The following is a 72,089-nucleotide window of genomic DNA, read 5'->3' on the forward strand; positions in this document are numbered from 1 at the left end:
GGTACAGCCCCAGCATTTTCCGGGTGTGAAAATGGGAAACGCCAGAAAACCATCTGCAAGGCTGCCGACATTGGGGTTCGAAACCACTACGTACATGGCACAAACCACGCATCCACCCGCTCGGTTTCTTAAGAAGACCGTGGTAAGAACGTTTTATTCCTTCTCCTGCATTTCACAAGATTATGCAATGATATATTTTTACACTGAATCATATACAATTGTTTCAATTATGTATGTGATGGACTAAAATTTCGCACGATTTCCTCAGCACTTGTATGAAGATTACTTATTAAAAAATTTAGTCACTCACTAAATACAATTCTAGCTGTAGATTCTCTCTATAACTCACTCGCAACTTCGCTGCTTGCTAATTTGTCGATAAAATCTTGATTTATAGTTATACCACTACAGATAATTTATTATCTATTTGCGTACAGCACTTCAACATCTCGAGTTTATTTGACAGCTTAATTCCATAAAAAGCTTCAGTCAATTGATAATGAATTTTAATTTAACTATCACAGATTTCTTATCATTTCTGCGTACGCTCACGACTGGAATTCAATTCCTAAGGTCACATTATTTATCTTGCGATAAAACTTCGATGATTCACTAATTTACAAATAGTTAAAGACCACAGACTATGTAAGGTTCTAGTGGAGTAATAAAGGCGTGTGCCCCCTCACAGAGGCGTGCTTCACGTCTTTTGTGATTACGCCTGATAAGCGACCTTCACTTCTATGAGAAGCTCTCAGCTTGCATTCTGGAGATAGTGGGTTCGAACTCCACTGTCGGCATTCCTGCGGATGATTTTCTGGGGCTTACCATTTTACACCAGACAAATGCTGGGGCTGTACCTTAGGTATGGCCACAGCAGCTTCATTCCAATTCCTAATCCTTTCCTAACCCATCGCCACCATAAGAACTATCTGTATAGGTGCGACGTAAAGTAGGATAAATTGCAAGTAACAATAAATAAATAAATAAATAAATAAATAAATAAATAAATAAATAAATAAATAAATAAATAAATAAATAAATAAATAAATAAATAAATAAATAAATAAATCTAAAGCATCCACAAATTTCCCAATACCTACTTCATTCTCCAATGTACAGTACCTGTGGAGCAGTACTTTATTGTTGTTGTGGGCACAAACAGCCAGCCACCGAACCATCGGATTTCATTAACACATTAATACATGTTCATTATAGAATGTTATGCATTTCAGCGTTCAGTCTGCAAGCCTCTCTGAATTTACTAATCGCTGCCGCAATCTCCTATTTGTAACTAGTCCTTTGGCTTCATTTAGTTCCATACCTCTTATCTGTAAATCGTTAGAAATTGAATCTACTCATCGTCATCTTGATCTCCCTCTACCTCTCTTACCCTCCATAACAGAGTCCATTATTTTCCTACGTAACCTACCCTCCTCCATCGCCTCACATGACCCCACCACCAAAGCCGGTTTAACATACAGCTTCATCCACCGAGTTCAGTCCTAACTTAGGATTTATTTCCTCATTCCGAGCACCCTCCTACCATTGTTCCCACCTCTTTTTACCAGCAATCCTCGCTACTTTCAAGTGTGTTACTTCTAGCTTATGAAAAAGATATCCTGAGACCAGCCAGCTTTCACTTCCATACAGCAAAGTTGATCTGAAAACAGACCGATGTAAAGATAGTTTCGTCCAGGAGCTGACTTCCTTCTTACAGAATATTGTTATGGCAACTGCGAGCTCACTGCGTTAGCTTTATTGCATCTTCATTCAATGTCACGTACAATACTACCATCCTTGGAGGACACACATCCTAAATATTTGGAATTATCTACCTGTTTCAGCTTTGTATTCCCAATGTTAAATTCGGTTCTCTTGGATTTCTTACCTACTGGCATTAATTTAGCCTTAGAAATGTCATTATCATTGCACAAATTTCCAATTTCCCAGACATAATACTGAAGGATTTCGGTACAATGTGCCATTAAGACCAAGTCGTCAGCATAGACCAGACTTCTTACTACATTTTCGCCTAACTGAATCCCGCCCTGCCACTTAATACCTTTCAGAATTTAACCCATGTAAACTATGAAAAGTCAACGGAAATGATTACGACCTTGTATAACTCCTATAAGTAGCTCGAACTAAAACATCTTTGTACTATCAATTCTCACTGCAGGACAATTGTCAACCTAAATGACTTTGACTTGATTTCAATAATCTACACTTTATCCCATAGTCCCCCAGAACGGCGAACATCTTTTCCCTCGGTACTCTGTCAGATGACTTCTCTAGATCTATGGAACATAATCATAACTCTCTATTCCTCTCGTAGAATTTTTCAATTACCTGGCACACACTGAACATCTTATCCTGATAGCCCCTGTGTAGTCTGAAATCACACTGATTTTTATTTAACTTCGTCTCAACAACTGATCGCATCCTCCCTTCCAAGATGCCAGTGAATACTTTGCATGGTACATTTATCAATGAGATATCTCGATAGTTGTTGCAATCCTTCCTCTTCCCTTGCTTACAGAGAGGTGCAATTACTGCTTTTGTTCAATCTGAAGGTACCTTACCAACACTCCATGCTAATCCTACTACTCTATGAAGCAATTTCATCCCAGCCTTCCCTCTATACTTCACAATTTCAGGTCTAATTTCATCTATTCTTGCCTCTTTATGATAATGTACTTTATTTACTCTCCTTTCCATTTCCTCAAGCGTACTTTCACCAACATTTTCCTCCTCCTCATGAGCTTGGTTGTTCGAAACATCACCGGGAAGATTTCCTTTTATGTTGAGAAGATGTTCAAAATATTCTCTCCACCTCTCCAGTGATTCCCTGGGATCAATTATGAGTTCACCTGAATTACCTGAAACACTGTTCATTTCCTTCTTCCTTTACTTCCAAAAATTCCTTATTACTGTCCAGAAATGTTTTCCTGCTGCTTGACCTTGCCTTTCCGGGTTATTACTACAATCGTCCTACGACTTCTTTTCGGATTCAACAACTATTTGTTTCGCTCTGTTTCTTTCATCTACGTACAATTCCCTGTCTGTATCGGCCCTTGTTTGGAGCCATTTCTGATAAGCCTTCTTTTTACGTTTACAAGCTGCTCTCACTTCATCATTCCACAAAGATGTTTGCTTTACACACAGTAGTTCCTAGACATTCCCTTGCGGTTTCTACCACAGCATCCCTGTATGCCACCCGTTCTTCTTCACTATCCCGAACCATTCTACTGTCCCTTGTCTGGAACTTTTCACTAATCCTATCCATGCACGTCTGTCTAATTTCGTCGTCCTGGAGATTTTCTATCTTTATTAGATTGCAGACTGATTTCACTTTCTCTATCCTAGGCCTAGAGATATTTAGTTCACTACTTATCAGTTAGTTGTCTTTATCATCAAAAAATCCCCGGAACACCCTCACATTCCTGATGTATTTCCTGAATTTTAAGTCGGATATTATATACTCTGTAATGGATCTGGTTCCCCTACCCACCTAAGTGTAGCGGTAAATATTCTAACAATTGAAGAAGATATTTTGTAACTGCTAATCTCATACTAGCACATAAGTCCAGCAAAAGCTTCCCATTCATATTAGTTTCCATACTCCCCACATTTACCAATCCCCCTTTCGTATCCTTCAGTTTTCCAACTCTCGCATTGAAATCGCCCATTAGCACTACCCTATCCTTGCTGTTGACCCTGACTACGATGTCACTCAATGCTTCATAAAACGTGTTAACTTCAACCTTACCTGCACCCTCACATGGTGAATATACTGAAACAATTCTCGTCTTAATTCCTCCAACTGCCAAATGTACCCACGTGCCTAACATAAACTGCGTTGAGTGCAATAGTATTCCTAATGAACAGTCCTACCCCACACTCAGCCCTTTGCTTTTTAATATCCGCCAAGTACACTTTATAATCTACTTCTTACTCGTTATGTCGCCTTAGCCGAATATTATTAACTTTTAACACATCCAGACGCGTGCTCCTTGCTGACTCAGTCAGTTCTACTTTCTTTCTTCCATAAGCCCAATTAATATTGATAGCTCCCCATCGAATTCCATTTCGTTCGCCAAGTTGTTTCCAAGGAGTCCCTCGTCTGTCAAATGGGAGTGGGTCTCCGTTAACCCCATAGGTCAGAGGCTTGCTTAAAATGTTCTGAGCTCGGTAAATTCATGAAGCAGGATGCTACCCTACTTACACATAGTCCAAGTGAGGATCTCTCCTATAACGGGTTAGGGACTACCGGTGGGTTGTATAGTCCTAGCCGCCTGAGCACAAGGAGGGCCATAATTCAGAATATGCCCGAGATGCCTAGTCCCATTCCATAGCAACTGGTATCCCGACTCTCAGGACCACTTTATGAGCCACTTAGCCGTTGTTCGTGGTCCAGTAACCACAATAACCTACGCCATGAACATCTACTCGTACGATACGGCCTGGAATCAAATCCGGAACCCTTTCAACCAAACGCCAGCGCGGTATCTACTTAGCCAAGTAAATTCGTGTCCTCATCTTTAAGCAGTGCAGATCTTTTCAGGTACTCCTCCAATGGAGTTGAGCTGCATGTGCCATTTTAACCACATGACAGCCCTCCTGCTATTCTTACATCTCTGGTAGTACGGGGAATCGGAATCGTGCCACCGAGGATTGTTTATAAAGGTGCTATGGAGGCAGTCTCTGGCTGTTTTCCTTTGTATCTTTCCCAGTTCTCGTAATTAGTAATCGCCGTGTGGGTCTCATACAATGGAACCATACTCTGAATGGAGTCTTACCCTTGGGTGGGGGCGGTAGAATAACACCCATGGTATACCCTGCCTGTCGTAAGATGCGACTAAAGATGCCCCAGGTGATCCGAACCTTGGAGCGTGGTTTGACTAGCACCGGGCCCTTAGCTGAGTGCTGACATTGCTTCCACTTATTCGTGCTCTTCACTTTCATCTATCCCGTCCGACTTTTCTCGGTCAACACTTTGTTCTTTTCCGACACCGGCGGCTTTAGGTTGCGAATCCTAGGGAGTCTTCCATTTTCACGCCCGTTATCTCTCTTGTCTTTCTTCGGCCGATACTTTCCTTTTTCGAAGTGTCGGATCCCTTCCATTCTTTCACTCTGACTAGTTTTATATAGAAGTTGGTTTCCCAGTTGTACTTCCTCTTAAAACAATAATCACCACCAGTACCAGTATTCTTTGTCAAGGCGACTGAAATACCCCTACTCGATCACAGTTAATCAGTCTCCCAGGCAGAAATTACACTAGTAGAGTGGCCTTGATCTTGGCCTTTTATATCCTAGCCTTTCTGGCCCTGGCTGTCTCGCGAGAATTCTGGAAAGTATGCCTCACAGCCAGGTAGTGGGGACTTGCCCGCGCTGTTATGTAATGGGGTTGCGGCCCCTGTGTTTATGTTGTGGTCACAACGGAAGCTCTCTCGCCATCGTCATTTTTCAGAAAGTAATCAAAGGACATATTTCTGTGAGAACCTTCTTCACTTCGTCTCCGATAAGAGGTTGACGAACAGTGTGGCTTAAAATGAAAACTTCTTTCTCGGTTTTACTAAGATTCCCAAACTCTTAATTTATTATCCCCCTCTGAATATGACTAAATATCTCACTACACATCTTTCGACAACTAGTTCCACAGGGTGGTTTCAAAACGTGCTTTCCTCGAATACTCTGCGGCTGTTTAACCTTTCTCTCAGAAACACTTATGTCAAATAGATTTCGATTGAGCGGTTTTCCTGATTTTGTCAGCCCTAAACCTGTCCGTACACGTGTTGAAGCTGGCTCTTTGCTGATATGTGAGGGCGGTATGTTTTTTGCCGCTCGTATATCCCCTGATATCTGTGTATGATCCAAATCACATATCAAGGAAGTGAGTATATTCTCCGATGACTTTGAAACACCTAACCTGTTAGGGTTATGTAATGTTCCTGAAGATTCAGTTCTATGCTCTGGATATAAACTTGGAGAATGTCTGACTTCCTTTCACAAAGCTGAACAGTGTGATCACTCTGGTTTCATCCAAAGGTAGTTTCCTCAAAAGTGGGATCTAGGTCACCAATATAATAAAGTGAATCCCTAACCAGTGTGGCATTTTCAAGCATACTAGTGCTATGTTCCGGGGACTGTTCATTCTGATGATACTTTGCAACGTCAATATTGTTACTGACAGGACTGATCTTGCCTAGATTACCAAAATTACTCCTTCAAAGACTAAAGACTTAATTACGTTTAACCATGGCCGGCATCTTCTCTCCTCTGCTATTTCCTTCAGCTAACCGCCACGAACAAAGTGTTCCAGACATATTTCTATTAGCATATAAAAGAACCATTTGTCACAGTTAAAGCATTAAGAAGCATTATGCCTTATAATAACTAAGAATTTTACTTCATTCGTCTTTCTAACATGTCTAAATACCAGTACTAGGCAGCATTGATCAGATAATTATGAAGGGAGTAGAAATACTATGCTTACATTCAACCAATTAGTGCTGCGCTTCAGGCGAATATTGATGAATCGATGCAGAGATATTTCCTTCCTGTTAGTTGACATAATAGACTTTTATATCGATTTAGTGCATGCTAAATAGTGTTACAATGGTGAAGCCTATAATGAGTGTACCTTAAGAATGTAAGACTTTCAATCACTACTCATATGCATTTAGGGCAGTCGCCCAGGTGGCAGTTTCCCCATCTGTTGTTTTCCTAGCCTTTTGTTAAATGATTTCAAAGAAATTGGAAAATTATTGAACACCTCCCTTGGTAAGCTATTCTAATCCCTAACTCACCTTCCTATAAATGAATATTCGCCCCAATTTGTCTTCTTGAATTCCAAATTTATCTTCATATTGTGATCATTCCTACTTTTAAAAACACCACTCAAACTTATTCGTCTACTAATGTCATTCCACGCCATCTCTCCGCAGACAGCTCGGAATATACCACTTAGTCGAGCAGCTCGTCTTCTTTCTCTCAGTTCTTCCCAGCCCAAACTTTGCAACATTTTTGTAACTCTACTCTTTTGTCGGAAATCACCCAGAACAAATCGAGCTGCTTTGATTTAGATTTTTCCAGTTTTGAATCAAGTAATCCTGGTGAGGGTACTATACACTGGAACCATACTCTAGTTGGGGTATTAACAGAGACATATATGCCCTCTCCTTTACATCCTTACTACAACCCCTAAACACCCTCATAACCATGTGCAGAGATCTGAACCCTTTATTTACAATCCCATTTACGTGTTTATCCCAATGAAGATCTTTCCTTACATTAACACCTAAGTACTCACAATGATCCCCAAAAGGAACTTTCACCCCATCAACGCAGTAATTAAAACTCAGAAAACTTTACCTATTTGTGAAACTCACAACCTGACTTTTAACCCCGTTTATCAACTTACCAATGCCTGCTGTCCATCTCATAACATTATCGAGGTCACGTTGCAGTTGCTCACAGTCTTTTAAATTATTTATTACTCTATACAGAATAGCATCATCCGCAGAAAGCCTTACCTATGATTCCACTTGTTTACTGATATCATGTATATATAAGAAAATATAAAGGTCCAATAATACTGCCTTGAGGAATTCCCTTCTTAATTATTACAGGGTCAGATAATGCTCCGCCTACTCTAATCCTCTGAGATCTTTTTTCTAGAAATATAGCAACCTATTCAGTCACTCATTTGTCTAGTCCAATTGCACTCATTTTGGCCAGTAGTCTCCCATGATTCACCCTATTCATTGTCAGTGAGAGTTACCACGCTTTTGCTACGTACTGGATATACGTTGGTCGGCCGATTCATGTTCAATAGGAAGCGAAGAAATCGTATCTCCAGGCATCTGGTTTACTTACGATATTCTTGCTTCTTATGTGGATTTACTGCTTATTTGCTACCGGTTGCTATCAGTTAGGCACAGACCCTTTTTAAAAATCACGAGTTTGGCGCGAAAATAGGCCACTTAAGCCATTATTTGCATACGCACAGATCGGTTGTGATAGCGAGATTCGGTAGGCGCGAAGCCTTAACTTTTACAAAATGTGGAGTTACGGTTTTTACGCTTAGTACGGCAGGTTTGACGTACGAACTGATGGCGTATTTTATAGGCTCAGCTGTAAAATAAAACCGTAGCGAAGCACGGGTGTCTTGCTAGTTTTGAATAAACATTAAAACTTATTTTGCAATTGAGCACTAAGTCAGCTTTCACGGTATTGTTTATGTAAGCTTTCCTAAGAAAGAAAAAAGTAAAGTTTTCCTACTTCCTATATCTGTTTCAATTACTCACAGTTTTGTAGAATTCATGCGCGCCTACGGCGATAATACATTTTGAAACAGCAGAACGTATGAACAGCGTGAAGAAGTGTAGTATCAGTGACCTTTACTCGGGACATGTCTTGTCGAGGTTACTGGGGCTACAAAACGAGTTTGACAGCTAATATCGTAGTAATATTACAAAACATTCGTCACATGATTTTCAAGAGCATAGTAATGTATCAACAAATGTAACTGATAGGCACTCGCATTGCTTCTGATGGTTAGTAGCCACCCTCGGATCCCCTGGTTCGATTTCCGGCTCTGCCACGAAATTTGGAAAGTAGTACGAGGGCTGGAATGGGGTCCGCTCAGCCTCGGAAGGTCGACTGAGTAGAGGTGGGTTCGATTCTCACCTCAGCCTTCCAGGAAGTGGTTTCCCGTAGTTTCCAACTTCTCCTCCAAGCCACTTCATTTCCTCTTCCGTGTCTATCCCTTCCGATCTTCCCACTCCCTACAAGGTCCCTGTTCGGCATAGCAGATGTATCACTCCCACCCAAAGTCTCACGCTCCAGGACGCTGCCCTTGAGGCAGTAAAGGGGGGATCCCCCTGAGTCCGAGGGAAAAGCCATCCCTGGACAGTAAACGGATGAAGAAAGAAAGACAAATTACTTCTGATGATTGGAAATTTTAAGCAGGATACAAAAAGTTCCTTAAGCTCGGATGATTATATTTCTGGGAGCAATACTCTGTTTAATGATAGCTCACTGGCCCTCAGGACCTGGAAGTAGCAGACCCTTGTTCTGATTATCACTGCACGCGTGTTTCTTAATAAGCGATACATGAACACACGTTTTATCTGTATAGATTATCGGCCAATTTTCGTTTCTGTAGAACGTTAAGGGTCGTAAGTACTTACGAAGATACTGCTATTAAAATGTTTTCATTTCTCCCCTGAAGGGGGAGGCGGGCCTCTTAACCGGTGAGGCCTTCTCTCAGGCCGGGAGATTTGTTACGGTGAAGGAGATACTCGGAGAAGGTGAGGGGGTTGGCGGCTGTGGCCTATACTAGGAAGTGTCCCGGCATTCGCCTTAGTGTAGGAGAAAGGAAACCTACGGAAAACCATTCTCAGGACAGCCGACAGTTGACGCCAGCCATGAGGTCCAGCTTTGTCTCGTCTCCCGAATGCAGAGGCGTAGAGCCACGGCCACCTCTCCCCTGCTCGGTTGGCCGGTCAGAGTGCAGAGCTGTTGGACCACGGACCATCCGTGGCCATTTTTGGACCGAGAACCACTCTGCATCTATTGACCTGACGAACATTTTTTAGTATGTTTTCATTCCCCTCCCTGAAGGGGAGGGGCGGGCCACCCTGAAGGTAACGCCTTCTCTCTGGCCAGGAGTTTCGGCAGGTTGGAGAAGGAGTTATGGTATGGTGAGGAGGGTAATTTGATGTATGGAATTAGGAGGTGTGTGCGGATAGTATTTAATTATCGGAGATGTGTGTAAGGATTAAATATTCAGAGGAGAGTGCAATGGTTGACAAGTTTTAGATGAGAGGGCTAGGATGGAATTGAAGTGTTAGAAGGTGTAATGTTGCGGTTATATTGCATAATGAGGTGGTGAGGAGTCTGAGGAGTTCAAGTTGCGGAGGAGGTTGATAGAAGATATTAGGTGGGGGTAGGGGTGGGCGGACGGACGGGTTGACTAGATTGAAATGAAGGACTGGCTGGCCGGGGCGACGAAAGGGAGTGTTGGATGTATGGCGAAAAGGTTGGGGTGGGTAACGTGAGGGCTCCAGTTTGAAGCGATGTCGAAAGATGTAGGCACCAGTGTTGATAAGTTGTTCCACATCGTTGGCGGTGGGAAGGTGTATTCGGACCATAAACGTAGGGCCGGAGGCGTTGTAAATCCTGAACGAACGACGAGCGGGGATGCCTGCTGCCTGGAGTTCTTGGAGAATGTCCCGTTCCGAGATGGTAGGTTCTACGCCGTGTATGACACAGCTTGACATAGTGTCGACAGGTGGTGGTTGCGACGGTTGCGATGATGTTGCGGCGGCTGTTGCGGTGTCGTCTGGTGGTGACATGGCGGGGGAGTCTAGGATGTTATCGGCGATTTCCTGGGGACACGATTGTGTAGAAGTCAGGGTAGAAGAGAGGAAGGATATCATTACAGGCGAAGGATGGCATGACATAACGGTAGTAACAGGAATATGGTGGAGGGTAGTGGCTGACATCGTAGTGGTCGCGGTGGTAGTAGTGGGAGGTGTGTGATGAGGGAATAAAGAGGGCGATGTTTGTTGTAGCAGGGGCCTGTGTTGAGGCGCGTTGACGACGGGCAATGTGGTGGGATCTGCTGTAAGCTGGGCTGGCTGGTAGGCTCCACTAAGTAGTATCGGTCGTGTATAGACATTCCGGTGTCAAGGAGGCGCTTCCAGTCGTCTAATGTAGGTAGATAAAGAAGAACCTGCGATGATGGTGATGAAGTTGAGGCATCCAACATCCGGTGGGCATCGTGGACTGGGTAGCCAGCGGTGCTGAGGGCGTAGCAAATCTCATCTTCGGATATGGCAGGATGAACATCGGGGATGACGCAGGTGCGCATGGTATTGGGTCGGCCGACTTTCAACTTGGTGTCAGGCCTATATGCTTTTGAGTTCGGCGGGAAGTTGAGTTTAAACCCGGCAGGCAACAAAAATGATGAGGAGAGTCTTCAGAGAATTTTGAAACCAGAGCTCCTCGAGAATGCAGAGGTGATCCTTACGAACATCATCCATATCGGTTTAAGTTGTCTTTCTTAGCGTTCTTTTATTGCAAGTAACAAATTACTTTCCCTCCAGGGAACACTTCTCTCTTCCTTTAAAAATCTCTCAATACTACTCAATGGAATACGTACGGAATATGACACACACTAATCGCTTTGAAGGAAAAAGTTTCAAAATGCTTTCTTATGGAGGGAAAGGTTAAATGAGGCTATTTCGGGTAAGTTGCCGATAGGCAGGGAATTCCAGAGTATCGGACAACACACGTGAAAGAAGCGGTTGTATACTGACGAGTGATTAACGGTTGTCGTAAGGGTAGAAGTTAATCTGGTGTTATGTCATGGAAATGAGGAGATAGAGCTAAAATTTGAGGATTCAAATGTATGTCCATTGAGCAGTGGAGATATTAGTGCCACTGTCTACAGGATATTCAGCTTTTTCAGCCACGAGAATTTAAAATAAGGGAAGATGTGAGTCACGACGTTCAAAGATTATATAAACGTTATGCATAAGTTCCCGTCTGTTACCATTTCTTAATGGGTTCAATGTCCGACTCGTTGGCTGAATAGTCAGCGTACTGGCCTTCGGCTCAGAGGGTCCCGGGTTCGATTCCCGGCCGGGTCGGGGATTTTAACCTTCATTGGTTAATTCCAATGGCCCGGGGGCTGGGTGTTTGTGCTGTCCCCAACATCCCTGTAACTCACACACTACACATAACACTACCCTTCACCACAATGACACGCAGTTAGCTACACATGGCAGATGCCGCCCACCCTCTTCGGAGGGTCTGCCTTCCAAGCACTGCACTCGGCTACAAATAGCCACACGAAATTATTATTAATGGGTTCAATGCTTTTGTATCTGTCTCTTGGCAGAAGCCAGAGCAATGTGTCCCAGTCTCATGACTTTGACAGTATGAAAGCTGCCATTCAACATGATGCTGCCCCAGAGCATGACGCTACCACCACCATACTGGTCCCGTTCCACGATGTTCCTGTGGTTGTATCAGCTACTCGGTTCTCTCCAGATTACAATGAGGCTGAGTCGTGCTCAAATAGCACGTTCTGATCCAATGATGAAAGCAATACCGAGGAAATTGCCTTGTGGTTAGGGTCACTAAATTGCGAGCTTTCATTCGGGAGATAATGGGTTCAAGCTCCACTGTCGGTAGCCCATAAGATGGTTTTCCGTGTTTTCCCATTTTCACAACAGGAAAATGTCGCGGCTGTTCTTTTATTAAGGCCACGGCCGTTTCCTTCCTACTCCTTGCCCTTTCCTATCCCACTAGTCGCCATGAGACCTATCTGTGTTATCGATGCGACGTAAATCAAATTGTAAGGAAAGAGGAAAATAATGGCAAATACCTTTCTCCTGATCTTTTCTATTAGGCGTCATGTTGATGCTACCATTGCTTTTACGGTTCATCTACGAGGGCTGTAAATAGTGCCAATATTATAATAATGGCGCGTGGCCTGATGCAGGTCTTTCGATTTGATACCCGCGCGTCGTGATGAGGATGAAATGATGATGAAGACAGCACATACGCCCAGTCCCCGGGTCAGGGGAATTAACTAATTATGGTTAAAATTTCTGACCCTGCCGGGAACCGAACCCGGGACGCCTGTGCTCAACGACCAGCACGCAGACCATGTAGCCGTGGAGACGGACAGTGCCAGCATCGATAGGACGCAATATTTAATGGACTAACAACTATAATTTCAGAACATTCCTTCAATGTATTTACCTGCGAAGTCGGGAAGCCGTAGGAGACCGTTAGCAAGGCGTTCTCTGTTGACAGCGAAGGAGCGCCCTACTGCGCGGAGTGCAGATGCCATGTCAGAAAGTCGGCGGCCTCTGACCGGTTCCTTCAACGTAGGTTGAAGTTAGAAGTTGTGGTGTAGTGGTTAGTGTGATTGGCTGTCACCCCCGGAGGCCCGGGTTCGATTCCCGGCTCTGCCGCGAAATTTGAGAAGTGGTACGAGGGCTGGAACAGGATCCATTGAGCCTCGAGAGGTCAACTGAGTGAAGGTGGGTTCGATTCCCACCTCAGCCATCCTTGAAGTGGTCTTCCGTCGTTTCCCACTTCTCCTAAATAAAGGCCACGGCCGTTTCCCTCCCTCTTCCTTGTCTATCCCTTCCAATCTTCCCATCCCCCACAAGGCCCCTGTTCAGCATAGAAGGTGAGGCCGCCTGGGCGAGGTACTGGTCATCCTCCCCAGTTTCATAGCTGCAGGACACTGCCCTTGATGCGGTAGAGGTGGGATCCCTCGCGTAGTCCGAGTGAAAAACCGTCCCTGGAGGGTAAACAGATAAAGAAGAAGAACTATAACTGGAACCACTATTGGCTTAACCTCACTAGGGTTAAAGAAATTGGAATTCCGAATCCTTACCTCAGTTGGCTTTGCAGTAATTCACAATTGCCATCTCCAGGTTCTTATCTGCAAAGTATCGCTGGTTTTCATACAACACGTTGCAAAACATGGATAAACTGCTCTCCGCATCAACGGACCTTACGTCGCACTGACACTGATAGGCCTTATGGCGACGATAGGATAGGAAAGGCCTAGGAATGGTAAGGAAGCGGCCATGGCCTTAATTAAGGTACAGCCTCAGCATTTGCCTGGTGTGAAAGTGGGAAACCACGGAAAACCATCTTCAGGGCTGCCGACAGTGGGATTCGAACCCACTATCTCCCGGATGCAAGCTCACAGCTGCGAGTCCATCTCAACCGTCTACATTTCTTTTGGTTTTTCGGCTTTAAAACCTCTAGCACTTTGTCACCCAACAGTGTGTGATTACCCTCCATGTCTTAAGGCTGGACGCCTATTTAGGGATCTTGCCTGTAAAATTAAACTGGAGTGCTTGGTTTTCCGCCTCCATTTCACTGGGTACTTTCGACCTTGTAAATTTAACCCTTATTTGGCAAGTAGTGTAGGCCACATAAGTCTGTAAATCTTTTCTATCTTCGAGGGTAGCTTTAATATCAGTTATGTAGGGATATTTGTATAGCAGTGTATTACTGCTTTATACTGTGATGATGGCCGACGCCGTCATAGGTGTAAATTCATAGCCCGCATCGTGCAAATTGTATTATGATGTAAAATGATTTGTAAATATTATGGATACTATGGAATCGCCTTCATTTGACTGTATAAATTCCAGAAGGGATAACCTTCCTCTTGCCAGAATCTTAGGACGTGCGGGTCAAAGAGTTTGACTGTGCTACTCAAGGCGAGTTGCATTTAAATCATTATAACGTTGTATTTTTAGTTATCGAGCTTCTCATGTTGTAAAATCCCTGAATTAATCTATGTAAATTCTGGAGCGTCTAAGATTTTGGTAAATAATTGAAGGTACCTTGCCATCTGCATCATTTGTGAATTGTTCCATATTTCGAAGGAAAAAAATGAACTTCTAAAGTGATTTGCTTACTGTACTTAAACTCTGGTTAATCCTTGTCCAATCATTTAGACCTCACGCTTCTTCCGCCTCTCTGTTCCACGTAAATAAGTATGTAACAATTATTATTATTATTATTATTATTATTATTATTATTATTATTATTAGCCAGCCCTGTGCCGTCGCTGTCTCTTATTCGAAGGCCCTTGGTTCGTTTCCTTGTCAGATGAAGGATTTTAATTCTGGACTGAGGAGTAGAAGGAGGACTTCCTACGAGAGTTTCTCAAACTCTTAGTTACAGGAAGAAAGCGCTCTGTGAGAAGATAACTCTACCGACCGAGTGTACACAGACGAAAAATTGTTGCCATGGTAACAATGGCGTCGGGAAATTGATGATGCTAATCCCAGTTAGACAACCGGCCCAAAACATATTCATGTCAAAGGTGGTGGTGGCGGTGATTATTGTTTTAAGAGGAAGTACAACTAGGCAACAATCCTCTATGTATCACTAAACAGAGAGAAAAATTGGAAGGCACCCGACACTTCGAAAAATGAAAGTATCGGACAGAGAAAAAGGAACACCACGAACGGCTTGAATAAGAAGGACTTCCCAAGCTTCCATACGGAATACTGTCTGGGTCGGAAAAGAACAAGAGGTGACCAAGGGAGGTCGGACAGGATAGGTGGAAGTGAGGAGTCTGGCACAAGTGAAAGCAATACCAGGACTCATCTAAGGGCACCGTGTTCACCAACGTACATTCCCATGAGGCCCTTCTATTTCCCACGTACGACAGTCAGGGGATACCATAGATGATATTCCACCAGCCACAGCTGCTTATCCATGTCTAAAAACCAGTTATGCTTGGTTTGTTATTACACGCCATACTCGAAACAGGCTCCAGTCCCAGATTAGTGAGGGTCTATTGTATTTAAATATTTTCCGTATTCCTTGGTGTAAATAAGGAGTTGGTTAATGTGGCATGACAGGCAGATTCATCATGAGCATCACGTAACACATAGGTGGGCCAATACTTAATATACTCGTAGGATTCTCTATCACTTTTTCTCCTAATTATTCCATAATTAGTCTTAATTTCGAAACTATCTGTGAGGAAACAATTTTACTGTTCTCGACAACGATAAATCCAATTTACAAAATGAGCTCTGGTAATTTCTTACACTTAACTAGGTGATTTTGATCGCTAATTCAAGGGAATGACGTCACTAGCAGCACTGGATTTTCATGGTCAAAAGTTAACACATAGCATGTGGTCCCTCTTGCCCACCGCGGAAATTATCGCAGTTTCATAACTGGAGACATAGATAATACAGCGTATATACAAAATACCCTCACTCACCAGTTACAAGCGCTGCTGTAAACATGACATCGACACAAATCGTCCTCTTTGTACTTACTTCGCTGTACATAGTACAGGTGAGTGTCAGTCTGATTCTTATTTTGTCTGGTGTTAAGGAATATTGCTCTGAAGAATGAGAAGCCACAAGTCTGCGTGCTAATAAGAAGTCCCTAAGTCCCGACAATTAAGTTACTCTTTCACTTAAAGGAGCACACGGATAGTAAATAAATACTGTAGGGAAAAGGGTATTAAACGGTGATAAAAGTATTCGTCTTATTCGCTATGCCCAAGTAAGGAGGGCGTCTGAACTTACTAGCACTTTCGTTTTTTAACTTCTTCTCTTCCCTCTCGCTGTGTTCCATTTCAGGCTGTTTAGTCTTTCCTGTACTTAACCGGATGCAATTTACAGAAAATTTGTGTTTGTGAAATAAGGTCCTGAAATTTATTTTGAATGGTTTCTTCATGAACCCAATTTCATGTAGGTCTTCACTGATTCCTTCTAGCCAATTATTGTGAATTTTCATCGATAAGGCTAAGTTTAAAATTTTCATTGTGATTCTGTTATTATCCATTCCATACAAGTGCCCATAAAATTGTAATCGCCGTTTCCTGATGATATCTGTGATTTTCCCTTTAATTTGATAGATTTCTTGTGATGTATTTTTCATCCAAATTCCATTTTTGTATTTTGGTCCTAAGATTATTTTGAGGATTTTCCTTTCTTGTTTTTCGATCATCTTTATTTGAGAATTACCACCAATTATTTTAGTTTCAGATGCATAAAGCGCTTATGTTTTAACTACTTTGTTATAATGTAATTTTGCAGTTTTGATATAGTTACTTTATTGTACCTGTTCCAAGTAAATTTGTATGCTCTTTGAAGCTTTGCATTTTCTCACTGTTAGCTTGCTTACTTAATCTTGCTGGTTCAATAGTTTCAACTAGAAACTTAAAGTCTAGTCTATGAAAGTTTTCATTCCCCACCCTGAAGGGGTGGGGCGGGCCATCTAGAGGGTTACACCCGCTCTCTGGCCAAAAGATGCGGGCGGGTTGAAGAGGAAGTGAAGGATTGAGGAGAGGGGTTAAGGATGTGAAGTAAGAAGGAGATGGGAAGGATTGTTTCGGCCTGTGGGTGAATTGCTTTATTACATCAAGGGGTGTACAATAGTTAGTACATATAAACAAAAAAATTACAACAGTGGTATTTCTTGACCAAGCTAACATTTTTTTACATGTTGTTAAACTTAAAAGACTATTTGCGTTTCTTTCATGCCTTTGTTTTCATAGTGACACTATAAGATACATACAGTTACAGGGGTGACATTATTATATAAAACTTAATGTTGCCTACCTGAGAGATATTTCAATATTTGGTGATTAACGGTTGACTGTTGAAACCTGACATAGTCCCTTCAATATACTTTTATGCCTTTGCTGGCGGACCTAGTGTTTACAGTGCACTATGTCCTCTGGTATGGGCTAGAGCAATTTTGTTACTTTCATTGATCTGTCTCAGCTGTATCCTTGGCTTTGACAAAATGAAAGTGACTGAGGTATGAGTGATGCTAGTAATGCCATTCCTTCTGCAGCCAGTCCCTGCTATGAATGGCGTGAAAATATTGCTCATAGGGTTGGTTGGTGCTTGCATTTAAGTGGGCTTGGCAGACTGATATGGAATAACAACTTCTGGCTCGGTGAGGAAAGCAACGGGAAACTACCTCACTCGTCATTTCGCTAGTACGCCTCTTCAGTGATGCCTAGGCCATCTATAACAGCTGATGGCAGAGCTGTTGAGGATCCAACCAGTCTTCGGGCTGAGGACTAAACAAACAAACAAACAAACAAACAAACAAACAAACAAACAAACAAACAAACAACAATATACTTTGTTTTTTCATTAGGAATTTGGAGTCCTGTTTTGTCTTTTATTTCATGGAGTGTTTCTACAGACTGGATTGTTTCATGTCTGCTGTTGGATAGGATAGCAAAGTCATCAGCAAATGCTAGGCTATTAAGGTGGATTTTTTTAGAAACATCTACCAATATTTATACATTTAGTTTCATTTTACCATATCCTAATAACTTTTTTCCAGAAGTAAATTAAACAGTAAGGGAGGTAGTCCACCCCCTTGATTGACTTCTGTTTTCATTTCAAATGATTCAGAAATTTCTCCCCAGCTGCCTTGTTGCATATACTTCATTTTGACGCTATTGGGCTATAATAATTTTAATAATAATACAAATAATACAAATGATGCATTTTCTTCGGAGAGGCCTTGTGTAGGTCTTTCGAATTGACTCCTACTGGCGATCTGCATGTCTGCGAGGACGGAATCCTACCTCATCTAGGTGACCCAGGTTCTATTCCAGTCAGGGTAGTTTATTGCAACCAACGTTGCTTAATTCCGCTGGCACGGGGCTGGGTGCATATGTCGTCTTGATCATTTCGTCCTCATCACGACGCTCACGTCGGCTACGGGCGACAGATCAAAAGACCTGCATCTGGCGTGCCGAATATGTCCTCGGACACTCCCGGCACCTAAAGTCTCTCGCAGTTTCATTTTATCACCATCGCACACCCAGAAAAGGCGGGGCTCAAATAGGTTAACTGGCATAGACTTAATTCCAACTGATCTAAATGCATGGGGGCTTCCTGGCCGAGGCGGTAAAGGCGTGCTCGGTTCGCCCGGAAGGACGTGGGTTCGAATCCCCGTCAGGAAGTTGTAAAATTTAAGAAATGAGATTTCCACCTCCGGGGGTGCATGTGGCCCTGAGGTTCACTCAGTCTACACCAAAAATGAGTACCAGGGTAATTCCTGGCGGCAAAGGCGGCCGAGCTTAGAGCTAAACACTCTACCCCATCAAGTGCCGAGGTTACGGATAGTGGAAGCCTTTACCTTCCATCCCCCCAAGGGATAAATAAAGCATAAATAACTAGGGCCTGGACTTTTTTAATATCAAATTGTGAAATATGTTGCATAAAACTGTAAAGAAATATATAACACTCGTAAAATATGTAACACCCGTAAAATATGTAAAACTCGTAAAATATGTGACACTTTTAAAATATGTAACACTCGTAAAATATGTAACACTCGTAAAATATGTAAAACTCGTAAAATATGTGACACTCGTAAAATATGTAACACTCGTATAATATGTAAAACTCGTAAAATATGTAACACTCGTAAAATATGTAAAACTCGTAAAATATGTAACACTCGTAAAATATGTAAAACTCGTAAAATATGTAACACTCGTAAAAAAGTAACACTCGTAAAATATGTAAAACTCGTAAAATAAGTGACACTCTTAAAATATGTAAAACTCGTAAAATATGTAAGACTCGTAAAATATGTAAAGCTCGTAAAGTATGTGACACTAGTAAAATATGTAAAACTCGTAAAATATGTGACACTCATAAAATACGTAAAACTCGTAAAATATGTAAAACTCGTAAAATATGTAAAACTCGTAAAATATGTAACAGTACAAATGCACTAAAAATGTTCGAATATTCCCTTTGCTATGATTTATGGTTATGACATGGGACACTAAAGTCCTCGATATTTTATGATAGTCAACCAGTTTCTTTTTTTTGTAGATATTGAAGAAATACACACAACCTGCCACACAAATCGTTTACAGTTAAAATATTAAAGGAAAGGCCTTGTCACTATATTTGCAAGCATTCTATTCGATTTTTAATTGAAGAGCTCCGTTCAATAATGATTTGAGACACCAAAGTGACAACGTAAATTATATCAAGAGACGTATTGATGATTAATTTTAACAAACTATTTTATGCACAAACGGACTTACCTGAAATATCGTTGTAGAGGATTAACCCTCTTTCGCTCGTTGGGAACTCAACCCCCAAAACCCCGGTTGCTCTGAATTAGAAGTGGTCAAAAATACTGCGGCGAAACGGTATATGTCGCATCTACAAACGTACTGCGCTACCGGACCGCACTATGTGTTTACTACTAGAATAATCATTTTCTCGTATATTGCATAGGAGTAAACGTTTCGATCTGGGGCAAATTTTGTACGTTTTCCACGAGTTGAGAAATAATATTTCGAATCTAGAGGACAGCTGCAGTCTCGGAACTTGGCACGCGTATTTACAACGAAAAGATCTACAATTTTGGTTCTTTGACATTTTATCATATCTCCATCAGCTCCACCTTAGATTGCTTTAGAAACTTATGTCAGGCTGAAACTTGAGTAGTGTTTCCACATCTTCCTTCCGTTTTCCCATACATACATGGCAGCTAGATTAACGAAAGTTTTATTTCGTATGTCTAATGGATGTGACAAGGGATTCTTTTAATTTCGTTATTCTACCTGTCTTATAAGTGTTTCAAGCAGTAAAATAATGGATGGAAAAGAAACATATAAGGTAGGAAGGGTCGAAATATGACAAAACGTAATAGGACGAAAGTTGTAGATATCTTCATTCTTGGCACAAGGAAGTGTAATCCTCCTTTTGATAGGAATTACCGTTTAGCCACAAAAGACCTCAAAACGAAGGTCTGCAACGATGTTAAAATTGCTTCAGAATGTCGATATTGTTTGGGGGTAAAATATTACATATCTGAACATCTTTGAACTTGTTAATATTGATGCTTTACGGTCCGTACTTGTAGACATGGTATGGGATTTTGGGCTTATGGCATGTCAAGAAAATCTCGACTGTTCAACAGGAAGTCTTCTACAATAATGAGGGTTTGGATTTACGAATATTTTACCTTTGGCGAATCACGGCTGATTTGATCCCTCGCTGCGCTCGCTAGCTAGAGCGACACATCAGGTCGGCCATGGAGGAATCGTAGTGGTACACACGTCCGTCACCAGGTGGCTCGCTGTGTGCTGGCACAGTGCTTCAAGCGGTAGCTGACGACAACATTAAACTGCAAATGAGATGTTACACACGTTATGAAAGTATGACATTAACACATAACTCATAGATTGGAATGAACCAACTGGTGATTTATTATTATTATTATTATTATTATTATTATTATTATTATTATTATTATTATTATTATTATTATTATTATTATTTTAAAAATGAGTGTGCTGATACTACTGTATTTGATTAATAATATTAATAAAATAACTACATCAGCACTGTTAATAAGAAATGGCTTTGACATTTTGTAATGATTATAATTCGTCATTCATTGGTCGAGAAACATCCAAAGCCTTTAAATTTAGGAGCACAAAATTGAAAATATTAACCATTAATGAGGACATTAAGTTTAACCACGTATGCTTAAACTATAACTTAGCACCTAATTTTGTTAATCTGAAAAGCAACAACACGCCGTTAAAATAGCACGGACAACATGGTTAAAAAGTGAAATCAAGAGCCAACTGGTGATGACGAACATAAGAATGTGGAAAATACCGAAACGAAATACGAACATAGAAATTACGGAGAAGAGAACTACCTACGTAAATTCTTAATGGCTGACAACCACGTATTACTTAATTGATAGCCAGTGTCTCTGTTGAAATGTTTAGGAATTTTACGTATTTCCACAGCTTCTCGTAAAATCCTAGACCTGTAGTATTTAGAGTTTGTAAGAGCTAGGACATCTTGGAATACGACATCACGACCCGGCGATAGAGCATGCTCAGCTATTGCTGACTGTCTGGCTGGTTGAGACAGATATTTCTTTAGTGTTCCTTGACAGAGCCCCAGTGGACCGGCATGTTTGGATAATGCATAACTTGCCGAAAGTACAGGGACTTTCGCACACATCAGTATAATAAGTAGGGCCCGGATGTTAATGCAATATTAAAGTGCGAAATGTGTACATAAAATGTAGTAAATATCAGTGAAATATGTAATATCAGTGAAACATGTGGCCAAATATTGCAAATGCACTTAATTTAAAAATGTTCGCATATTCCCTTTACTATGACTTATCGTTATGACCTAAGACAACAAAATACCAAAGGTGTACAAAATTCCTCGTACATTGGCCAAACATGCCAGTCCATTGGGTCTCGCATCAAAGAACATCAAAGGAATATCCGTCTCTACCAGCAATAGCTATAGTCGGGTCATGATGTCGAGTTTCAAGATGTTCGAGCTCTTACCAACACTAAACACTACAGGTCCAAGATTATACGAGAAGCTGTCTGAATACATAAAATCCTAACAATTTCAACAGAGACATCGGCTATCAGTTAATACGTGGTTGCCGGCCACTAAGGTTTTACGTAGGTAGTTCTCTTCCCTGTCATTCCTATACTGTTATTTCGCTTCGGTGTTTTCCGAATTCATATGTTCGTCATCACCAGTTGGTTCATTCCAAGCTATGTGTTATGAGTTAATGTCATACGTGTGTAACATCTCATTTGGAGAACGGCCGACTTGATGCGTCGCTCTAGCTAGCTCTTTACGGAGCGCAGCGAGGGATCCAGTCGGCCGTGTTTGGAGGATAATGTTGTCGTCAGCTCCCGCTTGGAACGCTGTGCCAGCCTACAGCGAGCCACCTGGTGACGAACGAGCGTACCACAACGATTCTACAAAGATAAAATAATTTTAAATTCAAACGCTCATTATTGTAGAAGAATGCCTCGCGGACAGTCGAAATTTTTTTCTGAAGACGCAGAGCGAAGTTTTCTGAGAAGCGTAAAGAGTTTGCCTTGTTTGCTTGACACGGCATATGCCAAAATGCCCATATCATCTTTGAATTTCTCCGTAGTTTATAGGCTAAGACCTATAACACTGCAAAATTTTAATTTTCTGGGGCTCTGCAACATAACGTCCGCCAATTTGATTTGAGACAGGGGGATAAAAATAATAAATTGAACATTTTGGTACTTTCCCATGGGTTTAAACATAATAGCTAATAGTCTGCCGAATTTCAATTTTCTGGCAAATCTGGAAGTGAGAAAACCTTAACGTCAATGAGTTAGTTAGTCAGTCAGTTAGCCTTGTGTCTTTATATTATAGAGGTAAGATAGAGCGACGGAATATGCGCGGGAGATAGTGCAGACATTTATTTCGGAATTTACTGTGGCACAACTGTGCTTCGTATCGACACACGCATTGCGCCATCTGACGACACCTTTAGTGGCCTATATTTCTTTTCCTAGGACATTTCGTCGTATCTCGGCTATTTATGCCATAGATGGAAGTGAATATTTCGATCTGTCTCAAATTTCGTACGTATTTCACAAGTTGAAAGATTATTTTGCCATCTAGGCAGACAATTCGAGTCGAACTTTTTGTATCTTCAAAACCATTCCTTTTGTCTCGAATAGATTCTGTTTCTGCTACCTTCAGTGCGGCAAGGCTGATGCTGATTTCTTGATACAAGTCACTTGTTGAGTGTAAAAGAACGTTATTGGAAGATATCAACATTTTGCATGCATTAATACGTTTCAGATATATTTCCCATGATGCATAAAACAAACCCAGACCCTTAAATTTCATTTCAGCTTATATAATATCATACGGAACATCCATGGGAAGTTGTAAAATTTCCTTTAATGCTCTCCTAATCATAATATCGGCATCATTTACAAATTTGGCTGGAATCTTTGTGGTGGTGCTATCTGAAATTTATATACCAAACTGGGGCAGACTGACATGTTTATGATCACAAATTTTTTATCGGTATGCAAAACCGGTGAAGAAATGAGGAGAACTGGGGTGTTCTTGAGCTTATTTAGGACCTCGACGGACTGGAAAGTAATTTTATTGGAGAAATTTTCACCCAAATGCTCAATAGATTCTCCTTTCTTCACATTGTATTTGTTTTTCATCTGCAGTGATTAGTTTTTCTTCTGAGAGGTGACCATGTTTGATGCTTATTCCTTTACATTTTCCAATATTGATGTTAAGGCAAATTTCTTGTAATTGATGTATGACCGCATGAGTAAGTAATAAGGACGATTCAGAACATTTTTACAGTACTAATTACATCATCAGCAAAACTTAGTACTGTTAGAGCTTCATGATCTGGACTCAATTGAAACCCATATTGGGTAGATATTGACGTTTCGCTAAGGTCACCAGAATTTGATTGATGGCGAGATTAAACAGGATTAGGGACAGAGGAGAACCTTGCGTAACTCCCCTAGTTATCAAGAGAGGTCTTGTTTTGCTTCCATGCGTCTGAATTTGTGTGGCATTTCCTGTTTGCAGATTCATGATTATTTTCGCAAGTTTGGCTGGAATGCCTTTAGTATCTCATTTAAGTGAGCATGACCAAGAAGAGCTTATTGACGAATGGAGCAAGAAAGAGCATTGATCCAACAATTCGATTTATTACATTTATGGAAACAAATATAAACACTGATGAAGTGTGTCGAATTAAAATATAATGATCATGATTGGCATATTAAGAACGTGTAGAGGTAGAAAAATCTCATTTTGTTGAGATAAAACTTGCTAATCCTTTTTAAAAGAGAGACACTATATTGCACAGCGTAGTGAGACTGTCAATAAAAGGAATAATAAGTGTGCATCATTCGTTAAAAATGCTGTCGTCTCAAATGGTACGACCTTGTCGCTCTCATGTCACATGTGACATTTATCTGAGCTCTGCAAGCATGGTCCTTAAAGATCATGATGGATTTCTTGAGATTAGTAATGGCGATCACTTTACATGTAGGCGTTTGGAGACGCCTAGGGGCGGCAATTTATTCCCGCAGGAGGTGTCTTACGTGTCAATAAGTCTACTGACATGAGGCTGACGTATTTGAGCACCTTCAAATAACACCGAACCGAGCCACGATCGAACTTGCCAAGTTGTGATCAGAAGGCCAGCGCTTCAACCGTCTGAGCCACTTAGCCCGGCACACGTAAAGGAATGGAATGTGTAATTACATAAGAATCCCTCCGTATCCCAAGATAGGGGGTTCAAACCCAGTAGAGGTAGTCGGATTTTTTGAGGGCGGGAAAAGTCAATTCGACACTCCATGTCGCGCGATGTAGGCATCTTTGGGGACACATTTGGTGTTTACAGGACAACATTAATTAAAAACTCATCCTTAGACGCCCAAGAGTGATTCCGTTTGCTCTGCTCTCTAGTAGACCTAGAGTAAAACGGAACGTCAAAATTGACGAGCAATCAGCCAGTTGGCTTGCTTACGATAGCTGAGGCCATACGATTATGATTATTATTAGTATTTTATTGTTATTTATTTATTTATTTATTTATTTATTTATTTATTTATTTATTTATTTATTTATTTATTTATTATTCGATAATCGGCCAATAAGGACCACGATAAGTTTCATTATCCACTACATTCTGGCGTTTACGCAGTCTTCGATTGATCCAGTACGTTTCTACTACCGGGCGAGTTGGCCATGCGGTTAGGAGCGCGCAGCTGTGAGCTTGCATCCTGGAGAGAGTGGGTTCTAACCCCACTGTTGGCAGCCCTGAAGATTGTCTTCCGTGGTTTCCCATTTTCACACCAGGCAAATGCTGGGGATGTACCTTAATTAAGGCCACGGCCGTTTCTTTCCCATTCCTAGGTCTTTCCTGTCCCACCGTCGCCATAAGACCTACCTGTGTCGGTGTGAATTAAAGCAAACAGCAAAAAAGAACGTTTTCCACTAGATCGTTGTGGCGTTCGTCCGAATACTTTGGACCAATTATCCAATTCACATCCCCAAGTCCCAAAAGCAACCATGCTTATTCTGAAAAGGTATCGTTTTTGCGCGTCTTCTGTTCGTAGGGCCATATCTTCGAGGTCTTTCTTGACGTTAACGTAGCAAGGAACTTTTGTCTTTGGCTTTGAGTTGAAATTGTTAACAATGGATTTTACACATCGATATTCGTCCATCAGTCGTAAGTGACCGTAAAAGCGAGCCCTACGTTTTGGCATTGTGCCCGCGATCTTCTCTATCTTAGAGTAGATTTCTTGTCTAGATCTTATTATGTAGATCCCGTAATGTATTTTCACCCAAGAATGTTCTAAGAAATCTTTCTCTCTTTCTGCCCTAACTTAGCGACCGCACATTTCTGAGAGAGGATAAGGCATTCTGATGCGCAGAGAGATACCGGTTTGACGACAGTGTTGTAATGATGAATTTTGTATTTAGAAAAAGCACCTTTCTTATAAAGTGTGATTCAGCAGCCCCATCCAATATCGTTTGCTGCAGCCCAACTAACGTGAACATGGTTATAGGGGTGCTATTCTCCTGCAGGCGTACTGTATGGTACTAATGTACAGTGAGCACATTTTGTACACGATTCTGAACCCTAGCAAAATGTTATATCACCCGTTCGCCAAACATGACGCATTGAAATCGTATAGCAACGCTCTTTTAATATAAAACTATGTTAATGTGTCATGCCTCGTGACCGGGTGTAACGAAGAGGGGACTAAATGCATAATACTAAGTAACAGTCCAGTAATTAATGTCTTACACACCGAAACGGATGACGTATGAACTCTGCTCTTATCGTACTACCGGCTTGTTTCCAGCAGAGTAGTAGCTTAGCGGATGTGTTTAGGCGTTCCTCTAGCAATCGACAGAAACGTACCATCGCCAGTTCAAATCCTGCATGTTCAAATATTTTTTGCATCGGTATGGTGTTTGAATACGTAAACACAGGCCCACGTTTGCCGCATTCAAATAGTAGAATGATGCCTTTATTTCATCTTGTGTTCCGCACATACTCCACAGGTTAGGGCCTCAATGTACTGTAATATCTCATTGTTTACGGCGAAGCAAAACAAAACGCGTGCGAGGCACTACGTCTGTACCAGGAATGTCATCCCGGTAGGTGACACCCGGCTGCTACGACATTCCGGCGTACTGAAAGACACCTAAGGACGAGCGGCGTTATTTCGAACCAGCCACCAGTCCACGATAAGCCCGTTACATCGGGTGAAACTGAAGAGGCCATTCTGGAGGAAGCTCGTAATAATCCATACATCAGTACAAGGGCGACTGCAGGACAGGTGAACACCAGCGATCCATCCGTCTGGCGAATACTGCATGAACGTAGATTTCATCCATGCCATCTTGAACTACACCAAGAGCTCCATGGGCGGGATATTTAAGCTCGAAGGGAGTTCTGACGGTGGCTATTAGGTAGGCTGGACAATGATGTAGCATTCGTAACGCATATCTTCTCGGACGAATCGCGCTTCCACAATAATGGGAACGTCAATCGCCACAACAAGCACTATTGGAGTCCGAACAGTCCTAACTGGGTGCGACAGGCCGCTCAGCAAGAGTACGATGGGGAGTGAATGTTTGGTGTGGAATCTTGGGGGATCGCCTAATTGGACCTTATTTCTTTGAGGACCATTGGACGGGCACACGCTACCTGCATTTTCTGCGTCAGGAACTCCCACTGGTTGAAGGACGTGCCCTTGCACGTTCGTTTGACGATGTGGTTGCAATAGTATGGTGCTCCATCACACTCGGCTTTGCCCGTTCGTAACCATCTGAATGAGGATCTACCGAGGAAATTGATAGGACGAGAAGGCCCTGTTCCTTGGCTCGCCACAACACCGGATTTAACGCCGTTAGACTTCTTATTGTGGGGAAATTATTTGAAGGACGTCGTTTACACTCAAGTCCCGGAAAACCCCGACCATCTTCGGCAACTCATCATGGACGCCTACCGAGCAATTACACATGGAATGCTTCAGCGCACAAGACGATCTATTGGACACAGGGCTCGAATGTGCATAAACAAAAGCAGTTATCACATCGAGCATTTGCTGCGATAAAACATTGTCAAGGCAGTTGTGTTCCTATTATTTCCGGTCTGTATGTGTCCAGCCTGCTAGCTAATCGGCCTTTCTTAGTGCCACAGACACATTCATTCACACATATTTTGCATGAAAGCGGGTACTGAACTTACACTGCGTGCGGTACGTATTAAACAGATTTTTCACCGGGCGAGTTGGCCGTGCGCGTAGAGGCGCGCAGCTGTGAGCTTGCATCCGTGAGATAGTAGGTTTGAATCCCACTATCGGCAGCTCTGACGATGGTTTTCCGTGGTTTCCCATTTTCACACCAGGCAAATGCTGGGGCTGTACCTTAATTAAGGCCACGGCCGCTTCCTTCCAAGTCCTAGGCCTATCCTATCCCATCGTCGCCATAAGACCTATCTGTGTCGGTGCGACGTAAAGCGCCTAGCAAAAAAAAAAAAAAACAACAGATATTTAAAAAATGTGTAAAATACAGCCTGGACTCGAGCTTCCCTCCTCACATGCAAGCCTGCTCCACCACGCCCTTACCAACTACACTACGGTTCCATACGGCACTCCTGGCAGCTTATAGCAAGTATTACGCTAACTGCGGTCACAGTATCAATGTACTTTTTCGCCAGCCTGTCATGTTAATGTGATCTAGAAGGCACACACATGTCTTCCAGTCTTCAATGCGAGTATAACGTTACGGCTTCCTGTCAAGTTGAGGCGGTAAATACCAAGATAACCGATTGTGTTTTCTGAGAATACAGGCAGGGCAGATGTTTTCAGGACGGAATTAATATTCTGGGTTGCATAAAACAACACTGGAGGGGGCGGCTGAATCACGCTGTATATGTTTCGTGTGGTTTGGAAAGCTGCCTCCGTTTGTTCTTTTTTTTTTTTGCTCTGGCCACTATGCCCTCTGTGTCTAGTCCGTTTCATTGGGTCCACTCACCAAAGTATTTAAACATGCACACGCTTTATTGTTCCATATATGGTGCTCAGAAGTGTCTTGTTGTCATTTATGTTTCACAATACTTCCGTCTTTGCAAACGATATCCATAAGCCTGTTTCTTCTGCTACCTCCTTCAGCACATTTATTTCTTCTGCCACTTCTAACTTCTTCCTCTTCCTCCTCTTTATCTGTTTACCCTCCCGGGTCGGTTTCTCCCTCGGACTCAGCGAGGGATCCCACCTCTACCGCCTCAAGGGCAGTGTCTGGAGCTTCAGACACTGGATCGGGGGATCCAACTGGGGAGGTTGACCAGTACCTCGCCGAGGCGGCTCACCTGCTATGTTGAACACGGGCCGTGCGGCGGATGGGAAGATTGGAAGGGATAGACAAGGAAGAGGGAAGGAAGCGGCCGTGGCCTTAATTAGGTACCATCACGGCATTTGCCTGGACGAGAAGTGGGAAACAACGGAAAACCACTCCCAGGATGGCTGAGGTGGGAATCGAACCCCCCTCTACTCAGTTGATCTCCCGAGGCTGAGTGGACTCCATTCCAGCCGTCGTACCACTTTTCCAATTTCGTGGCAGAGCCGAGAATCGAACCCGGGTCTCTGGGGGTGGCAGCTAAGCACACTAACCACTAGACCACAGAGGCGGCCTTCTTCTGCCACAATTTCAAAAATTCTCGGTCATTGTTGCTATATAATCCGCAAAAGCTAAGCAATAGATTTCTACTTCATTCTTTTTCGTCCCAAACCTCAAAGATCTTAACAAGTTTCTACTTTGCAGTATCTGATGCCAGTCCTGTATTACTTTCTCCAGTACGCAGTAAACAAGAGTGGTGATAGTCCAACGGCTGCCTCTTATTTTGTTAAAGCTCTGTTTTGTGAATATGAATGAACCATTGTTTCTTCCTAAGTGCTTAGTTTGTGAAACAAAAGAAATATACATATCAGGCACATTGTAACTGTTCTACCCCTCATCATAACACTTGGGGAGATGAAAGTTATTATCTTGGGACACATGAATATCAAATAAACTATTTGTGGCTTGCCAGCAAATTGCCACGCAAATAGAAACAATTAACATTCCATGGTTTCCCATTTCTCTATGTAATGTTTGGGCGCCAGGGTTACAGTTTTAAACAAAACTGTAAACCAAAATTTATATTTACTAGCATAGAGACTTATAATTAAATCACAGGGGTAGGATTTTGAATAATTAACCATTAAGTATCGCTTAAGAAAGAAAATTAACGCAATATAAAATACGAATGAATTTATTATTTTAAAAAATGAGATGAATCGGGAAAGTTCCTTAAAGCGTGGAGGGATTTAGAATTTACTGAATTTACTAATTGCTTGCTTTATCTAATTGAAGCTCACCAATTGCAGCTTCCGTTGAAGTCATCTGGTTTCCGTGGTTACTCGTTCTCTTCTTCTCGATGTAGAATTTGCTCCAAGGGCATCCTTCCTTCCTTCCTTCCTTCCTTCCTTCCTTCCTTCCTTCCTTCCTTCCTTCCTTCCCTGATGTGGTATGGGCTATCTGGACTAACACTCCCTAATTGCCTAGTCTTTAAATTAGACATTGGCCCTATACTTGTAAAAACTGATCAGCGTTGATCGTAAGAGGAGAAAATTCAGAGATATGAATTTTTCCATATTAGTAAAAATCTCAATCCAACTGAGCTATACTATTTATGTGGTACAGACTTGTACCAAATTCCGTAGACTTGAACTAAACATAGTTCTTCGTCCAGAATATTTACTGAAAATTACACAAGCCGTAAGCTTGTTTCGTCTCACGCAGATCCGATAACATTACCGCATCTAAGTACTGTATCGAAGCGATAACACATTGTACAAAAATAACTATGTCGCGGAGCGACCACACACTGTTTCAAAAATCAAATAACGTCGTTCAAAGTAGATGTTCACAGTAGAAGTAGTAGTGATGGAGTATATGAAAGTATCTCGCTCCGCACTTGATAATATCAGCGGGCTCCCCCACTCTAGGTAACAGCTCAATCTCAGATCTCTATATAACGAAACATCTGATTCGTAGATCGCATTATCATTTCCCCTTCTCTTCTTTCTTGTCGAGTGCAGTAGGCGTGGCGATGATGTACTCTGCTGGTATGCAAGCCTCACGCGCGGGTCGCTGTATACTGCCTTCGCCAAGCCCATGGGCGTTTCTTCAGAATTTCGCCTGGACATCTAATTATCCCTAAATTTTATGTAGTACTAACTGTGTCTACTAGTAGAGGTGTTCATAAATTGTTATACAGTCACGCAAAATCCCCAGCTTCAAGAATAACCCTCCGTATGCACAAATATGAGATGAAATGAAAACAACTATGTCTCAACATATTGACCGTATTTACAACATAATGAATTCCTATCCTACATAATATAATAATTTAAATAATAAAGCGATGTTATCATATATAAAATATGATTCCAAAAGGCCTTGATTACAAATGATAGACGTTGAATAAATATGTTATTATGAATAAATGCCGATGGCGGATAAACTTGATATCAAATGATATCGCGTAAAATTATATTATATAAAATTAGTAGGGCTGGAGAAGCCTGGACGGTTACAACATATGGACTGTAGTTCAGGTTGCCACGTGTAAATTGAACGTCGTCAGCTTGGAAGTAAGATTTTACTTCACGTATGGAAACGAAAAGGAAACAAATATCAATTTACGGTTGTTAGCCGTCCCAATTTTGAAGGGATTATGGAAAACTTTCCCGCGTTTCTTCAGAATTTCGCCTGGACATCTAATTATCCCTAAATTTTATGTAGTACTAACTGTGTCTACTAGTAGAGGTGTTAATAAATTGTTATACAGACTTACTAAAGCGAGTAACAAATATACACTATCCTCCACAACTCTTCTATTTTGTTCTGCAATTTGTTTTACGTAGCACTGACACTGATAGGTCTTATGGGATAGGAAAGGGCCAAGAGTGGGAAGGAAGCGCCCTTCGACTTAATTAAGGTACTTCCCCAGTACTTGTCCGGTGTGAAAATGGAAAATTGCGGAAAACCATATTCAGGGCTGGCGACAGTGTGGTTGGAACCCACTATTTCCCGGATGCAAGCTCATAGCTGGGCGCCCCTAACAGCACGGCCAACTCGCTCGGTAAAACATTTCTGTTAGGAAATTAGCATAACCATTATGAGTGAAGCCTATTAGAACCCCTGGAAACTATGTTTCTCTCCCTACTTTATGAATGAGCGCGCTGGAGGACACATTAATTTGCAATCTGATTTATTACTACCTAAACTTCTTAGACCTAATGCTTAGTAAGGAGGAAATTTCGGAATCAGTTTTAATGTTTCGTGTTGATGATCCCGATGGCTTTTAAAGGTCCCGTACGTCGTCAACAGTGAGTTTACTTCGTTCTGTGTTATAATCAGTGACGGTAAGAGGTCAGGACAAGTTAATTGGGCGAATTATGGTTACCTCAGTAATAGTTTACTCAATTACAATTACAAATTACATTTCCAACCAGTAGTCAATAAAATTAAAATTACCATTAATTTACTTCACAGAAGGATATCCTAAAGGAAATCATTGACATCTTTTGGCATTGTGCTCGAATAATAAAAACATTTGCAAGGAATAGAAATGACGTAAATGATTGAGATTTTAGCGGAGAGGAGGTTATCATCGCTAGGTGAGACTAGACATGAGAGCTTGGAACTAGTGAAAATATTTTTTCCCTTCACCTTTTTATAGTTAATTAGTGTTTCAAATAGTATGAAATTTACTTTACAAACAGAATACATGGTTCTTAACTCGTAGCGACGCGCGCTAAATTCTGTAATGCTATTGTCGTATGTTGGTCGTTTCCCCGCCTTTGCTTCTTGTGTCGAAATTCCTGGTTACAGCGCACGCCTATACGTGGTTAATACAGCCTTGTAATTCATAATTATGATTGATAAAACGAAGCATAGACTGTTTCAAACAATGTCACGACTTTTTCTTTCTCTTAGGATAGTTAAAGCCTCCTCCTATGCGCATAGTAACGTAGAACATATTGATGATAAAACAACTGTCTTGCAAATTTGCCCAGATTGTAGTATTACATACATACATACATACATACATTATCATAATAGACTGTTATACCTTTCAGCGTTCAGTCTGCAAGCCTCTGTGAATTTACTAAACGTCGCCACAATCCTCGATTTGCAACTAGTGTTGTGGCCTCATTTAGTTCTATACCTCTTATCTTTAAATCGTTAGAAATCGAGTCTAACCATCGTCGTCTTGGTCTACCTCTACTTCTCTTACCCTCCATAGCAGAGTCCATTATTCTCCTAGGAAACCTATCCTCGTCCATTCGCCTCACACGACCCCACCACCGAAGCCTGTTTATGCGTACAGCTTCATCCATCGAGTTCATTCCTAAATTAGCCTTGGAGCAAACCGAGACGTAGTCTCAACAATGACGCGGGCATTCCGAGGCGCCTGCATCTGTACTGGCCAATCTCCGGATTGTGCTGAGAAACCGACAATATGGTAATATGTAGTAAATCTAAAGTCCCATCGGGATCTGATAAATCACTCCCAACGTTACTTTCTTCATCAGAAAATTAATTCTCACTGTCCGTGTTATGATAACATTCATGCAAAATATCTGCTTCCGCCGCCTCATATCCACTAATTTCCTCTGTATCAAGGATCTCTCGTTAAGGGTTCATAAATCGAGGAGGACCGCAAACTATAAAGAACTTGTACAATGTAAAACACGGAATTGCTGAATGAAAACACTCTATGGCTACAAAAATTCTCACCTGCCTTACAATGCGCTCCACGGTCTAAACAAATGACCCTGTATTTATCAATACTTCACTCAAGAACAAAGCAATTAATCTAGATAATATCGACCATAATGTATAGCTTAACAAACGAACAGAAACTACAGTGGCAAGCAACACTGTAGGAGATGTTAACCAGTGTTATTATAGGGCGAAGAAAAAGAAGAACTGAGGGTAAAAATTCTCTTCGCTACGCCAAGACACTTTTTGGAGCAAAGTAGATCATTCCATTTACTGACAAGACGCCATACAGGAGCAATTAAAATGACGCCTGTGCTTAGTTTTATGAATACTGTTCGGATAAGTACGGGACAGATAAAATCTCATCCAGTACTCGTAAAGTTAATGGTTACAAGACTAAGGAGATCATTGCTTCTGTTGCTCAATTCAAGGTCTAGTCAAATCAGCACACATTTGTCGAACAAGACCTTAGGACACAGGATGTAAATTTGTACAAAAAATTACACCACCCGAAAACCACAAGATACTGTCAGGCTTTTGCCAGTACAAACTATTTGTGCGACGCATAGAAAGGTACACATGTCACGATGAGATGAATGCCGAAAACCGACATGACACGGATCTTAATTTTTAAATTTTTTATTCATTTACAGTGGTTGTGTACACCACAGAACCGGCCTACGCTTCGCTGTGCGTGGAGGGCGTCCGGATATATTTCACAGGATACACTGCCTCCGTTCCGTTATGTGTTAGACATCAATTTTGTTGTTCTTGGCACAAGCAGCACTCCTATCTCTGATTCGAGTGCAGTCATTATTTGCTCGTGGTGTGAAACTATACTTTGTATTCAGAACTGCCTTATCACACCACATTACCACGATGTAGAGTGAGGAGTGTTTACGAATGTAAAAATTCAAGATGTTGAGTGTAATCTAAATACATAAATGCCTCATACTTGGCATGTGCTGCAGAACATAAGTGGCACTTTATGAATGAAAACATTAAGGTTGGGTGCCCCAACTTTAAAAGCCTTTCAAAATGCTGCACTTCACAGCAGACCTCTTGCTTATTCACACCAGAAGTTTCGTACCATCTGTCGTCGGGAAGTCCGAAACGTCCCTGGTAAACTGCCATCGTCTTAGCATTGCATAGAGCAACAATACTTAGCTGTAACTACTACTAACTTCACTTCCTCATTCCTTATCCTACACTCTCCTTGATGTGTACCGAGAAGAAATACCGCTGTTGTCCAACGTTTTTCAAAGTCGTTATCAGACTGATACAAAGAAGGATGTTCCAGCTAATAGAGTAGTCACCATAGCGTGTGCGGCTGTCATCGAACTCATACAAGAAGTGAACTGAACAGATATACGTAACACACTCCAAACATATAATCCATTTGGTTACTGACGATTACGTATCCATATCATTGCTCCTCGTTAGTCCCTTTCCAATGGACTTCATGGCAAGTATCTCCATTTATCTCCTTCACTGACCATCTCTGGCCTCTCTCTCCAAATGACTGACTGACTGAGGCCTCTCCATCCAAATGCCTACAACACTTCATGGCAAGCCTCTCCTTCCAACTGAACTGACCGACTGAGGCCTCACCATCAAAAAGTCTACAACACTTCATGGTAAGTCTCTCCTTCCAACTGAACTGACCGACTGAGGCCTCACCTTCCAAACGACTACAACACTTCAGGGTAAGTCTCTCCTTCCAACTGAACTGATCGACTGAGGCCTCACCTTCCAAACGACTACAACACTTCATGGCAAGTCTCTCCTTCCAACTGAACTGACCGATTGAGGCCTCAGCTTCCAAATGACTGACACTATAAGTTACGATCAGCTTATATAGCCATTAACTGTCACACCTATGTAATCTCCAGAAATAACAATGATGTCACGTCCACCTGGCTACAAATGTTACATACAATGTTGAAATTGCCTGGGGCACTCTAGGTGTTTCTTCAATATGAGCTCATCACTAAAATCATTCAATAACAGAGCGATGACGCGACAGTTATGGTAACAGTATTGCAACATGAGTTGCAATGTCAAAAGTTATTTCACACAATAGATTCATATCTGATATTATGCAGAAAATCGTACTTTACATGTTTAAATGCTAATCTACACACACGCATTTGTATATATATACATAACAATTTAACTATAATCAAGCAAGCGCTAATCAATTACTACATAGCGAAATCAGATTACAGAATTGAATTCAATAATAATAATAACAATAATAATAATAATAATAATAATAATAATAATAATAATAATAATAATAATAATAATACAGATACAATAATATCACAGATAAAATAATAATACCAACAATAAAAATAATACAGATATAAATTTGTGACGGGATTTGAACCGTTACAATTTGCCTCCATCATAAATAAATCGAAGAACAAAGAATCTATTGATTTATGAACAATATAACATATATCACACTAACATTGACACATACAAACACTTTTAATTGAGTAAACAACAGTTTTTGTTTGCAACATATCAATACATTTCATGAAATATCACAGATTTGAGAACTATTCTTGCACATTATCATCATAGATGACTGTTCAGTGTCCCGTTCTCTCCTTTTCATTCAATTCATAAAATATAGCATATTTCACACGCATATTCACAGAATCTATAGGTTTTTAATACCAGCTTCTTAAACAACTTAATCATTTTACTATCTCAACAAATCTCACGTGACGTACTTCTTTACATTTCTCTTGTTGTAAATACTGACAATATTCCCTTCCTGATCTTTTAAGGAATATACACACTTCCCAATACGGTTCAGAATCGTGAAATATCCCCGATACGCAAGAAGGAATTTAGTTATATTTCTCGCCTCTGCAGATGATGGAAATGGAAATTTGAGTAGCACTTTGTCACTCAAACTGAATCAACTTTCCCCTTATTAATTTACATATCTCAATAGATCCATCCGTCTTAGCGAACAGTAGTTAAATGATCAATACCATTGGCTACAAGATGGCTCATTTATTCCGTAATCCAGCATAATGTTTATTTGTTCTTCGATGACACTAGCGTATTTAAGTGGAATGGTGTACATACACCCAAACCTGACGATTGGTCATGTTCTACAAATTTGTGTTCATATACATGTGTCCTTCCTGGATTATCACTAAATGTATCTCGATGCTCAACTAACATTGAACACAATTCCTCCTCCTGTAAGTCACTCAAATTACACCTCTCACCACTGAAATGGCGTATGGCTTTTAGTCCCGGGATGTGTCAAAGGACTTCGGCTCGCCAGGTGCAGGTCTTTTTATTTGACACCCTTAGACTACCTGCGCGTAGTGATGAGTATGAAATGATGATGAAGACGACACATACACCCAGTACCCGTGCCAGAGGAATTAACCACTTATGGTTAAAATCCTCGACCCTGCCAGGAATTGAACCCGGGCCCCCTTTGACCAAAGGTCAGCACGCTAACCATTTAGCCATGGAGCCGGAACTGCCTCATACAGACTATCCCTCGGATCCTGTCATATAGACACGTGACACATATCAAAACATTTCCTCTCACTAGGAACACCTTGACTCACCTCTTATATCTTTAATAGAACACACGTTACCCACACTTACCTCAGACCCATCATAATTTACACGTACTACTTTACTATCTTTCTCCCAGGACAAACAAACACTACCCAAATCAAAGTCTATTCTACCCCCATGATTTGTAACCCAGTCAGCTCCTAAAATAAATGAATACACAAGATTTGGTACAACAAGGCATGGGTGAAAGTTACAGTTATCTTCAATCATAATTGGTACCGCTATCATTTTATTGACTCGCTGTGACTTATTGCCAACGTCTGTTGTAATATATAATAATACCTTCACTTTCCTTCTCCATACCATAATTTCTATCGTCGGAGTTACTACCTCACTACTTACACTCTCAGTATTACAAGTACTTACATCACTTCACAGATCACTTCTCATGTCTAAATTAATACTACTATTCCCCACTTCATTATCTACGACTATGTCATTGCTTAAAACATTTCACTTAACATTACTTACGTCACAATCACACTGCCCTCTTAATTCTAATTTCACTATACAATTATTCCCACTAATTGCTTGTTCAACTTCTACCTTCGGCCTGTCCACGTGACCTATTTTATCCGATTCCCTGTGAGTTTGAAATACTCTGGCTCGATAACGACTCCTTGATAACACTCATATTAGGCCTATAATTATCAATCTGATAACTCAAGTTCATACGCCTCCCATTTTCGGATTGTTTCTGGTTATTCTTCTGAACCCTATCACCATTGACAGAACTATTAATCCTCTGCTGATCATGATTACTACCTCTCCTCCGATACTTGGCTAACATTTCCCCCCTCTCTACTGTTCTACTTTCACCAGACATAATACGCTCTCTGTCGCGCCCTAGTACATTCTCATCCCAAGACTTGTCAATGAACTTCTCTTTAAATTCTACTAAATTAGACATATTATTCCAGTACAGTCGAAACCATATTTTACTTTCACCGATAACAACATTCGACAAGATCCCCAACACGTATTTCCAATCAATAATATTATTCCTCAACTTACTTACAAATCTTTTCTCAACTTGTTTTACAAATGCTATAGTAGTGAACTGTTTTCCAGAAAACATACGTAAATCTTAATCCCTAATGAACAAACCACTCGTACTACCACCTATCCCTCTGTCTGACCATTAATTCTTGCCGTTGCACACACTGGCAATTCAAAAATGCTTCCTCCGCCACTCTCTGAGCATTCCCTTTCACTATTCTCACTTCTTCCTGCTATTTTCCTTCTTCCTGCGTCACCTCCTGTACAGCGGTTCCTGCTTGTTCCGTAGTTCATTGACCCCCCCCCCCCCTACCGCACAAGTTTGCTTTCAGTCTGTTCGATTTCACTAACATATTCCCTCATACCTTCCCCCAACTGCAATGTAAATCTTGTCCAATCTTTTCTCGACAACCTCATGAATTTCTTCCCGATTACTAGATGTTTCTGACAACTTATTACTTAACGGTACGATATTGTTAATGTCCTCTATACCTTTTCCCTTGACTTGCTCGGTTTGATTATGTAGATCGCTCCGATCCAACTTCATTTCACCTCCAATTTCAACACATTCTTTATTTGACATACTTTTTAACTTAGTTGCTTGATCTGTTACCTCAAATATCTTAGTATCTATTTTACTAATGATCTCACTGTTACGACTACTACTCAATTCCATTTCGCTAATTATCCGTTTATTACCATTTTCAATAATTTCATCCATCTGTTTACCAATATTTTCGCTGATCTCAACCATTTTTGGCCATCAATAAATTAAATTGTTGTAAATTTATCCCCCTGAGACTTCCTCTTGAGTTTCAACGTGCTACTAAATCTCTGCATGTTTCTAAATTACCTCAGATACTTCCATGGTATTCGCCTGCTCCCTAATCTCAATCTCAACTTGGATGTTCGTGAAAGCAACAGCGTCTTGTCCATCTTTGGTTCACTAGAATTGGTATGCGATCTCAAATTGATTTCCCTTATCAAATCCCTTGATATGCCCAAAATACAAATATGTAACACAAAATTACACCGCTCATATTTACCGGTTATAACTCCGTTGGCTTAGATGTGCACACTCTTCTCAAATTCAAATTATAACATGCTGTCATTCAAAACAAGTTCTGAATTTATTCGGGTCCCACGTTCAGGTGACACTTTGTGACTTACCCCTCACTGTTATAAACATTAAACTTGAATTCAGATGAAAAATATTAAAATTTTCATTTTATGAAATACTCATTTGTTGGACTCAGTACTCACACTTACTTCTTCCCTGATTACTTACACATACAATAATTTTTATGGGCGCCAGCTACAACTCAATGCAGTAATAACAAAATGTGAGTTTTGAATGTCTTTAGGGTGTGAGGTAATAAGCTTACTTTTGACAAAATACCATATAGGTTCTGGAAAAGGGAAATTCTAGTTCGGTTTATCCATTAAATTTTAGGTTATCTAATTCTACCATTGCAATGAAACGATAAGTTATATTAATATTGAACAAAATATATTAATTGTGACTTTAAATAGCAAGATTTGCTGCGATAATTTACTTTATAATATAAAACTATGACATTACAACTGAAAGAAATTAGGCATTAAATTTGAAATCCTATTGACCGGACATCTAAAAGTATTGAAAGAAATTTATGACTCACTGGTTCACTTTACAGTACCTCGAACAATTTCAGTGTTATTACGACGTATTCCTTTGAGTTGCTGTCAGCTATAGGTATATCAAGCCTAATTTGGTGATGGCTTGAAATTATATTTACACTTCCCAATCAACTTTACAAGTAATTCACTGATAATTCTTAGTCTGAATGCCGACGATTCAATATTCCGCTGTCATCGAACTAACACAAGAAATCAACAGAATAGATATACGTAACACACACCGAACATATAATCCATTTGGTCACTGGCGATTACGTATCCATATCACTGCACCCCGTTAGTCTCCTTCCAATTGACTTCATGGCAAGTCTCTCCATTCATCTCCTTCACTGACCATCTGTGGCCTCTCTCTCCAAATGACTGACTGACTGAGGCCTCTCCATCCAAATGCCTACAACACTTCATGGCAAGCCTCTTCTTCCAACTGAATTGACCGACTGAGGCCTCACCTTCCAAACGACTGCAACACTTCATGGTAAGCCTCTCCTTACAACTCAACTGACCGACTGAGGCCTCACCTTCCAAATGGCTACAACACTTCATGGCAAGTCTCTCCTTCCAACTGAACTGGCCGACTGAGGCCTCAGCTTCCAAATGACTGACGCTATAAGATACGATCAGCTTATATAGCCATTAACTGCCACACCTATGTAATCTCCAAAAATAACAATGATGTCACGTCCATCGGTCTACAAATGTTACATATTATGCTGAAATTTCCTGGGGCGCACTAGGTGTTTCCTAAATACGAGCTCATCGCTAAAAGCATTCAATGACAGAGCGATGACTCTACAGTTATGGTAGCAGTATTGCAACATGTGTTGCAATGTCAAAAGTTATCTCACACAATAGATCCGTATCTGATATTCTGCAGCAACTCTTACTTTCCATGTTTTAATGCTAATCTACACACATATATATATATACATACATAACAAATTAACTATCATCAAGTAAGTGATAATCAATTACTACATAGCGAAATCAGATTACAGAACTGAATTAAGTAATAATAACACAGGTACAATAATAATAATAATAATAATAATAATAATAATAATAATAATAATAATAATAATACAGATATAATCTTGTAACGGAATTTGAACCATTAGAGTTACCCTCGCATGAAGGAGTTATTCATTACGAACCGCTACTCAAATCTGCGCACTATTTTCTCAATCAAAGTTCATTCAAATATTCTTCCTAGCATTGTGTAACTAATATAGTTCACAAGCTACGCAAATGAAGCTGACCAACACAGTCTAGTATACCACTCGTTTTGCTTAACTGCTGAAACTTTGCGAGGCACTATATCTCAACGTCAGTTTTCCAAAAGCACCCCGTCTTCTCTGAATGTTCCTGTAAATGTAATCGAAAGAGACGCCTCGCACGGGAAAGAACCAAGATACAAATACTTCTCCTTTGTGCAAAATAATGCTTGGTTTCCACACTCATCCCGCTATGATCATACTAAGAAAAGCAATTACACTTATTACAAAGGATCAACTCGAAACACTCAGCAAATTACTTCACAATTTCCTGTTATTTTAACTTTGCCGAAATTTGTTCACATGAGTAATTGTCATCATGTTTTCATACATTGCCAGGAAAGCTTCATGCCGCGTTTGTTCTTTTAAGTGTGGTATCTGTGAATCCCCTGACAGCATTCGAGTCGTTCTATCCTTTCCCCTGGCTTTTCGCTCTCTCACACATCTTGCCACGCCAGAGACCCTGCTCAGTGCATCACGGACAAGGTACTCAAACATTCTTATTGATGTTGTTACTGCTTCGGTCATCATCCCATAGATTGGTCTGATGCAGTTCAGCATGCCACTCTATCTTGTGCTAACGAAATATATAGGAGTGCCACAGGACTTAGTATTTGGACCACTTCTCTTTGTTATCTATATTAGCTAGCTTTACCCCATTCGAGCTCCAAGCTTGCTTTCGCGTCCTTCCAGCTTCGACTCCCAGTACTGCGTTCGTGATAAATAATAGCTCCATCACCATGAAACGATGTGGTTCAGTATGTATGTATTTATGCGAGTGTTTACTTTTTAACATTGTATCCAAAAGACGAAATGCTAGTACCAATAGTCACGAGTTTTGAACTGTTTGTTTTTCAGGGATATGCGGACGATTCATCCGTTAACCAGCTGCAGACTGAACTAGAAGACGCGGCCAATGAGTTGACCAAAAACGTGGATGACAGAAGTAACGATTTGACGAACGAGGCTGAACGGCAGTCGTCAGAAGCTATGAAGCTCATACAGAGCAGTGTTGATAACAGTCTCCGTGGCTTCAATGGTACAATTGCAGAGTTAGAAGCCAGTGGAGTCAATATCAGTGGCTGTGGACATGTCATCAGAGATCTAGGAATTGAACTCCTCAGAAACCCTGCTAAGTGCGTCACGGACAAGGTATTCAAACATTCTTATTGTTATTGCTATTGCTTTGGTCGTCAGCCAATAGACTGGTCTGATGCACTTCAGCATGTCACTCTATCTTGTGCTAACGAGATATATTGGAGTAATACAGGGGTTAGTATTTGGACCATTTCACTTTGTTGTCTACATTAACGATATATTGATACGGCTAAGACACTGTAAATACCCGGCTTTTCTTGCGATCTAAAAATCCGTTATCACTCCAGAATTTCTGACACAACTCAAGCAATGGGTTATATAAACTCTGACTTTAATAATATCCCTGAATACGTTCGTGGAAACTATATTTCAATTAATCCATCAAAATCTAAAGGTATTATTATTGGGCATATGAAACATATCAGTACAGTAGAGAACGAAACTTACACCATGATGTTCTGTTACCCCCCTCCCAATTATCGTCAACTTTCGCTTCTAAAATTTGAGAACTATAGAAATCTCCGTGTGGCAGTATTAATCTTTCGAATAATAAATGAGAATATCCTCTATTACTTGTCTTCACAACTGAATTTCCAGTCCTCTTTCCATCAGCATAACACACAATCTGGCAATACCCTTGCTATCCCTCTCAGCAGGTCAGCAGCATATAGAAGTCCCTTTGTTCCGAATGAAGCTGGATTACGGAACTCTCTTCCGCATAACATTAGAGCCATAAAAATTAGAAATTCCTCCAACACACCGTGCCGTGAGCATTCCCTCGATGTGTGCCGCCAGTTTGAATGAATCTTGTGGAGTAAATGTGTGTTTTTGTGTGTGTGCGCGTGTGTGTGTTTTTGTTTGGGCACGTTTACTGTGTTTATGTTATTTTGTGACATGTTACATCTAGTTTTTAACCATAGTGTCTAAGATAGGATTATGAATATTTTTCTCATATGTACACTGTTATAGAAGTGTGGTTAAGTACAAGAGAAGACTATGAGTCCTAACTTCACACCGAGAGAGTTGGCCATGCGGTTTGGAGCGTGCAGCTGCGAGCTAGCTTTCTGGAGATATTTGGTTCGAAGCCCACTGTCTGCAGCCCTGAAGATGGTTTTCCGTGGTTTCCCATTCTAACACCAGGCAAATAGTAGAACTGTACCTTATTATTAAGGCCATGGCCGTTTCCTTCCCACTCCAAGCCCTTTCCTACCCCATCGCCACCGCCATCACAACTTGTAACAAGACCTAACTTCGCCACTACGAATAAAGGCAAACATACCTAAGAAGTTCAACGGGTTTAGATCAGGAGATCGTGGAGGCCACGCATTAGTAATAATGATACATATCCCATTTTACATCTACAGTACCGTTCTGAGCACGATACTTCTCTCAAAACTAATCGAAAAAGCCCGGGATGTCATTTTGGTGACGAGCCCTGGGAATTTCCGTTTCTTATCAGCCGACAGTAGGTGATGGGTTGCAAAAACACTTGCTTTTACCAAACTGTTCCTTCCTTGATTGCTGTTGCAATCTGGTGTCAAGATTATAAATTTCAAGCGGTGTAGTCATGAAATATGGAGAGTGTTTCAAAACAGCATGACATAATTTCAGGGTTTGATTCCTCAAATATAGAGAAAGGAAAAAGTCAGTTTAAATACGGGTCTGAAAATGTGTACTTCCCGAGTTATCAGAATCTGTCGGGGGCTAAAACCTCAGGAGTTGTGGATTAGTTTGCATGTACTTATGCACTCCGTATAAAATAAGTTCAAAATGCCCTCCTCCTGCCATATTGCAGGTTTATGCTCGTCGTTGCATTGAGTTACGAGCACGCTCGGATACACCGATGTTGTATGTATTGTTGGAAAGATCCTTAAAATTTTGCCATGAAGATTGCATCATAGTGTACAACAGATGCGTAGAATACACCAAAGATTTTGTGTAACCCCACACAAAGAAGTTTAACGGGTTTAGATCAGGTGATCGTGGAGGCCATGAAAGTACACATTTCCGGGCCCAAGTTTGTAAACACTACTTTCCTTCTCTGTGTGTGAGTAATCAACCCTAAAATTATGACGTGTATTTTTGAAACATCCTCTAGAAAATAAGGTAGCGACTGCTGCATCGGTCTTTCTTCCCTTCTCTCCTTCTTTCTTTATTGCTTTAATTTTTCAGTAGTTAACAAAATAATATCGGAAATGTAGAGCTTCAGTTCGGCTGTCAAGAGGGCCTGGAGCATGCAGTTCGTAACGGACACCGATATTCATGATGAACGTCGGCGTATGCAGAGTAGATTTCGGTCTCAGCACTCCGATCTAATAACTGAGCAGAGGACCGATGCCGACGGCCATATCGTGGCCCTACACCTCTGCATTCGGGAGACGAACAGGGGCTGGTCTCTGTAGTCGACTGTCCTGAGAATGGCTTTTCGTGGTTTTCCGTTCTTCGGAACTCAGATGAATGCTGGAACAGTTCCCGCCACTGGCCACGCCACCAATTCCCGTACCTTCACTAATCCAAACCTCCTTAGCCTGCGAGAGGGCGTCACTCTATTGGAGGCCCGCCCTATCCCTTTAGGGGAGGAATGAAAACTTGCTTCGTGAAGGATTATGTGCACACCAGTTATCGCATGTACCGAGTGACAGTGATTTGAATATTTCTAATGATGTCAGTGGGTGTGTTACATATTACTTAGCGAGATGAAATGTAGAAATGTTACTTAAAATTCCTATAGAGGAAAGGTGTGTTCATCGCCAATGCTGAAGTTCCACTGTCCAGCTATCAAACAGAGAAAAATCTTCCACCATTACTCACACCCCTCCGCTGAACATTCGCTACTATGGGATGCATTTTTGGAGCTCCCAAAACTCAGCCGTAAAAGAAAACTTAGCTTCGCTATAGGGTCCTATCAAGAGTATGATAACCTCAAATGCGTCATGAGTGCCAACAGTGTGGGCGATGACTGACTCCAAACAGAGTCCCCAGTACGCGGCAGCTCACTTCATTCGAGAGGCTTTTCAGTTAGCAGCCTGACGTGTTAGACGAAATGTTCTTTTGTCACTAGCCAGATCGTGCGCAAGCGAATAGGCGGCGTCCCCCTCGAGCATGAAGCATGTCATTCCTCGAACAGTTTGTAGTAACCTACGACGCTCCTATCGGCACTCTCGTGAACTAACATCAAAAGTTCATCACCCTGCGCCGAGCTTCCACCACTACTGCGTAGCGCAACGCTCTTCTCCCAGTACTGCGAGGGATTCGGAAAGTGATCTTGGTCTTTCTACATCAAATCGTGAGCAATAACCTCATGTGACTTAGATACACCTGGTGAAGCACTAAACATAGGCTATGTAGTAACGTAGTGTACCCATACTGGGTAATTTAGGGCAACTGTTACATAATTTAGTTTCATAAACAGATGTATAGATGGAATTGTTGGATGAGAACCTCCAGAAATCACTTACCAGGCTTGAAGTCTCGTCCTCCCTACTTTCATTGTGTCACCGGCTGAACTCATAAAGCATACGGTCAATGGAATTTTCGAAAAGAAAATAGGCACTACATAAAATATAACGAAAGTAGGATTCTCTATAATATGAGAGGAATACACCAATATTATTAAATGAGAAGAATTCATTGAAATATTATTTGCTAAACATTTTATTATACTGATAAAATCACACGAGATGGTGCCATACTACAACACGTAAACAAGAAACAATCGAGAATAACCAAAAAATTATTTATATAGTATGAATTAATGTCTTTGTAGTTTATTTATAGTTGTAGTTGGTCCTCGGCATACCTCAAATCATTTGATTAATACACACTGACACGTGGATTTATTTATCTATAACAGTGATGCTAAATGGTATCCATCGTGTTGATTAATTAATTTATTATAAATCATCATTAATCATGTCTTTAATTAATTATTAGTCATGATTTATATCATAAGTACATCTACTTTGCATACGAGATTGCATCGCCGCATATCAAACACATGGTCTATTTGACCATGACAATTATATATTACACTGAGCACATGCGTGTATCCTGGGTTTACCTAAAAAATTATATTTAAAAAAATCAGCCAACGCTAGAATCGAACCCATCACCATGGAACACATTGGGGAATAATAAAACACGTAAACACATTACATATAAAAATATCAAACATTTATCAAGCCACAGTATCTGGTTAAATTCTTCGTTCCAACATGGGTCGAACTCAAGTACTCCAGCTTCCGAGGTAAAACATTTTTAACTCCAATCACGAGCTAATTTAATGCATAAACATGGGAAGGGATCTATCCTCCGCAAAATCAGAAAATTATCCGCGTTACTCATAACGTATCATTGGAATGGAATTGGGACTGCATTGGCGAACGAGAGGGATCCAGCAGGTAGACATTAAGCTTGTTTGGGACAGCAGAATCTTCCTCAGACCCTACAAGTCCTCACGTAGTATAACTGTCAATCATGACAACAGCTCTGTGTCCAGCTCCGTGGCTACAAAAACACATTGAACTCGTCATTTCCTTCTTTCTTTCTTTCTTTCTTTCTTTCTTTCTTTCTTTCTTTCTTTCTTTCTTTCTTTCTTTTATATATATCATCTCGGTTTGTTCTCAAGTACGCATTCATTTCAGATCCATTACTTATTATATTCAGCCTAATTCAATATATCACAACAGCCATAATTATTATAATCTTTATCATTCCAACGACTCAAAAATTCACAAGCTGTACCCTCCACATCATACCACTGCATCTCAAATCCGTTCTATTAATTTATAGAGAAAACTCCATTCTTACAGGTTATTTAATTCTTCTCGCATATCTATATAATTCTCTTAATACCTCGGTTTGGGACATCTTCAATGATCATCTATTATCATACGGGATTTATAAATACCTGAATCACCTTGAAGCAAACATATAGTTTATATTCAAACTACTATGAAAATCTTTAACAGATAGTAACATTACGAATAAGTTATAAGTTTAGCTAAAGCGCAATTCTCCTTAAAATACGTGCTTCATATACACTAAGAAATTATGGGATCTATATAATAATTCATGCAAATAAACCTGCTAAATATCAATGATTATTCTTAAATCACTTGGAAACCCTAATTAAATTAATAAATAATCTTTCCCAGTCACACGCGTATAGCGTTCCCTACATTTAATATTATTATTAATTATAACATTCTAATATTTACAAAAATAAAAATTGCTACTGGCATGCAAATCTCGTGGTTTAATGTATTCAAAATCAGTTGTACTTATCAAATGCTGGGTATGGTTTGCTGTCATCTCGAGGTACACCTTAGGTTCTTAATCTATCATGATGAGTGGTCTTCTTTCTAATAGTCCTGGGTTCCTCTTCATCCTACCACGATCGATGTCTCGAACTGTGTTCTTCTTAGTTGAGTCTCTGGACGTTCCCTGTGGAAATGACTGCAGGCACTTAGGCGCGATTCCTGTAGGCTTCAGATCTCGGGGTTCGACGACCACTCACGAACATACAGGCAAAATGGGAAATCAGTTATTAAACACTGATTATGCACTTTCAAAGGAATCTGCTGATGATAAGGTCCACTAAGAACTTTAAATAGATTAATGCAAATAGTGGGAAGTTTGTATAAGTCACTGTTCATTTCCCCATTAATCACACAGTCTATCACCACGAGTGTCCATGGAGCATGCAAACGCTAATTTTGTCAGGAATCGTTCTTTAATTTTTACTGAACGTCACTCACTCTTAAAATGCTTTAGATCGGTCACTAGTAATTACTGAAGGTAATTAGCTGTCTCACTACCTCTAAATAACCTGACGCGTTTGCCCTTTCACTGATGATTGCATCATGAGCCGCAACTGACTGTCGTTAATATTTAAAATATAAAATGTTGAGATAAGACTTCTATTCATAAATACTGTACATTATCTTGTAGCACACGGCTTATTTCGCGATATTTTACATCGCACTGACGTGTTTTTCTTCTATGACACAACACTTCGTACACTGATATCCAAGTTCACTCCTAACGTGTGGGTACTGCCGCTACACAAATGACAATGAGATACTGTATCTAGGTCCTAGCTCTAATTATAGCCCACGGACAAAATGATCAGGGGGGAGGTAAATTATGCCTCTGCTGAAATTGAAAGTCCGGTAATCGGAATCTTTCAGCGATGTGAAAACAATCATATTATAACTTGTGATCTCTACTTTCTACTGATCGCATATGAAACCAAAGCGATCAGTGGGTCATTCACAATCTCAAAAGCGTCTTTTTAGAAAATCCGCGTCATCGTCCATCACGCAATACCTCCCACTTTTTTCCACACGTTGTCAGATTTCAGCAGTCATCTTTAATCTGCGTACCACCGCATGACAGGTGTCATTACCGATCCACTATTCAAGTATTGCATTTATATGCATCAACAATTAGCATTAAATACATCGGTTCGAATGAGACCTGACTCATAAATTTCCAAAAATTATCTCAGATGAAGGTGTTCTTCTGCTTCCTCTTTTTAGTAAATTATGGTGAATTGGCACCAATGAATGCGGTGTTGAATTAGTAGTGGACATTTATTTCTCAGGAGTTAGCACACCTTAATTCAGCCCACTCCCCGACAACCTGCATTTCCACGCGTAGCGTCATCTTTCCTTCTCGCTCACACGAAAAGAGAGCGTGATTTCAAGGTCCAGCGGTAATGCGCTATCCTTTTCTCGTTACAGCGCAGGAAACTGCTCTCTTCGGGCTGGGGTATCGCAAATCACACCCCGGTTCGGCATGTAGACTGCTAATTACTACATTATATGTCACAGAATGTTGCGGAAAACGGCATATATTATTGACTAAACCTCCTAATATGCCGGTGGCATGGTGATGAACGGTCACAATACTTCTCTGTAGTCATGGTATGGACCACACTCTGTAGCAACATTTGAGTTGCCGTCGTACAAAAGCAAAGCTGGAGATAAATCATGATAAAATCAGGACCAGTTACTTATACTTCAAAACAGTGATGAATGATTGTTGACCTACATCTCAGCCAACATTGCATTGTAAGCTTAAACTTAATATTTGAGATGTTTTGTCAATAAAACAAACACAGTGTCATGAAGTACTACTTTATCATGTGCCTCGCACAAATCGCATCTCAATATACGAGGTTGTATTTGTTTGAGCTTCACGTCACACCAACAAGGATAAGTCCTACGGCGGCAATGAGACAGGAAAGTGCTAGGAGTGGGAAGGAAGCGCCCATGGCCTTATTTAAGGATATGTGAAAATGTAAAAAAAAGAAGGAAAACCATATGCGGGGCTGCCGACAGTGGAGTTCGAACCTACTATATCTCGAGTCTCACAGATGTGTGACCCTAAATACACGGCCAACTCGCTTGGTAATTTATTAAGATATCGCAGGTGTAAAAGGTAACAGGGTTTAAAATGTATTATGAGAAGTAAAGAACAGTAAGTATGATAATAGGATTTAAAAATGCAGTAGTCTGTGAGAAGTAAGCTCAGTGAGGGTTCGGCCTCATAAATAAATCTTATTTTTCTTGCGGGAAGAGTAATTAAATTTCATAATCTCACCGCCTCAGTATTCTTCAGTAATCTGTAAGTTACCTGTAATTGGTACAAACAAAAATAGTAAATAGATACGGTTTCTTAACCCGCGATTGGTCGCTATATGAGATTTTCTCTCACATTATTTTGTACTGTGAGTTTACATCTCATTGAGGTAACTGTTCCCTCTTCTAGCTGAGTTGATAACTGTCGTGAGTAAGGCGATTCACATTTGAAGGGTAAGCATCCCCTCCTCTAGTCGGATTAAAGATTCGTATGGGTTCGTGCGCCCTGTGTGGGAGGTTCTCTCATCGCGCGACCAGTGGCGTTGGTATTTGACATAAGTCGCTCGCGAAACGTTCTCCATTTTCATTTACTGATATGTGAGTCACCAAAAGTTATGATTCGAGGAAGAATGTTGGTAATAAGCGCTGTTATAAACTCCAGCTAACTCAAATAATAGAGACAAGACCTATTGTGTTTTAATCTTGCATTCGCATTGCGTCTATCAAAATGTTCTATATTAATAATGGTGTTATAGGTTTTACGTCCAAACAACTACTTTTTACCGTCTTCGCGGATGCCGAGGTGCCAGAATTTTGTCCCACAGGAGTTCTTTTACATGCCAGTAAACCTACGGCTGACGTATCTTAGCACTTTCAAATACCACCGGTCTGAGCCAGGATCGAGCGTGCCAACTTGGACACAGAGAGCCAGTACCTTAATCGTCTGAGCCAATCAGGCCGGCAATCTTGTGTATATTAAGTACTGACATAGGACTGAACTAATGACTAGTTCCCATTGAGTACGTCGTAATTTTGTTTCTGTAATATACGGCTAATCATTACATTTTTTTAAAATCTAAAATATATATCGCAGAATTTGCGTCTCAGTTCAGTAATTCATTTCACACTTACGCCCCGAAAAATTGTGTAAGATATCTATATTGTGCCCTATTGGACCCTGAAGTTCCGGCCAGGCGAAAGCCGGTCTCGAACCCAGAGTACAGTAGTGAAAGAACTCTCACAGACGTGAGCTGGTGCACATAGTCTTACCTGAACATAAACCTCTTCACTCAGCCGGAAAAGCGTTCTTCTCAGGGATAACATGGGTATAACGGGGCAACAAAAGATAAACACGAGGATATGTGACAAATCAGGTAAGAGTCGGCTAAATTAAAATAAAATAAAATATCTAACAGAGAACATCGCTGCATTCAAAGTTTAACAAATAGGGATTTATTACATAAAATTGAATTATTTACAAATGAAAAAGCTTTCATTATGATGGGGTAAAATAACGCTGAGCCGATGACAACCAGTTCACTGCCTTCACGAAAACAGCTGTTCTGTAACAAGCATGTTACAATAGTGTAAGTAACGAACTCTAGAAAAACGGATATCTGCTGAAATACACATTATTGAATGACTCCCATAAAATTTACTATGCCTCGTACCGTCGAACCCCGGTGCAAACAAAAATCACCACAAAATGTACAATGACCTGACTCGGTCACGAACCCTAGTCCCATGACGAGTAAGGCGTCAAAGAAACCTATGCAAACAATATAAAAAGGACACAATCAACATATACACGCGTGTCAGTATCAAACGGGCCAGTGTTAAAATTTTACGTAAAACAAATAGGACATAAAAAAGATCTCTCCCTGCTTTCAAAACATCAATGTCCTTCTCCCTTTCGCACACATGACAAGCTGCAGACGACAAAAACCAATTCTCAAGCCTGTGACGTCAAGCTCAACGACCTTCACCCTCACCACTTCACTAGCTACAGTCCCCCTAATTTATGAGCTCATCTGTGCGGCAGGCAAAAATCTCGCCTTTCAAAAGAAACACCTCACGTAATCTGCTGCTAAAAGCCCTCTTTTAAATACACCTGGGCTATCTGCCCTCGTCTCAATATCACCAGCAGTATCGCAAATCTTACTTCCGCCTCTCATGGGCTCAATCTTGGTGCTACAAAAACGCTAATCATTAAGCGATAGTCACATGGCCATACTAGGCATCTCCAAATACATCCAATATACTCTAAATTGTGCTGGGCTCTCTCATATCAATCGCAACTCTTACTTCTGCCTCTCATGGGCTCATATCTCTCAAATATTCGGACTCGCTCGCTCTATTAGTGAAGCTGGGTGAGTTACAGGTTACGTCTTGGTCTCAACTATACGTATCTACGTCTGCAGAAACAAATGCCTAAATGCGATATAATAAAAAGTACCTTTCTGTAAGACTAACCTCCTATGACCAAAAGGAGTTCGGTCAGACCCATAAAATCACACGTACGTAAAATAATACATTCGAAACGAAATACACACACTAACAAGGAATCTACAAATTTCATCTACCTTAACGTACGGGGTTCGAGCTTGAGGCCTAGCTCTAAATTACAAGGAAAATTTTCCTACCATAACTAATCTGTTGACTGACGGCCCCCATATTCCTATCTAAATTTAAATGACATGCTTGGAACAGAATTGGAAAGCTCTGACCTTATGTTATCGATGACATAACGGAGCGGCCCTCCCTGTGGACCACTGAATTTACCACATCATGATAGACTGCGGCGCTGGCATCAGATACTGTTGACCGCTTGGAGACATTCTTTCTTGTGTGGCGCCTTCGTACAGCTCCCTCTGTAGTTGGAAGGTGTCCCCTTCGATGTCGCGCTGATCAGGTGCTCCCAACGTTCCTGGATCGATGCCCGTTGTCGTGTTGGCTTCAGCTCCTGGTTGTGGCTTCCTTGCAATGATGATGTCAAACACTCGTTCTGACTTGATGCTGGGGTAACTGAAAATAAATTCATATATTACAGACTGTCCAAACTCGATGCCTGTTTCCACTACTATCGTGTCTCACACGTCACATTAATCAAGTCTCGTTCAGAGTTTTAAACCTGGTACACAGTTTCTTCCCTACAATTAGGTCACTGTTATTTCGTCCCTTCATTCGGACAACATGTCGTTTCAAAATTCCTATCCTGAGCCAATATTAATTCTAGCAGTTCGTCAGTCATAACTTGACCTCACAGAAATATGAAGCTACTAGTTCATTAGTCTCTTATAAGCAGTACCTCATCTCCCCATAGCATATTCTCACAGGTAAAATCTTAAATTCAGCTGAATATACAAGTTGATTACTTACTTCCTCGCAGATATAGCCGTACCAGTAGTCTGTGCAGCTCGAAGACAAAGCGTTGTTCTCAGTACCAACACGCAGTATGACGACCCGTTCAAGCGGCCTTCTGGTCCAAGAATGACTCTGATATGCCAGGCGGCCTTATTTTATAATCCCGTATAGCGTCATCAAGCCACTTGATCGCGTGCAATCTGCGCGCGCCCGCGAAGTTTTTCCCGCATAAAGTATATCATGAGCTCTAATTAACGAATGCATTAATGAATGCAGCCCTAATGCATAGCAAAATAAAGCAGAAATTATACAGGTTGCAATTCTTGTCTCAAATCCAATGCAACTCTTCCGTAACCAAAGATATTAATTTAATTCTTACTTCCCTCCTAATATAAGTTTTGCCGGGATCTGGGAAGCGTCCCCAATCTTCATCAAGAGGCTTGGCTTGGGACATAACTCCTTTTAATGAGTTTCTGGAGATTTCTCATAATGACGCTCGCGCTCACTTCACACAAGAACGCTTCTTCTGGACTTCTTTATGACATTTACTGTAAGACACTGGCTTCGTGGGTGGCCTTGTGTGATTCCAATATCCAATACTAAAATTAATACAATTGTCCCATGAACAGGATGGTTCAATATATTTAAAAAATTTATGAAGATTGAAGTCAGTCAGTCCGGACATTCTATCCGGTCGAATTCCTTCTTTTTAAACTGAAAGGTATTCATGCACAGATTTGTCATCAGGCACTATAAATCACTTAACTTCCGCCTTCCTCAAATTACTTGACTTTTTCAATTTTTTGTCTTTAAAGCTATCATATCCTTGGTTGTAATTGAGGTACGGAGTTTGTTTTGGCCTACGAACACTCAGTGGATAAATATCTCTTATTTTAGCTCTTAACTATTCAAATTGGTTGATTCTGAGGGAAGTTATGAGTGCACATTCAATTCGACGTCTCATTTCTTCAACATTTTTTCTCATTGAAGCAATCATATCTTTCGTTCTAATTGAGGTACGCAGTTCATTTTGGTCTAAAACCACTCAGTGGATCAACCGCTTTCTTTTAAGGTAATAACTACTTAAATTGCTAGATTATGAGAAAAGTTATGAGTACATTTGTCTCCAAGACGATGATCTTTGAAAGACTTTTTAACAGTTCGGCGCGTAGTGTTGTTCTAAGGAACGTTCAATTCAATTTCTTTGTGTGATGTATTTTCAAGCGTTTTGTTGACATAACATTACATTCTATTTCCACAGCAGATCATGTGCTTTATTTCATTAACTAGAAACTTTGCAAATACATCCGTGAGGATAGTAACGAACAACACCATACTTTGTACATTGCGGGCGGAGCCAGTAGGAAACTGCTAGTATTTATTTTAAATGAAGCTTAATGTGAGAAAAATTCTCACGTGCGTCCACTCGCGGGTTAAATCAAAGTACAGGGATATGAAAGGGAGTAGTTTCTCCGGATGCTCCACCATTTGAGAAGGAAGCAGTATTTCCCGACGTCAGTAATAAGCTGCTTGTGGCGAGCAGAACGGAAAAGGGAAAGAGAGGAAGTGCCCACATGTGGAAGGATATTTTCCTCACTCTTTGAACTGACTTCTTACTGCAGAAAGCCAAGAATAACGGTCAAGGGGATTGGCCGTGCCGGCCACACCATTCCTCGTAACCTGCAGGCCTTCGGCCTAAGCAGCGGTCTCTTGGTAAGCTGTAAGATTTGTTTATTAGTTTATTGGACCCTGAAAGGCAATGTAATATCTGAGTATATCTCTCTTGATTTTCGAGTAAGTTAATTTGTAACAGTTAGCTTCTTTAGAGTGTCCAAACTAATTGTATTTTTTACGTAAAAAAATATTTCTCCTTTTTCAGGTAGTTGTAAACTTATTTCTCAAAATTAATTTACGCAGCCTGAAGAAAAAATGTAAAAAAATGTGTGTTGTAATGTGCGTGTACTCCATATTTAATTCTGTTTCAGTTTTGTTTTAAAATCATTGGATAGTGTTACGCATGACTTATCTAAGCGCCAGAAATACACTTCTAGATATTTACAATAAACATACAATCCTTTGTATTAATTCATTTTTCCGAAATGAGCATAAAAACATGAATTTTCTTCTTAATGTATCAAAATTAGTGATATTGTAAATATGTGATTTATGTTATTTACATGTTATTGCGGTTTCTTATTTTTATTTATATTTTGTGTACTTAAATAAGTAAAATAAGTGTAATTTAGTGATTCGATTTCACTTTGAAAAATTCAGTGCAGTGTAGAATATGGTAATTTTTATCAAACTGTATCACTCATTTAAGTACAGGGTTTATATTCTGCCAAATACCGCATCGTGTGTAATATTCATCAAAATCGTCTAGAGACCCTTTTAACAAACGCCTGGAATGTTATGACTAAATACAACACAAAATTTTAAACATTAGAATTACAGCATAAATTGTTCATGTAAAGTGTTCCAAAACAATACTCTATACCATAAAGGCATATAACATGAAACATGCGGATGATGTTATTCTGTATAGAGTAATAAATTACAAGATTGTGAGCAACTGCAACGTGACCTCGAAAATGTTGTGAGATGGACAGCAGGCAATGGTATGTTGATAAACGGGGTTAAAAGTCAGGTTGTGAGTTTCACAAATGTGAAAAATCCTCTCAGTTTTAATTACTGCGTTGATGGGGTGAAAGTTCCTTTTGGGGATCATTGTAAGTATCTAGGTGTTAATATAAGGAATTATCTTCATTGGGGTAATCACATAAATGGGATTGTAAATAAAGGGTACAGATCTCTGCACATGGTTATGAGGGTGTCTAGGGGTTGTAGTAAGGATGTAAAGGAGAGGGCATATAAGTTTCTGGTAAGACCCCAACTAGAGTATGGTTCCAGTGTATGGGATCCTCACCAGGATTACCTGATTCAAGAACTGGAAAAAAATCCAAAGAAAAGCAGCTCGATTTGTTCTGGGTGATTTCCGACAAGAGAGTAGCGTTACAAAAATGTTGCAAAGTTTGGGCTTGGAAGAATAGAGAGAAAGAAGGAGAGCTGCTCGACTAAGTGGTATGTTCCGAGCTGTCAGCGGAGAGATGGCGTGGAATGACATTAGTATACGAATAAGTTTGAGTGGCGTTTATAAAAGTATGAAAGATCAAAATATGAAAATAAAGTTGGAATTGAAGAGGACACACTGGGGCAAATATTCATTTATAGGAAGGAGAGTTAGGGTTTAGGATAACTTACCAAGGGAGATGTTCAATAAATTTCCAATTTCTTTGAAATATTTAAGAAAAGGCTAGGAAAACAACAGATAGGGAATCTGCCACCTGGGCGACTTACCTAAATGCAGATCAGTATTGATTGATTGATTGATTGATTGATTGATTGATTGATTGATTGATTGATTGATTGATTGATTGATTGATTGATTGATTGATTGATTGATTGATTGATTGATTGATTGAATGAACCCAGTTCCAAAGACTCAGTCAGAAACAGAAACAGCTTAATCCAAAAATATAATTTAGTGATTGATGGGTGGGCGTTTGATCAAAATTGACTTCCCACGAGAATATGTTGAGAACAAACATCCGAACAATAATCTATACCTACCAGATTGAGCAATAATCTAACATATGAATTTTGACGCTTGGTCGAGTGAGGCATTCTATTGTACATGTTTATCAAACCTAGCATGAAACATTTTAACAATCAATAAAACTTTGGAGTGAAACATTAACGTGGTAGTGACAAATGCTTATTCGACTTCTTTGTTGCAGATTGAGGAAGTCAGAAACATAGTGCAGTCCTTCAGGGATATAGCGGAAAACGTCAGGACTTCTGTTGAACATGTAAGGATTGCAATATCCGTCTGCGACCGAAATTTGAGATGTTCGGCAGATATAATTGGCAAGGCAATGATCAAGATTTCACTTCAGGGCAGCAGAGTAGCCGCGCTAGGCTCTGAAGCTGGTGTCATTGCTGGTACACTTCAATTCAGTGTTCTAGGCTGCGTCACAGCGGCCTTATCTGACTCACCCTCCTTGGTGACAAAGGCTGGAGACAAACTGGCCGCCTGCATCGCCGACACAATTGATGACACGCCGCCAACTACACCAGCCCCTGCAGATGTTGATACTCCACAGACTACACCACCTGCACCAGAAAGTATCCAATGATTACATTTACTGTTATCTAGTTCATGTAATAACCGGAACTTTTCCGTCGGTCATCACGTCATATATTTCCATATTAATTCGATGGGTAGTCAGTTCGAAACCAGTGGTTCCCGAAGTGAGGATTTGTGAGATTTAGGACGGGCAAGGCAAAAATAGAGTGTCAAATTTCCATATAGGAAGATCAAATGATCATAAATACGTGTTTCTGAGAATGAATCTCAAATTGATAACGATTCATTTATTTGCGTCTAACGAATCGTTTTCGAGATAAATGTGTATGGAATTTGGAGTTCACAATTGTAGGCTCAGTGCATTGAAAAGGGAGGAACTGGCTCAGGGCGCATGAAACAACCACGAATGAAATAATTAGTTCTATAGAATTTTGTGAGATGAGACCTCTTTGATAAGAAAGCCTTATATGTCTTTCAATCATGGCCATCCATAAATAGTTCACATCACAGGCTGCATGGTTGCTGTGCTCGTAATACTGAAAGATGCGTTCTGACGCTTGTTAGAGGTAGGTCTGTTTACTACCTGCCTGGGTGGGAAAAAGGGAGTAGTGTGTATGGTTGCCATGGAAACGTGAGAGGGCGCGCTGCGGTTGCCATGTAGATAAGCCTGCAGCCCGACTCGTGTTGCTTGGAGGTCCAAACTTCTCACTTCTCAGCGGTCTCAACGAACGAACAAGTCAGCCGGAAGCGAGGGGATGGAGAAAGGAATGCAGACATGTGGCAACGCCGTGCAATGCTCCTCCCTCCTGCTATAGGTGTAGGTAACATCGCGTCACACATTTTGTACCGGTAATTTCGTTAAGCAAACTTTCTGTTGATCCCGAGCCGTAAGAAATGTTTATGTCATCGTTATCGTCCAGCTGAGTATCAGACCATGTAGTCTGTTACGACCTCAGTCCACATTTTCATCGGAACTCCAATAAGATACTTTGCCGCTGTAAGGTTATTTCGCTGTTTTTTGTCCATTCTGCCAACATTCTATTTTCGTCTCTTAGTGTCCATATACAGTAGTGAAGCGCAGGCTCAATTATTAATGGTAAATGAAGGGATTTCATAGCCTCTACAGAGATGGTTGTTCTGCATATTATTTTGTTCAGACAACTGATCTCTCCAATTTATTCCTAACTAACACTAGGTTTCTACATTGTTTAGATCGATCATTTGCCCAATTACAATCAAAATATATTACATGCTGACCGACCGAAAACTGCAAACTAATACATGTGCTCAGATATCCAGCATTTTCACCCTGTGTGTGCGAAAAGAAGTCCATTCTTTGTTATAATAAATAAATATCCTATGATTATTTATATGTTTTGAGTTAATAAAATGTAATAGTAAAATTGTAAGGATTATTGTTATTAATGTTTTCCTTAAACAGAACATTAAATGTTATTTTTTGTCAATTTTGCATTATGGTGTTGAAGCTCAGATATCCTGCATTTTCACCCTGTGAGTGCGGAAATAAGTCCATTCTTCGTTACAATAAATAAATATCCTGTGATTATTTATATGTTTTGAGTTAATAAAATGTAGTAGTAAAACCGTAAGGATTATTGTTATTATTATTTTCCTTAAACTGAATACTAAATGTTATGTTTCGTCAATTTTGCTTTATGGAGTTGAAGCTTGGACCGTAAAAACAACCACTATATAAAGCCTGTAATGTCTAGAAATGTGGTTTCATATGTAGGAAAATAGCCGGAGATGGCCCAGGGACTAATGCGCAAGATAGCCGCTATACACAGGCTCTTATGGGACTAATACCTGGGAGCTTGCCCAGGGACTGCTGCGCAAGATGGCCGCCACGCGCAATCCACCTCTAGCCACGCGCTATGACCTGTGACACCTTCAGACAATAGGACGTGGTCATCTTATGGAATACCGTGGAAAGAGGCAAGTAAAAGGGGCGCCAGACTTGAGAGAGCATGGGTTAGCGAACTAGGGGCCTTTGGCTGAGACTAGGTATGATATAATCTAGATGTCGTTTATTTAACCTCCCAGTCTAATTCTTGTAGGGCACTTCGTTCTGGTGTTGTAGGGTTCTAGCAGAGTAAAGCTCTTCCAGGGGCACCTTTTCCTTGGGTAGGAGCCGAGCAACCTGTGCTGTTGTTGTGTCTGTACTAGCAAACTAGGAGTCTTTAGCTGAATCTACGCATGTTGTGTGCTAAGCTGTCGTCTATCTAACCTCCTTGGCTAAATATTGTAGGGGCAACTTCAGTCCTAGGTTTCGAACGTGGATTTGACATAAACTCAAAACTAAAGAGCTTAAGTGCAATTCAAATATCCTCACTCCGATTGAAATGTGTGCACGATGAACGTGTACTGACTACAGTAAATGTGGAGACATGCACATCTCAGCAGGAAAAAAGAAGACTTTGCGAGCTAAGCTGGATTCTCCGATCTAGTGTTGTAAAAGAATGCGACAGTGTGTTATGACGCAAGACACCTGACTTGAGAGAACTCGGAGTCTTCAGCTACAGGTTAAAGCTTGTTAGCGGTGACGTTACTACAACTCTTGCTACTATGATGACGTCACTCCGCTCAGATCCCCATCTTATGAGGTGGGGTGAAGGGGTGGAATTGCATCATTGGTATACTGCTAGTCGTAAGGGTGACTAAAAGGGAGGGCTAACTCAGGGGGGAGCTGTGCTAGGACGCAGGAGTAAATAGACATACACAGACCCTTATGCAGGCATTCCCTAATATCTTCTTGTTCTTCTTCTTCTTCCTCTGTTTTCCGTCCAGGGTTGGTTTTCCCTCGGACTCAGCGGGAGATCCCACGTCTACCGCCTTAAGGGCAGTGTCCTGGAGTTACAGACCCTGTGTCTGGGGATACAACGGAGGAGGATAACCAGTACCTCGCCCAACTGGCCCACGCGTTAACCTCTTAAGACCTAACTGCTGACGTGATTATGTTCAATAGTGCTAGTTTAACTCATACACATGACGCCAGGCTTGACTTCACAAGGGCGTTACAGTCTCAAGTTTGAGATTCGATCCTACGCTCAACCTAACCAGACGAGACGAGACATGATCCAGGGACTTCGATGCTGAGATTGGTGGAAGCTTACGGCTACACATAGGACTAGGGGTATGGTGTAAGGTGTAATACAAATGCTTTATTGATAGGGGGCGTAATATTGGAAAGCATCTTTGAAGTTCTAAAAACGGAGAACCTAGCATGCACATATCAGCAAAAAATAACTGCATGCGCAAGTTGACTAGCTTTGGATGTATATGCAGACACATGGAATACAAAGTTCTTTTTTTCTACAAGTTCGCAACTTAGGTACAATCACGCAGGAAGACCGAACCTATGTTCATACTGAATATCCAATATAATAAGTAAAATAATGTGGTGCCGGAATTTAGCTCTGCAGGATTTCGCGTACTATCAGAATTCCCGAACACAGAATAAAATCCCTACCTACACTTCATGTTCGATTCCCCTGCAGGCCTAACGTTGCGGTGACCACGCGTTATCCTCCCAGGACTTGGCATGGTACTAGGGAGATGGTGTAAGACTTGATACATATGCTTTATTCCTTGAGGCGTAACGCTGAAAAGCAACCTTATGTCTTGAGGAGAAGAGCGACCGCGCAAAGTATCAGCCAAAGACAGACAAGGGCTACGAAAGGCATGAAAATTAAAGACTCCATGGCCCTCGTAAACTTAATAGCGTTGGGGGTCGGAAAAGAAGAAGTGTTAACCGAGGAAAGTCGGATAGGATAGATAAAAGTGACTGGTCTAATACATGTAAGCAGAAGCATGCGTATTCATGGGCTCTTATGGCACTAACCCGGCGGAGGCTGTGGTAGGGCTTTTTTCACGTATTACCCTAATTCGAGCTTTCATCCTCCTAACCGGATTTCCTTCCTAAATTGTGACTCTCTGTGGAGTGATGTAACGTAAGTAGGAGGTTGATCTAATACTGCTGAAGAGAATTTAATGAAAATCGGTATGCAAAGTCGAGGAATAATTCGCTACAATCTAGGCTATAAATAATTTTGCTCACGCAGAGTGAAATGGTAGTTCAGGGGCAGGCCTAAAATTTTCTCAAATATTTGTTATTAATGGTCTATCTTAACGAAAATAAGTAGGGGAAGTTGTGGAATAAGTCGCCACAATCTAGGCATAAAATATTGTATTCACTCTGAGAAAAATGATAGTTTAGTGGAAGGCCTACAAGGGAATTCTCAAATATTTATGTTATTAATGGTCCAATCTTAACAAAAATCGGTATGCAAAGTTGGGGAATAAGTCGCTATAATCTAGGTTATAAATACTTTTATTCACGCTAAATGAAATGGTCGTTTAGGGGAAGGCAAAAATTTAATTTCCAAATAATTATGTTATTAGTGGTCGTATCGATAAATACTACATAACTAAAGGTACAGAGTATTATATTTCCTATCACTTATGTCTTATACATTGTTACCATGCCAGCTTGATCACAGATGTTCATCAGTTTGTATTTTTGTTTCTAAGTCCTTATCAGCGCCGAGTCAAGAGAAAATGGGTAAACAGGTTTTAATGAAAATCCGTATGTAAAGTCGGAGAATAAGGAACTACAGTCTACGCTATAAATAATTATATAAGACGCCATAATATCACAGAGTCTAAAGAAAACTAAATGTGAAGGCATACAATATAGAAAGCTCATAAAATTGATCAAGAATAAAGTTACATTGACCATTGTTTGTTGTGATATGCTTTGTTTTCCGTTGCCAATCATCTGGGATAGATAGGATTACTGCTGCGTACTGAGTTTTTTTTAATTTGCCTTACGTCGCACCGACACAGATAGGTCTTATGGCGACGATGGGACAGGAAAAATCTATGAATGTGAAGGAATCGGCCTTGGCCTTAATTAAGGTATAGCCCCAACATTTGCTTGGTGTGAAGATGGGAAACCACGGAATAACATCTTCAGGTCTGCCGACAGTGGGGTTCGAATCCACTATCTCCCGGATGCAAGCTCAAAGCTGTGCGCCCCTAACCACACGGCCAAATCGCCAGGTCGTACGGAGTGTAACAGTCTGCCTAAATATTGGCGGGAAGTAGCTGGGGAGTAGCTGGGGAGTTACGTAACTTTCTTCTATAGCACGCTATTCTTCTGTTTCATAAAATTTCCGATACTGCTGATACGTAACACAATGATTCATCATAGCTTTCGATCTGTTCAATCCCTACTCTGAGGCACTGACTGTAATGAGAAGTTTCCATATTTAACAGAATTGTGGCAGAGGAGTGTTCACGGCTATCTGCGGCCTGGTCATTCCAGCTCTGGAACTTCGGAATGTCTGATCGGCACCGTAGTACTGCTCGTTAAAAGTGAGAAAATGTGCGGTTTTTCATCTGATCGAGTATTGTATATGATAACATTGTTTTCAATCGCTACATTCCTACTGACGTTTTTGTAATGACCTATGTTGACTTGAGTTTGGAAAACATTCTATTTTCGTCTCTTAGTGTCCATATACACTACTGAAGCGCAGGCTCAATTATTAATGGTAAATGAAGGGATTTCATAGCCTCGACAATCTAGGGATGATAGATGGATAATGAATAAGCTGAACAAACACGAAAGCACCTCCATCCCCATATATCGATGGCCGAATTTAAAAACCACAACATCACAGTGCTCTTCCGAACCGTTATTTCCCTTAAGACTATTTATTTATTTATTTATTTATTTATTTATTTATTTATTTATTTATTTATTTATTTATTTATTTATTTATTTATTTATTTATTTATTTATCTGAAAGTACACATGTTTTACACCCAATTACGTACCTTCTTGACATTCAGTAACAATTTAGAAGAAATTAAAATTTCACTAAGATATCACACGGTAATACAAAGTAAACGACAATACAAAATACAAAGAAACTTAAAACACAGATGAGTACACTGGGGAATATGGTGAGTACCAGAAAGAAGGAATTATTAAAAATTTACAAATTGTAAGGACAGGCTTTTAAATTCTTATTGAATTCATTATCCGATTCGGTGAATATATCGACTTCTTTGGTTACAGTGTTATAAAGCGTTGTCATTTTTACGAAAGGTGAATTTGACTGATGCAAATTTTTTGTCATTTGAACGTAAAATAATTGGTGCTGACGTGTTCTTGTCTGCGGAACATGGAATGAAATGCGCCTTAAGAGGTCCAAAGAATCAAATCGTCCTATTAAAATTTTTCTTAGTATTTGTATAGAAATTAGGGACCGTCTGATTTTTAATGAAGGAAATTGTAACATATTCCTTAATAACTGGGTTGATGTGTCGAAAGGGCAAAAAAGTATTAAAAGTTTTGAAATACAGATAACATAGGAACTTGTTTTGTACAATTTCAATAGCATTCACTTGTTGCTTTCTATACGGGCTCCAAATTAGTACAGAACATTCCAGTATGCTCCGTACTAAGGTAATGTATAATTTATTCAGTACAGACGGCTGGGTAAATGGTCTCGAAGTTCTTATCAAAAATCCTAGCATTCGGTTAGCATTCTTTGTTATTGTATTGATATGATCGTTGAAGGTTAGCTTACCGTCAAAAATTATACCAAGGCCCTTAAACGGTAAAAACTCTATCCAATTCCCCCCCCCCCCCCTTTTATGACAGGCTGAGACATCAGATTCCTTCTTCCTGGTAAACGTCATGTATTTACATTTACTAACAATCAAAGACAAATTATAAATATCACACCAAGATATAACATTATTAATGTCCTTTTGCAACCCGTCTTGGTCGTGGTGGTCGCTAATATATTTGAAAAGTTTCAAATCATCTGCAAAATGTAAACAGTTAGAGTGGCAAATATTGTCTGGTAGATCATTAATTAGAATTAAAAACAAGAGAGGTCCATGATTTGAACCTTGCGGAACACCAGAATGACTGATAAAATCAACTGAAATTCCATTGTTAAAATAAACAAACTGCTGTCGATTTTTAAAATATGAACACATTAACTGCAACAACTGTTTACAAAAACAAAATTTATACATTTTTGTAATTAAGATTCTATGTTCGACTTTATCGAATGCTTTTTCGAAATCCATATAAACAACATCAGTCCTTCCGTTTTATTAATTTTATCATATAAAATTTGAGTATAGCCCAGAAGATTGGTGATGACTGATCTGTTAGGTACAAATCCATGTTGAAATTCAGACAGAGCAATCTTAACACGGTTATAAATCTTACGGTGTAATATATGTTCGTATACCTTAGCTACGGCGTTGATAATGCACACTGGACGATAATTAGATATCGTTAAAAAACTGCCTGTCTTAAAAATGGGCGTAACTTTAGCGACTTTCCATTTCTTAGGAAAGGATGAAGTGCGAATAGAAAGATTAAAAATGAAAGTTAATTGATTAGCCAATAAATCGACATAAGCCCTAATTATATATGGAGGTATGCCTAGTCACATCTCCTGGCCATATATTGATATGTAGTCCATCAAAAACAATTTTCGTTGGGTTCATTTTCCTATGCCGACGTGTAAGAGAAAATTTACCTTGCCTTACTGTACTAAAGGTATGTGCAGTAAGTTTGAGTGACGTATTTACGCACTCCAACATATAATGTATTTAAGGTTCATGTTCATTTATATATTAGCATAGGGAAAATTGTTCTGATCGACTACATATCCATATGTGGCTAGGAGGCGCGATCATTCTTAAGCGAAATAATTGAGAGGAAGAACATTGGGAGATACGAAGTTTTCTAATTATGCCATTGGTACGTATGTTAACATAAACTCTAGCGAATATTTACAGAAGTATAGAAAATTCTCAATTTACATATTTACACCCCTATTTTATACCGTACTCATTAATAATAACAAGAGCCAGTCATTCGCACCCCCACTCAGACGCTCTTCTGCGCCCATACTAGTCCACAACCACTCCCACACGCATGTAATCTACCTTCAAATACCACCGGACTGAGCCAGGATCGAACCTGGCAAGTTGGGGTCGGAAGGCCAGCGCCTCATTCGTCTGAGCCACTCAGCCTGGCGTCAGCACTTCAAGAACATGTTTCATTATTCGCCCACATTCAACTTTAAGAAATCATTCTTGGAATACCAATATACAGTACGTCATATATTGGTCTCTAACATATACATTTTCTTATCTGCGGGGAGGAATTGAACAAGAGAAAATATGTTTACCTTTAGGTGGTGGAAGGTTTCATAGCCGAACACTAAATGCGTAATAACCATTTAAATATGAGGTTGTTCTGGTGAGGTGGGAAACAAGAGTAACTCCTTGGCCTGAGCGCTAACTAAGCTGCAGGCGGAGGAAAGGGGAGAGATGTGTGTTATAAGGATGCAAGTAGCACATTTCAAAGTCTCAATGAGTGCCTCGAGTTGCATGTAAACATAATGTTTAATTTTCCTTACTATGGGGTACATTTTGACCCATGCTCATGGCTCCTTGTAGACTTGTGTTCTATATGTCGCTATAAAAGTGAAGCCAACAACAATAATAGTAATAAGACAAAACAATTTCTCTAAAATATTTCCCTTCTTTAAATAACATGACTGCACGCTTTCTCGGGCATCTTAAACATATTTCGCCCTATTATTGAGCAAGTAATGAAGAATATCACACTGGTACTATATTACAAATATTAAAATAGGCCAAGAATGCAAATTACACAAGGGAATCGAAGCAAATCCAATGTCTGACACTTCAATAATAATGTTATTGGCTCTCCGTCCCACCAACAACTTTTACAGATTCTGAAGTCACCGAGGTGCCGAAATTTAGTCCCGCATGAGTTCTATTACGTCCAGTAAATCTATCGACACAATGCCGACGTATATGAGCACCTTCAAATACAACCGGACTGAGCCAGGATCGAACCCGGCAAGTTGGGGTCAGAAGGCCAGCGCCTCGACTGTCCAAGCCACTCAGCCCGGCGTCAGCACTTCAAGAACATGTTTCATTATTCACACCGGTTTTACTAAGTGTGCGAGAGTTGAAGAATTTCCACCTTCAACCCCTTCCCCTCACTTTGGTTATCATATTCACTAAGATTACTACCATCACTAATAATTGATTCAGTAACATCGTCCGCATTCACTAAAAATTTATTTCCACCACTACTAATATTTTAGGTATCACTTCCGTCGTTTACGTCCAGCTCGCTTACAGTATCTTCTTATCCACTGTACTCCAGGGAGAAATAATCAAACCACAAGGAAGTAATAATAATTTCGTGTGGCTATTTCTAGCCGAGTGCAGCCCTTGTAAGGCAGACCCTCCGATGAGGGTGGGCGGCATCTGCCATGTGTAGGTAACTGCGTGTTATTGTGGTGGAGGATAGTGTTATGTGTGGTGTGTGAGTTGCAGGGATGTTGGGGACAGCACAAACACCCAGCCCCCGGGTCATTGGAATTAACCAATGAAGGTCAAAATCCCCGACCCAGCCGGGAATCGAACCCGGGACACTCTGAACCGAAGGCCAGTACGCTGACCATTCAGCCAACGAGTCGGAGCACAAGGAAGTGATCGACAACTACGAACATTTGGGTTTGTATTTTCATTATAATTTTTTTCCGAACCCTTTTTAACGTAGGCTTATTTTCATCTACAACGGGTATACGGAAAGAAAAATTGTAAGACGCTTTTGGTGTTCAGGTAGAGCGCTTATATCGCCGAGAAAACCTAACTTACGATAATATTTAATGTGTCAGTTGGTAGATAAAAGAGGTGACTACCTGTTGCAAAAAGAATGCGTGTGTGAAGAGTAGTTTCCATGAAACAGCGCTTCAGTGTAAGGCAAAATCTGTGGTAAATATGTGACGTTCTCTGTTATAAGATGGCACTGTATTGAGTTACGTGTTCCTGGTGGGAATGTATTACTCCAGAACTCCTAAACTATGTCTATTATTTCTCATATCAATAAAATATGTTATTCACATAATACTTGTGTTTTATTTCGAACAAGTAAGTCTGAAAACATCAAAACCTGCGGCCGTTACAATAATAACAGACTACGATCATTTATTTAAATTCTAGGACATGTAAGTGGGTTAGCTAAAAGATTACGTGAACATGCTCCTCAGAAAAGTGGTCAGCGAGAAGAGAACTAGAAATCACGTGGTGAGAAAACCAGATCCAACACTGGTGAACGCTGAAATATTTCGGTATTGTGCAGGTCCATACTCTGATATGTAACAGGCATTGTGCCAATACAAGGGGGAAAGTAGCATCTTATAGAAATACAGGTTGTAACAAAAATGTACGGCACAAATTGCAGCGCACATTTCTTATACATAAAACCCCATGGCACTACAACCCTTGAAGGGCGTTGGTCTACTAAGCGACCGCTGCTCAGCCCGAAGGCCTGCAGATTACGAGGTGCGTGTGGTCAGCACGAAAAATCCTCTCCGCCCTTATTCTTGGCTTTCGAGACCGGGGCCGCTAACTCACAGTCAGATAGCTCCTCAGTTCTAATCACGTAGGCTGAGTGGATCTCAAACCAGCACTCAGGTCCAGGTAAAAATCCCTGACCTGGCCGGGAATCGAACCGAGGGCCTCCAGGTAAGAGGCAGGCACGCTACCCCTGCACCACGGGGCCGGCATTTCTTATATATAGATGAAAAAAATATTCTATATGAACATGGGTCAGGAAACGCTTTGTTTCCATGTTACACCTCATTGTCCCCAACCTATTAATCAAGGGAAACACACAAGAACATAACATACCGGCATAGCACATGCAACTCTTTCTCACAGATGTCCAATACGACCTCCGTGAGCTTTGATACATGCTGAACACTGGAACAGTTGATGTTACCTGTAAAGAAGTAAGTCGTATGCCAACAATACAAAACACTGGCAGTGCACCTACGATACTGACTCCGTTACCAGACGAAACAAAGAGAGCATTTTTTCGTTATTAATCACTTGGAGATAATCAGGTGTAACATGGAAACAAAACGTTTCCGGACCCATGTTCATATAATATAATTTCTTCGTCTGCGTGTGAGGAATGTGTACTGCAATTTGTTCTGTATATTTTTGTTACACCCTGTATTGTGATGAAACTGGCAAATAGGAACTGGGGTGAAAACCTCCAGATGGTAAGGACCTCAGCCCTGGTATTATGTACTGTATGTCTACAGAGGAAAATGCACACGTGATACAGGTTAATCAACAATCACTACTGATCTGCATTTACGGCAGTCGCCCAGGTGGCAGATTCCCTATCTGTTGTTTTCCTAGGATTTTCTTAAACGATTGCAAAGAAATTGGAAATTTATTGAACATCTCCCTGGGTAAGTTATTCCAATCCCTAACTCCCTTTCCTATAAATGAATATTTGCCCCCAATTTGTCCTCTTGAATTCCAACTTTATCTTCATGTTGTGATCTTTCCTACTTTTAAAGAAACCACCCAAATTTATTCGTCCACTGTTGTCCTTCCACGCCATCTCTCCACTGACAGCTCGGAACGTATCACTTAGTCGAGAAGCTCGTCTCCTTTCTCCCAAGTCTTTCCAGCCCAAACTTTGCGACATATTTGTAACGCTACTCTTTCGGCGGAAATCACCCAGAACAAATCGAGCTGCTTTTCTTTGGATTTTTTCCAGTTCCTGAATCAAGTAATCAGGGTGAGGGTCCCATACACTGGAACCATACTCTAGTTGGGTATCACCAGAGACAAATATGCTCTCTCCTTTACATCCTTACTACAACCCCTAAATACCCTCATAACCATGTGCAGAGATCTGTACCCTTTATTTACAATCATATTTTTGTGATTACCCCAATGAAGATCTTTCATTTGAGAAGTTCCTAACTCGCTGACAATCTTTTGAAACATATAAATCTGCATTTAAATTGAAAATATGACAATCAATATTCATTAAATAAAATACACAATCGTCGAACCTTGTACTCACACTTACTTCATATCTGCTTACTTACACATACGTTATTTGATGGGCGGCAGCTACAACTCAGTGCAGCAATAATAGAATGAGAATCTTGACTATCTCTAGGGTGAGGGGTAATAAGCTTACTTTTGACAACATACCATATCGTTTCTGGGAAAAGGAGATTGGCGTTCGGTTTCCCCATTAAATTAGAGGTTAAGAACGTTTACTGTTTAAATGAAACGAAAGATTAATTTGATAAAACAAAATATATTCTTGAAATTGTTTATAAAAAACTAGCAAATGTACCCGTGCTTCGCTACGGCGTTCAACATTGTATTCGAATATCGAAGTAAACAGTGTACATGCAGTAAATAAGATTGTTTTAAAATTGCATCTCTCTTAGCGTTATGCGAGAAAGAGCATGGGGATGTCCCCATACGTTGTTTCCAATGTAAAGTGTTTGTTACGGATTTGTGATATAACGGCAGGCTCACTTGCCTACTGCCATTCACAATCGAGTTGGGAAGTTTACATTATAATTGGAGGCCCCATTGCCTACTGCGCGGTCACAATCAAGTTGGGAGTGTTCGTTACAATGGCAGGCCCCATTTCCTACTCCCAAACAGATTACAGTCGAGGAGATTTTATTATAATGGCAGGCAAATTCCCTACCACCATTCAAAATTGAGTTGTGCCGTTATCATTATAATGTCAGGCCGATTTTCCTACTGCCAGCCAGCTTACTGCCAGTCACACCAAGTTGGTGAGTTTCCATCAAAATAGCAGGCCACTATGCCTAATGCTAGTCACATTTTAGATGAGGACATTTGTTTATAATAGCGGGCAACTTGCCTTCTGCCAAACACAATCGGGTAGGGAAGTTTTACACAAAACTGCATGTTCACTTGCCTTCGGCAAGTCAAATCGAGAAGCGAACTATTCATTACAATTGTAGACCTTCCTTACTAATGACAGTTACACAGGAATTGGAGAAGGGCCCTTTTATACAGCCAGTCAAAGTCGGTGTGGGAGGTACTGATTACATTAGCAGACCCATCCTTTCTCGATCGCTACAAATCGACATCAGTGAATATATATAGATCGACATACGAAAGTATATGCGTGGTTACAATATTGAAGACCTTGATTTACAGATTAACTGCTACTAAACGTACGTCATATCGACAAAGAATTATACTATAAGACACGCCGGATTTAGTGCCCTAAATGGCTGGTCCTATGATATGTCATCTATTCTAGGGTCAGACTGAGTTAGAAACGTGGAACAGGGTAACGTTTTTGTAAGATTATCTCACATTACATTACTTTTCGGATAATTATGTGACGGCTACATACATAGCATTTGGCTCACATATGGCTACTGGGTGGGCCAATTTTCGTGAAGAGTTTGAAGATTCTGTATTTCATGTAAGTAATCGAAAGTATGAATTATGCTTGTGAAAATTCCAAACTGACTTAACATCGATTAATAGAGAAAAATCAAGCGTAAAAGGGATACAGATATGGCAAAAAGTCATAAGACCAAGGTTGTAGATCATTCCAAATTGAACGGATATTGTGCAATCTGTTATGTGATAGGAATTTCCGAAGGTCTGCACCATCATTAAAATTGCCTGCATATTTTGATATTCTTCGGGGATAAAAAGTGAAAAATGTAATAATCTAGGATGTTTTCCGTTCGTTACAGGCTAAAACGTATAATTTTGTCAAATTTCAATTATCTTCTTTTTTTCTTCTGGCAGATTATGCCGCAATCTGGATTTTGGGCAAGGCGGTTAAAAATTAGGACTTTCAGGAAACTAAACAAAAAATTGTGCAGATGGTCATTATTACCCCTTTAATGGAAAGCTGTACGAAAATTTCGCCAAAATAGTCAGTGTAGTGGCACACAGTCGTTACGATTTGATTTATATAAATAAGGAATCTGCTCCATGTAAAACACCTTTGTGGCTATGTCCGCTGGACTTAACCTGCAAAACTGACCATTCATGGTATCTCCCTTATTAATCCTCCTGACGAAAAAATGCACATGAAAAAATGGTTTAGAGGTGGAATTCCATCACGTTTGGTTGATTTCCAGTCAGGTTGGTCTTGTTCTGTATATATTGTGGAAGAGTAAAATCACCATTTCGGTTCCCTATAAACCGCCAGTCCATTCCGGAACATGAAATGTTATTTACGTTTAATACCTACCTTTGGACAGGTGGATGCTAAATATAAATTTTGGTTCGAATGTCTTCAGTAGTTTTCCAGTTGTAAGGAATACGCTTTACACGCACCCGGTCGTGAGTTAAGTCCGATGGGACTTGTACAGAAAAACGGTCCGTTAATGATATCTCCCTTATTAATCCTCGTATCGAAATGATGCACATGAGAAAAAAGGTTTAGAAATTAATTTCTACCAAGGCAGGTAGATTTAAATTAACGTTGGTTGTGTATATTTTGTGGAAGTGCAAAATCCAATTTCTGTTTCGTATAAACCCCCAGTCAGTTCAGGGATTTAGAAACAATATTTGCCCTAAAACCTGTCAAGGACAGGCGTATTCTAAATATGAGTCTTGGTGGAAATACATCCAGTAGTTTGTAGCACTCGCGTACATACGGCGTAATTAAGGAAGAAAATAATACAGTTAAGAAAGTTGAAACTAATAGAAAATGTATTATAACTGAGGACAGCCGGATAACGACAAATATGTAAATGCCAAGTGAATGTATTGGAAAATCAAATGCCCCTCAATAAATTATGCTAGTGTGAGTTATGGATATAATAAAGCGGTGACAGAGGAGAAATTTAGGTCCAGTGATTCCTAGGTAAACAAATAATAATAAGATGACTAATGGTGTTATTACTTAATCTATTCGAGGGCGGTTATAACAACCAACGATATTCCGCCAATATCCCGCAGGTAGGCCGATTGACGCCTATCTTGTCTTCTACCCAAGGAACAACCACGAATTTAAAAGCATGATGAGAAAAATGGCAATACGTTACTTCCCTGCTGGCATGCAGTCAGAAACTTTGCCATGGTAACCTGTAGGTTCGTTGTCGGTCTGTCTGTCACTCAATGCAGAGCATGATGCCAGCGGACAATTGTAAATTTCTCCGTCATGTGAAGAGTAAGGTAAATTATGAACATAACGAAAGTTGTTTATAATGAAGAGACGTTTCCCGCACGGTGAACGAAGTTTACAGAAAATCAATAGTATAAGAGACAATGGAGGAAAACCATTCTGGTTTTCCTATAAACCCCCCGTCTCTTCAAAGATTTTAAAATGATATGCATATCGAAACCTTCCCCGGGATGAGTATACTCTAAA

At 40.4% G+C, this 72,089-nt stretch overlaps 1 protein-coding gene across 1 annotated transcript; it reads left to right on the forward strand.

Annotated features, from left to right (window-relative positions):
- The first annotated feature begins 15,800 nt into the window (after positions 1–15,800).
- LOC136866981 (uncharacterized) lies at positions 15,801–57,538 on the forward strand. Its single transcript, XM_067144075.2, has 3 exons — positions 15,801–15,870; positions 41,666–41,959; positions 56,433–57,538. The coding sequence occupies exons 1-3, from the start codon at positions 15,817–15,819 to the stop codon at positions 56,829–56,831; spliced, it is 747 nt and encodes a 248-aa protein (XP_067000176.2). The 5' UTR covers positions 15,801–15,816; the 3' UTR covers positions 56,832–57,538.
- Positions 57,539–72,089: the final 14,551 nt, after the last annotated feature.

Source organism: Anabrus simplex, chromosome 3 (genome assembly GCF_040414725.1).
Source record: "Anabrus simplex isolate iqAnaSimp1 chromosome 3, ASM4041472v1, whole genome shotgun sequence".
In the NCBI taxonomy this organism is placed as follows: Eukaryota; Metazoa; Arthropoda; class Insecta; order Orthoptera; family Tettigoniidae; genus Anabrus; species Anabrus simplex.

What these genes read in the sequence shown, in the direction of transcription:
- LOC136866981 (XM_067144075.2), top strand. Translation starts at nt 15,817, where the DNA reads ATGACATCGACACAAATCGTCCTCTTTGTACTTACTTCGCTGTACATA. An exon ending in CTTCGCTGTACATAGTACAG is followed by an intron (nt 15,871 to 41,665) that starts GTGAGTGTCAGT and finishes TTTGTTTTTCAG; the next exon opens with GGATATGCGGACGATTCATC. An exon ending in CTAAGTGCGTCACGGACAAG is followed by an intron (nt 41,960 to 56,432) that starts GTATTCAAACAT and finishes TCTTTGTTGCAG; the next exon opens with ATTGAGGAAGTCAGAAACAT.